Below are 72,089 nucleotides of genomic sequence, written 5' to 3'. Positions count from 1 at the left end.
ACTGTGGACTCATGCAATTGTGGCTCTGGACCAAACGTGGCACAAATCCTCAATATGCCCAAATGTGAACACTGGTGGAGTCTGGGGAAAATAGATCTTGACATTTGGGAGTTGTAGTTGCTGGGATTTATAGCTCATTGCAATCAAAGAACATTCTGAACTCCACCGATAGAATTGGGTCAAACTTCCCACATGGAACCCCCATGGCCATCAGAAAATACTGTGTTTTCTGATGGTTTTTGGCGACCCCTCTGACACCCACTTGCGACCCCCTCAGGGGTCCCGACCCCCAGGTTGAGAAACACTGATCTAGTCCTTGAAAAATCATTCTTGAGTTGGTTCATTTTGGAAAAAGTAACCTTTTTGCAAGGAAGTCAAGCTGAGCTCCCTTTGGATCTTGACCTTACTCACCTGTTGGCTTCGCAAGGTGTCCTCGAAGTGTTGTCCTCTGTGGAGAAAGATGTAGTGAGCCAAGAGGGGACACCCCTTATATACGAAATATCTGCATCAGGAACGAGGAAAAGCTCTGTTTGTGGGAAACCTGTGATATTTGCTTGGGTATAAAATAGCAATTACTGTGTACAATGCAAATATTTAGAAATTAGAAAAGGTTGGCAAATTGTTATGCAAGAATGTATGGAACACCACAACAAGGGCATTTGGCCCAGGATTGATCTGAGATGCCAGTTTCCAATGACCTTGACAACTCAGAATAATGTCACGATCTTGGGTGAGATGCTAGAAGTTGGCTTTTATTCAACCACGGATTGGAACAGAAAGAGAGTGGATTCAAACTTGGATCATAATACAGTTATATTGACCGTTCATTTCATGTTCAACCCTATGAGAACCATAATGCAACATTAACTCAGAGGGTCCCAGATCGAATTGTTATTCCCAGAGTGGACCCAATAGATAAATTGTTGAATTATAAGAAAGGTTGTCATGCAAAGCCGCTTAGGCAGAAAACAATGAGATGCCCTGATACAGGATGAATGGCACATGGCTCAACAATGTATTTATTTATCGTGTCAGGAGCAAACCAAACAGTTGTACTGAATTTTTAACAAACAAACAAAACATAAAGTTTGCAAGCTTGGTCGTTGATTAAATGTCCTTTGACCAGTATCTGGCCCCTTGGAGTGCCTCTGGTGTTGCCGCAAGGAGGTCCTCCATTGTGCATGTGGCAGGGCTCAGGTTGCATTGCAGCAGGTGGTCTGTAGTTTGCTCTTCTCCACACTCGCATGATGTGGTTTCCACTTTGTAGCCCCATTTCTTGAGGTTGGATCTGCATCTTGTGGTGCCAGAGCGCAGTCTGTTCAGCGCCTTCCAAGTCGCCCAGTTTTCTGTGTGCCCAGGGGGGAATCTCTCATTGATTTAGATTCTGGGTTTGGGCCTGCCACTTTTGGACTCTCGCTTGCTGAGGTGTTCCAGCGAGTGTCTCTGTAGATCTTAGAAAACTATTTCTTGATTTAAGTCGTTGACGTGCTGGCTGATACCCAAACAAGGGATGAGCTGGAGATGTCTCTGCCTTGGTCCTTTCACTATTGGCTGCTACTTCCTGGCGGATGTCAGGTGGTGCAATACCAGCTAGACAGTGTAATTTCTCCAGTGTTGCAGGGCACAGACACCCCATGATACTGCGGCATGCCTCATTAAGAGCCACATCCACTGTTTTAGCGTGGTGAGATGTGTTCCACACTGGGCATGCGTACTCAGCAGCAGTGTAGCAAAGCACAAGAGCCTTCACTGTGTCTGGTTGTGATCCTTAGGTTGTGCCAGTCAGCTTTTGTATGATATTGTTTCTAGCACCCACTTTTTGCTTGATGTTCAGGCAGTGCTTCTTGTAGGTCAGAGCACGGTCCAGAGTGACTTCCAGGTATTTGGGTGCGCTGCAATGCTCCAGTGGGATTCCTTCCCAGGGATCAGCTGGTTACCCCTGTAATAGGCAGTAAGAGCACCTAGAGTTTCGGAGAGCTTCTGTTCAACCATCTCAAAGCTCCCTGCTTGAGCAGTAATGGCACGATCATCAGCATAGATGAAACTCTCTGTCTCTTTGTGTAAATGTTGAACATGGATGGAGCAAGCACGCTCTTCTGAGGCAGGCCGTTCTTCTGTTTTTGCCATCTGCTTCTCTGGCCCTGGAACTCAACAAAAAAGCTCCTGTTTTGTAGCAGGTTTCCTATGAGGCAGGTGAGGTGTTTTCTCAGGAGGAGGCAACGGTGGTTCACAGTATCATAAGCCACTGACAGGTCTATGAAGGCAGCTCCTGTGATCTGCTGCCTTTCAAAGCCATCTTCTATGTGCTGAGTCAGGTTCAACACTTGCGATGTGCAGCTTTTGCCTTTTCTGAAGCCAGCTTGCTGTGGAATCAGACATTGGTCTATTTTTTCCATAATTCTATGCAAAATAAGTCTCTCCAGAACTTTGTAAAGATGGCACAACAGGGAGATTGGTCTGTAGCTTTTTGGATCATTACGGTCTTTGCCTGGTTTCAAGATGGCGATGACTCTTGCTTTCCTCCAGCAATATATATATATATATATAATGTGAAAGAGATCCTGGAAATCCTAAAGTTATTTTCAATCACGATACTGTCCTCTGGGGTATTAGTTGCCCCTCCCATATTTGGGGTCATCTGCAAATTTGATAAGCATGTCCTCTATTCTGTCACTCAAGCCATTGATAAAGAGGTTGAACAGGACAGAACCCTCTTCATGGCACCCAAATGGTCATTCTCTCCAAGAGGAAGGAGGAGCCATTGCAGAGAAGCACCGTTTAGGTTCAGCCAATCAATTCCCAGTCTACCTAACAGGATCACTGCCATGCCTAGTCCACATTATACGAGCTTCTTTGTGAGAATATCATGGTCTTGTTAAAGGCCTTGCTGAAATCAAGATATACTACATCCACAGCATTCCCTTCATCTACTAATCTTGTAACTGTGTTTAAAAAGTACTCTGGCATGGCTTGTTTTTGAGAAATTCATGTTGACTTTTAGTAATCACAGCATTCCTTACTAAGTACTTACAGACTATCTCTTTAATGAGTTGTAGGTTTTTCAGGCTGTATGGCCATGTTCTAGAAGCATTCTCTTCTGACGTTTTGCCTGCATCTATGGCAGGCATCCTCAGAGGTCACCTCACAACCTCTGAGGATGCCTGTCATAGATGCAGGCAAAATGCGAGATGCTCCACTTAGGCAGAAAAAACGAAATGCAAAGATACAGAATGGCGACAATGATGCCTGGCTCGAGAGCAGTACATGTGAAAAAGATCTTGGAGTCCTCGTGGATAACAAGTTAAACATGAGCCAATAATGTCATGTGGTGGCAAAAAAGCCAATGGGATTTTGGCCTGCATCAAGAGGAGCATAGTGTCTAGATCCAGGGAAGTCATGCTGCCTTGGTTAGACCACACCTGGAATATTGTGTCCAATTCTGAGCAGCACAATTCAAGAGAGACATTGACAAGCTGGAATGTGTCCAGAGGAGGGTGACTAAAATGATCAAGGGTCTGGAGAACAAGCCCTATGAGGAGCAGCTTAAAGAGCTGGGTATGTTTAGCCTGAAGAAGAGAAGGCTGAGAGGAGACATGATATCCATGTATAAATATGTGAGAGGAAGCCACAGGGAGGAGGAGGGAGCAAGCTTGTTTTCTGCTTCCCTGGAAACTAGGACGTGAAACAATGGCTTCAAACTACAAGAGAGGAGATTCCATCTGAACATGAGGAACTTCCTGACTGTGAGAGCCGTTCAGCAGTGGAACTCTCTGCCCCGGAGTGTGGTGGAGGCTCCTTCTTTGGAAGCTTTTAAACAGAGGCTGGATGGCCATCTGTCAGGGTGATTTGAATACAATATTCCTGCTTCTTGGCAGAATGGGGTTAGACTGGATGGCCTGTGAGGTCTCTTCCAACTCTTGGATTCTATGAAAACATCCGAAGAGAATGCTTCTAGAACATGGCCATACAGCCCGAAAAACCTACAACAACTCAGTGATTCTGGCCATGAAAGCCTTCAACAATACATCTCTTTAATGATCTACTCCAGAATCTTTCCTATTATTGATATAAGGCTGACTGGACAGCCCTGCTTTGGGTCTTCTTTTTTCCCTTCTTGAAGGTTTACCTCTTTCCAGTTTGCTGGAATTTCTCCGGTTCACCAGTAATTCTCAAAGATATTTACCAGTGACTTCTGATCTCCACAAATGGAGGTAAGATTTATTTATTTTGTGTCAAAAGCATTGCATAGATAAGTAAGATTAAAAACTGATAAAATAAAAGGATCACAAACAGCTAAATAGTTTTAGACCAAAATCAGGCAACAGCGACCGCATTGTCTGTATCTTTAAACTATTCTTCCTCTGTACATGAGGCAGGGTAATGAGGACAAGCATACAGATTCTGAGTTGTTAGTTCTGCTCCGCAGTCGTACAGTGCGGAGGATTCCTCTAGGTCATGCCATTTTGCCAGATTGTCTTTTGATTTGTCCACTCCGCTTCTGAGTCTGTTCAGGGACTTCCAAGTTGCCCATTCTTGGTTTGCCCCTGAAGGAAGACCCTCATGGGGAGGGCCATCCAGTTGGGATTTCCAGGTTTAGTTGCCCAGAGGGATACTCTTGCTGTTGCTGGAGGAACATTAAGAGGATAGGCGTGGTTCTCATGAAACCTTTCCTTGATTTGAGTCTACTGGGAGGAAGCTGATAGTCATGCAGTGGGTGGCTTTCACAGTGTTCAATCTTATTTCTTTCCCAGTTATCAGCAACTTCCCGTCAGACATCAAGGGGGGGGGGGGTGGGGGCAATGCCAGATAGCTTATAGAGTTTATCAACAGGTGTAGGTTTGGGACATCCTGTGACTATTCTGTTTCGTTCAGTGCTAAATTCACCCTGCTTTGCCCTGTTTGGCACAGAATTGTGTCAAACATGGTAGGCATACTCAGCAGCTGAGTAAGATAAGGCCAGGGCTGATGTTCTTATTAATGTTGGGTTTGCACTTCATACTCTATTAGTAAGTTTCTGCAGGATGTTATTGCATGCAGCTACTTTGTGGTGTTCGCACAGTATTTCCTTGGTTAGACCACACCTGGAATACTGTGTCCAATTTTGGGCAACACAATTCAAGAGAGATATTGACAAGCTGGAATGTGTCCAGAGGAGGGCGACTAAAATGATCAAGGGTCTGGAGAACAAGCCCTGTGAGGAGCGGCTTGGGGAGCTGGGCATGTTTAGCCTGAAGAAGAGAAGGCTGAGAGGAGATATGATAGCCATGTATAAATATGTGAGAGGAAGCCACAGGGAGGAGGGAGCAAGCTTGTTTTCTGCTTCCCTGGAGACTAGGACACAATGGAAGAATGGCTTCAAACTACAAGAGAGGAGGTTCCATCTGGACATGAGGAAGAACTTCCTGACTGTGAGAGCTGTTCAGCAGTGGAACTCTCTGCCCCGGAGTGTGATGGAGGCTCCTTCTTTGGAGGCTTTTAAACAGGCTGGATGGCCATCTGTCAGGGGTGATTTGAATGCAATATTCCTGCTTCGTGGCAGAATGGGGTTGGACTGGATGGCCCATGAGGTCTCTTCCAGCTCTTTGATTCTATGATTCTATATGATTCTATTTCTAAATATTAGTGTTCGATCTAATGTGATGCTGAGATATTTAGGGTGGGAACAGTGTTCGAGCTCTTGGCCTTCCCAAGTAACCTTCAGTTTTCTGTTGGCTTCACGATTATGTATATGGAAAATTCACACTTGTGTTTTGGTAGGGCTAGGCTTCAGGTGGTGAAGCCTCGATATGACATCATTTCAGATATTTAAACATGGCTCTTGTGTCCCTTATCAACCTTCTTTTCTCCAAGCTAAACACACCCAAGCTTCCTAAGCTGTTCCTCAAATGGATTCTGTTTACGCAGCTATCTGGCTCTTTCAGATAACCTTCCTGGCCCATTACAGGGTGTTTGGAAGCCACCAAATCAGTCATTTGCCAGCAGCTAGCAAAGCTGCGGTTATCTCACCTCCAACTTACTAATGCTCTGAAAGATCTCTCCAGCTACTAGAAAGGTTGATAAGGGACACAAGAGCCATATTTAAATATCTGAAATGATATATTGAGAATTATTTAACTTGTTTTCTGCTGTTCCAGAGACTAAGGCAAAAAAAAAAAAAAAAAAAAAGGGGGGGGGGGAGAGAGATTCCACCTAAACATTAGGAAGAACTTCCTGATGGTCAAAGCTGTTCAGCAATGGAATATGCAGCCTCAGAATGTGGTGGAGTTTCCTTCTTGGTGTGTTTTGAGCAGAAGCTGGATGGCATCTGTTGGGGCGGGGGGCTCTGACTGTGTGCTTTCCTGCCTGGCAAAAAGGGGCTGGACTGAATGGAGGACCCTTCTAGCTCCATGATTATATGACTCTATAAGTGGCTGCTACACAAGGGCAGGTTGACCACGACCTGAAGGGTTTTGGATGGCTTTCAGGAATTGAAGAGTAACTTATCCGCTTGGCAAGCAACCTAAGCCACGCGGTTCTCCTCCAGCGACAAGGATCCTATTGACACCTCTTTTGTGTCCTGATTGCCTAATGAAGCCAACAACATCACAGTCTCAGCCAAAGAGGGGCACCGAAAGAGAGGGGGAGAGACAGTGGAAAGCACACAATGGTGACTTCCCAGGGCCAGATCATGTTATCGAGGGTTTTAATCCTTATGGGCTTAGGGCCAGCCTAATGAGCCGGAGGGCAATCTCTACAAAGCCCTGATAAAGGTCATTAGATAGCTGACAAGCAATGATGGGGGAATTGCATGTTTGTTTTGTGTGTAAAGAGAGCCTCATCCCTTTCTCCTGGGGGTTTGGAGATGGTTCCTGTTCCAGGAGCCAACTTAGCAAAGGAAGGAAAGGCCAAGGAGGAAGGTTTCTCAAAGGGCAGGAGAATGGCTTTTGCTACAGACCAAGATCAAGGTGAATGAAAAGGTCAATGGAGTGAATATAGAAGAAAGAGAGCAATGTTTTGGACCATGGAAGGGGAGCAGGTCCATGCAGGAGCAGGACAACACAGAAGGAAGAAGAATCTAAAGCTGTGAGAAGCATTGCAATGAGAACAATATGTTGGGAGAAAGTGAAGAGGAGAAAGAGATCGAGTAGAAAGAGAGTGAAATGGAAGAAGCAGAGGAAATAACTCACATTTTTGTTTTCAAGATGAATGAAAGAAGATCCGCATGTTTAACACATAGGCAACAAAGATCCACATAGTCAAAGCAATGGTATTCCCTGTAGTAACCTACAGATGTGAAAGCTGGACCTTAGGGAAGACTGAGCGAAGGAAGATAGATGCTCTTGAACTGTGGTGTTGGAGGAAAGTTCTGAGAGTGCTTTGGATTGCCAGAAGATCCAACCAGTCCATACTTCAGGAAATAAAGCCCAACTGCTCATTGGAGGAAAGGATAGTAGAGGCCAAGATGAAGTCCTTTGGCCACATCATGAGGAGACAGCAAAGCCTAGAGAAGACAATTATGCTGGGGAAAGTGGAAGGAAAAAGGAAGAGGGGCCGACCAAGGGCAAGATGGATAGATGGATGGCATCCTTGAAGTGACTGAATTGATCTTGAAGGAGCTGGGGGTGGTGACGGCCGACGGGGAGCTCTGGCATGGGCTGCTACATGAGATCATGAAGAGTCAGAAACGACTGAACGAATGAACAACAATCACCCCTACTGGATTGTTGTAGGTTTTTTCGGGCTATATGGCCATGGTCTAGAGGCATTCTCTCCTGACGTTTTGCCTGCATCTATGGCAAGCATCCTCAGAGGTAGTGAGGATCCTACTACCTCTGAGGGTGCTTGCCATAGATGCAGGCGAAACATCAGGAGAGAATGCCTCTAACCATGGTCATATAGCCCAAAAAACCTACAACAACCCAGTGATTCCGGCCATGAAAGCCTTCGACAATACAAATCAGTCCTACTCATTTCCTGTGTGCTTGTTACATTTTGACATTGGCCCTGATTTATGGCAAACCCATCATGGGGTTTCCTTGGCAAGATTTATTCTGTCTGGGATTGCCATCACCTTGGAATCCTGGAGTTAAAAAGGGACCTCAAGGGCTACCTAATTCAACCTCATTCTGCCATAAAGGAATCCATAACTTCATCACTCCTGAAAGGTGGCCATCAAGCTTCAGAGTAAACCTCCAAAGAAAGAGAGCCTATCACCTTCTCAGGCAGTTATTTCCACAGTTGAACTTGCAATGGGATTCAATTCTTGTCTTGCAATTGGATTCAATTGGTTCATGCTCTACCCTCTGGAGCAGTGGTCCCCAACCTGTGCTCCATGGACCACCAGTGGTCCACAAGAACCAAAATATGGTCCACGGCCTCATCGTTATTACACCACTGTAACGAGAACAACTGGTCTCATGAAACCCTCTTATAGTGCAGAGGCTTATTAAATATGATTTTCTGTGAGTGAGCAGATGGTGACTACTGGATGGCCTGTGTTTTGTTTTGGAAACTAGAGCTTATGTGGTCTATCCAATGCAATTTTCTGAATCAGCACCCCAAATAACCAAACCGAATCTAAAGTTGACCAAAAACGGATTCATAACCCTTTTGGTACTAATGTTGGAGAGTGATCCCTGGTCAAGTGCTCCCTGGTCAAGTGGTACCTGGCCAAAAAAAGGTTGGGAACCATTGTTTTGGAGCAACCTCCTTCCATGTTCTACATGATGTTCTTCTACATATTTAATAGTGGCTTTGATAGAACCTTTAAGGCTGCATCTACTGAGTAGATTCAGTGCAGTTCGACACCATCTGAACTGCCATGATTCAATACAATGGGATCATGGGAGTTGTAGTTTGGTGGGGCACTAGCACTCTTTGGCTGAGAAGGCAAAAGACCTTGTAAAACTACAGCTCTTAGGATTCCATAGCAGTGACCCATTGCAATTCAAGTGGTACTCATTCTACAGTGTAAATCCACCCATGGATTCAGACAACAGGAAAGAAGATTCCGCCTAAACTTTAGGAAGTTTGGTGTCAAACTGCATTAAATCAACCATGTAGATGCACCCTCAATCTTCTATTCCTCCAGCTAAATATACTCATCCCTATAAGCAATTTCTATCAATAAAGCCTGAATAAAGGTATTTCTAGAAAGGGCAAATCATCCATTTGGGTAGAAAATGGTACCTTGGGTGGCTGTTGGAAACCTTTGGAGACCCTCTGTGACCATTTTTCCATCCAGCTTAAAACAGCTCTTTGATCCCCAAAATGTCAGACTCAAGGTTATTTTTCTTTCTGAATGTTCCTGCAGGTGCTTTTTTTCAAAACACAGTGACAGACAAGTTTTAAGTCTTTTTTTAATCCCTCCAGCCTTCTCGCTTATCTGACAACATTGCTGACATTTCTTAGAGCTTCTTTCGCCAGCAAAAGCTGAAGAGTTTGGTTTTTCTTTGTTTATTTTCCTTATTTTTATCATGCCTTTCTTACAATTATAGAGACTCCTATAGAGTTCTGCTTCTCAAGCTGTGAGAGTTTTCAGGAGACCATTTTGGGGCTCAAAAACCATATTGGAGATAACCTTTTAAGAGCTCCAACTAAGGGCTTGTAGCATATTGCATTGCCAGCAGGCCTCCCATCTCTAAACAAACACCCATCAGTTTGGGACACAATAGATAGAGAGCTAATGCAAACACCCAAACTGACTCATGTGTTCTTGTGGGTTTTTTCGGGCTATGGAGCCATGTTCTAGAGGCATTTCTCCTGACGTTTCGCCTGCATCTATGGCAAGCATCCTCAGAGGTTGAGAAGGTCTGTTGGAAGTAGGAAAAATGGGTTTATATATCTGTGGAATGGCTGGGGTGGGGCAAGGAGCTCTTCCCTGCTGCAGTTAGGTGTTAATGTTTAGCTGATCACCTTCATTAGCATTTGAAGGTCTGCCTGAGTCTGGGAAAATCTGTTGCTGGGAGGTGTTAATCTGTGCCTGGTTTTTTCCTCTCTGTTGTTTAGCTGTTATAATTTTAGAGTTTTTTAATACTGGTAGCCAGATTTTGTTCATTTTCATGGTCTCTTCCTTTCTGTTGAAATTGTCCACATGCTTGTGGATTTCAATGGCTTCTCTGTGTAGTCTGACATGGTGGTTGTTGGTGTGGTCCAGCATTTCTGTGTTCTCAAATAATATGCTGTGTCCAGGCTGGTTCATCAGGTGCTCTGCTATGGCTGACTTCTCTGGTTGAAGTAGTCTGCAGTGCCTTTCATGTTCCTTGATGCGTGTCTGGGCGCTGCGTTTGGTGGTCCCTATGTAGACTTGTCCACAGCTGCATGGTATACGGTAGACTCCTGCAGAGGTGAGAGGATCCCTCTTGTCCTTTGCTGAACGTAGCATTTGTTGGATTTTCTTGGTGGGTTTGTAGATTGTTTGTATGTTGTGTTTCCTCATCAGCTTCCCTATGCGATCAGTGGTTCCCTCGATGTATGGCAGGAACACTTTTCCTCTGGGTGGATCTTCATCTTTACTCTCGTGGCTTGTTCTTGGTCTTGCAGCTCTTCTGATGTCTGAGGTGGAGTATCCATTGGCCTGGAGTGCCCAGTTGAGGTGGTTCAGTTCATCTTGGAGGAGGTGGGGTTCGCAGATTCTTTTTGCGCGGTCTGCCAAGGCTTTAATGGTGCTTCTTTTTTGACTTGGGTGATGGTTGGAGTTTTTATGTAGATATCTATCTGTGTGCGTGGGTTTTCTGTAGACGGTGTGACCCAATTGTTGATCTGGTTTGCGGATGACTAGGACATCTAGAAAAGGCAGTCTTCCTTCATTTTCTTTTTCCATGGTGAACTGGATGTTTGGGTGGATGCTGTTAAGATGGTCCAGGAACCTGTTGAGTTCTTCTTCTCCATGGCTCCAAATGGTGAAGGTGTCATCCACATATCTGAACCATATCGTGGGCTTTTTGGTTGCTGTTTCCAGGGCTTGTTCTTCAAAGTGTTCCATGTAGAAGTTAGCTATGACCGGGCTGAGAGGGCTCCCCATAGCTACTCCATCTTTCTGTTCGTAGAATTCATTGTCCCACTGAAAGTAACTGGTGGTAAGGCAATGGTGAAACAGAGCCGTGATGTCTTCTGGGAACCTCTGGTTGATGAGTGCCATGGTGTCTGCTACCGGGACCATGGTAAATAGAGATACCACATCGAAGCTGATCAGTTTGTCGTTTGTATTTAGCTTGAGATTGCTGATTTTTTCTATGAAGTGGGCTGAGTCCTTGATGTAGTGTGTAGTGAGCCCAATATGGCTTTGTAACTGTGCAGCAAGAAATTTTGCAAGGTCGTATGTGGGGGATCCTATGGCACTCACGATGGGTCTGAGTGGGGTGGAGTCCTTATGGATTTTTGGGAGTCCATAAAGCCTGGGTGGATGGGCTTCCGATTTACATAGCTGTTGTCGTATGTCAAAGTTTATTGAGGAGTTCTTAATCAGGGTGTTGGTTTTCCTGGTTATTTTGGCAGTTGGGTCTTGCTTGAGTTTTTTGTATATAGTAGGGTCCAGGAGTTTTCTGATCTTCTCCTTGTATTCTTCTGTATGCAGACCGCGCAAAAAGAATCTGCGAACCCCACCTCCTCCAAGATGAACTGAACCACCTCAACTGGGCACTCCAGGCCAATGGATACTCCACCTCAGACATCAGAAGAGCTGCAAGACCAAGAACAAGCCACGAGAGTAAAGATGAAGATCCACCCAGAGGAAAAGTGTTCCTGCCATACATCGAGGGAACCACTGATCGCATAGGGAAGCTGATGAGGAAACACAACATACAAACAATCTACAAACCCACCAAGAAAATCCAACAAATGCTACGTTCAGCAAAGGACAAGAGGGATCCTCTCACCTCTGCAGGAGTCTACCGTATACCATGCAGCTGTGGACAAGTCTACATAGGGACCACCAAACGCAGCGCCCAGACACGCATCAAGGAACATAAAAGGCACTGCAGACTACTTCAACCAGAGAAGTCAGCCATAGCAGAGCACCTGATGAACCAGCCTGGACACAGCATATTATTTGAGAACACAGAAATGCTGGACCACACCAACAACCACCATGTCAGACTACACAGAGAAGCCATTGAAATCCACAAGCATGTGGACAATTTCAACAGAAAGGAAGAGACCATGAAAATGAACAAAATCTGGCTACCAGTATTAAAAAACTCTAAAATTATAACAGCTAAACAACAGAGAGGAAAAAACCAGGCACAGATTAACACCTCCCAGCAACAGATTTTCCCAGACTCAGGCAGACCTTCAAATGCTAATGAAGGTGATCAGCTAAACATTAACACCTAACTGCAGCAGGGAAGAGCTCCTTGCCCCACCCCAGCCATTCCACAGATATATAAACCCATTTTTCCTACTTCCAACAGACCTTCTCAACCTCTGAGGATGCTTGCCATAGATGCAGGCGAAACGTCAGGAGAAATGCCTCTAGAACATGGCTCCATAGCCCGAAAAAACCCACAAGAACCTAGTGATTCCAGCCATGAAAGCCTTCGACAATACATTGACTCATGTGTGTTTGCATTTTTCAAAATGAGTGTGCCCTACAATAAAACCACCCATTATATATAATGTAGGTGTATTTTCATTGCATAACATCTATTGGCACCTGTATTTCCATTTCTAGGAATGACAGTGTTGGAGCTCAGCCTGTGATTGTGTTTCAGGATCAGGGTGCTTTAGATATGGGGAGTAATGTCAGTGAGTTTCAAGATGGCCATGGTTTGGTCAATGATATTGATGCAGAGAATGACCAGGAGATTCGTTTTCAAAGGGTAGTTTCCGATGAGAATGTCCCTGAAGGGTGTAGGGATGATGGTGTGTTTGTGCTAGTACGGCTGTACCAGGAGCTCCAAATTTATTTGCTTTGTATTAAATGTTTGCTTGCAGTCCAAGGTTCCTGGGATTCTGCAGATAGGTGGCTTCCTTTGGTTGCAGTCATAGGGCAAGTCACCTGTCCATCATCATTAAGTTTTGGTCCTGCCCCTTGCTCAAGGCAATTGGGAAGGGAACTATTTTTTAGTTAGTCTCAGCAAGGAAAGCTAATGTACAGGACGTGTGCAAGCTTCCCCTGTACAAAAGCTTCAACCCTCAAGAATTTCCGGGGGAGAACAGTTTTAAGAGTCTCCAAAGACTTTCCAGGGAAACAGCCCTAAAGACCAAAGAGCTCCAGCTGGAGAACATCTAAGCCTTTACTGGTAGGTCCACTCGGCGTTCGAGAAGCAGTTCGACCTGGTAGCAGAGCCCACATCAGTAAGGGTTACATTACAGTCAGCCTGGGAGAAGTTAAAAAGGGGACTTTCCTTTAAAGTAAAAAAAAGAAGTTATTGAAGACAGTTGCCTGTCCTTCGTGGGCAAGTTTAGGAAGCTACCAGTTGCATAAAAGCCTGGAATCATTTGTTTAACTTTCTGAAGACAAGAGAAGTTTCTGTTTGATTGTTCATTAATAAAAGACTATGTTATACTTCACAAGCCATCTAAAGACTATTTGTGGTGGAAAACCTCTGAAAACTTCTCTTTGGGCCCCCTGGCTTCCCGCTGGGCAAAGGTTGCACAGGTCCTGTTCCAAAGGAAATTCTTTACAGGCCCAGCGCGCAACAGAACAGTGCTCTCTGAATTGTTACCAGAGAATTCCCATGATTTGGAGCTTGAAAACAGCTCGGCACCTGGCCCAGCTGCAGAAATTAATGAGCAACTAGATAGATGGGAGAAGAGTAGTCAAAACAGAAAAGCCGAGCAGTAGCTTCAGCGTTCTGCCAAGCTGAAAGAGAAAAAGATAAGGGAGTCTAACCTAAAGCGAAACTAATTTTTGACTACTTGAGACATAGCTTAATGAGGAGATAAAAGTTCCAAGTACAGGAAATGTAGTCAGATGAAGCATCGTTTGGAATCAGGTCAAGATCTCATCCTTGTTTCATGGAAGGCTTGCTTGGAAGTTTCATGTTTAAGTGATTTTTGTTTCATAGTTTTGATTCTTGGATTTTATGATTTTATATTCATGCCTTGGATTCATGTTTCCTGGTTTCTTGGGTTTTATTACAGAAGTTTTTCCTTTGTTTTCATGGACTTTGCTGGACTATTAGCTTGGACTATTTTGTTCCTGCTTATCTTCTTACCTAATTGTGTTTACCTATTTCTTTACAGTGCTTTTTTACTTTACTGCTTTTTAATTATCTTCAACAAAAGGATTGTTTTCCCACTCAACAGTGTGGTGTTTAAAATCAGAGGGCTTTTCCTGTTCTGGAGCGTAACAGACAGCCTGCTTTGATGCACCATAGTGCACACACATACAGCATCAATTGCATTTACATAGACAACTAGCTGTCCCCTGCCATGCGTTACTATGGCCCAGTCTGTTGATCTCCAAAATAAAGTAAGGAGAAAGTGTTGGTTTCTAATATATGTAATTTCTTTATGCTTGTGGGTAAACAGCATTTCTTGCTGTTTCTTTGTCAGTGTTGAAGGGAGTTGGATTGGATGGCCTTAAGTATTTTTTGTTGGTCATGGGGGTTCTGTGTGGGAAGTTTGCCCCAATTCTGCCGTTCATGGGGTTCGGAATGCTCTTTGATTGTAGGTGAACTATAAATCCCAGTAACTACAACTCCCAAATGTCAAGGTCTATTTTCTCCCAAACTCCATCTGTATTCATATTTGGGTGTATTGAGTGCTTGTGCCAAGTTTGCTCCAGATCCATCATTGTTTGAGTCCACAGTGCTCTCTAGATGTAGGTGAACTACAACTCCAAAACCCAAGGTCAATGCCCACCAAACCCTTCTAGTGTTTTCTGTTGGTCAAGGGAGTCCTGTGTGCTGCTTTTTTTTTTGGTCGTGTGTGCTAAGTTTGGTTCAATTCCATTGTTGGTGGAGTTCAGAATGCTCTTTGATTATAGGTGAACTATAAATCCCAGCAACTACAACTCCCAAATGACAAAAGGATAATTTTTGTGTGATGGTCACTCCTTGTGTAGTGAGACATTTTGTTGCCAAATTTGGTGTCATTTCGTTCATTGGTTCTTTTGTTTTTAGGGTACTCATTACACACAAAGCATTTATATATATATATATATATATATATATATATATATATATATATATATATATATATATATGTATATGTATATGTATATATATAGATTACCAATATAAGTGCTATGGAAAGTGGCAAGTTGTAGTTTGGTGAGGCAACAGCCCTTTTAGCAGAAAAGGCGAAAGGTCTTGTAACACTACAACTCCCATGTCATGATTCCATAACATTGAATCATAGGAGCTGCATTCAATCTCCAGTGTAGATACTAGGCTTGGGCGATCCAGTTCGTTAATTTCGTTATTCGTTATTAATTCGTATTTAAATTAGCTTACGATCTAATATTGAGCCATGCAGGAATAGTGTGAGGAGTAATTAAGAATCGAAACAATTTTTCCAATTTTCGTAATTATTTCGTAATTATTTTCGTATGCCTGGTGCAAGTTTTACAATCTTGCATTTACCCCACTTCCGGTCCCTTTGCTCTGCTGCTTCCCTCCTCTTTCCTCATGCTTCTTCTTGCCTCACTCTGGGCTGCACTGGGCTACCTTCCTTCCTTCCTTCCTTCCTTCCTTCCAGCTGGCAAATCCCACATTCCCCCCTCCCTCCTCTTTCTCCTGGCATCCTTCTTGCCCAAAATTTCTCATTACTTTATTTTTCATACCCTCACTCTATGCCACAGCAATGCGTTGCCAGGTACAGCTAGTATATAATATAATATAATATAATATAATATAATATAATATATAATAATATATAATAATATAATATAATATAATATACAATAATATAATATTATAATAATATAATATAATATAGTTGTTGTTTGTTTTATCACACCAACAGTCAACAACAGAGGGAGAGGGAAGCTTCAGAAGTTCCTCCTGTCCCATTTGGAGGTTTTTTTTAGCATATTGCGCAATTGCGTCCGCCATTAACGAATCGATTCGTAATTTTGCAAAATTTCGTATATTTCGAAATTTTTAATAGGAAAATTTCAGAATTCTTTAAAAAAACGAAACGCAAGGGCCCCCTAGAAACAAAAAGAGTTTAGAACCAATTTTTTCTGTGGTTACCCAAGCCTAGTAGATACAGTTTCATAAAAAGATGGGCTCAAAGCCAACCTTAAAAACTCTGGCATAGACTGAGAACTGGGAAGCCCTGGCCCTTGAGCGCTCCAGCTGGAGGTCAGCTGTGACCAGCAGTGCTGCAGAATTTGAGGAGGCATGAGTGGAGGGTGAAAGAGTGAAACGTGCCAGGAGGAAGGCGTGTCAAGCCAACCCCAACCGGGACCACCTTCCACCTGGAAACCAATGCCCTCACTGCGGAAGAAGATGCAGAGCAAGAATAGGGCTCCACAGCCACATACGGACCCACAGGGAAATCCATAATGGAAGACCATCTTACTCGTCCAACGAGGGATCGCCTAAGTAAGTAAGTAAGTTTCATAAACCCCGATCAGCTGTGAAATTGGGAGCCCTTTCCTACCAGAATGGTGCTGGCGGCATTCGGCTCCTCTTTTTGAACATGGACAGAACTCTGTCTTCAGCAAACAGGGAAACCAAAGAAGTGCAGAAGAGGGAAGCAGAATCACTTTATTGATTTAGGATGCTGCTACAGAACTGGAAACAGACTTTGGGGGACCAGGGTGATTTCTAGTTGCCCTCCAAGGCCCTTGTGCACGGAAGATTGGCTGATTTTGCCAGTGTGCATTTTTCAGATTGTCGTTTTGATGATGAGCACTCAGGCGAGAGGCTGGGGCATGGAGAGATCTCGGTGGACTTCCCATCTCCTGAGCATTGCCTCTCAGGGATGGCTTTTACTGGCAATTTCTCCCACTTTCTTCATCACTTCAGTGTAGTCAGCTTTTTTCGTCTCCGTTCTCAACATCATCGTATCCTACAAAGGGTGAAGAAAGCACAGGTGTTCACCACTGAGGCACAGCAGGATTTCTTGGATTCCCTAAACCAGACCTTTATTCTCAGGAATGGACAGACTCCAGAGTATAGCCAAAGAGCGATGGACTGGATTTTTAAATAGACTTACCTCAAATGGGTTGAATTCTTTTGTGCTGTCTTCATATTTAGCCCCCATCAGGTTGGGAAGAGGTACCAGGTTGTCACTTAATGCTTCTGGAGCATTCAACAAAAAACAACAACAAAAAGAGAAATTCATGGTTAGAGTGATCAGCACACATATAGAATCATAGAATCAAAGAGTTGGAAGAGACCTGACGGGCCATCCAGTCCAACCCCATTCTGCCAAGAAGCAGGAATATTGCATTCAAATCACCCCTGACAGAGCCTCCACCACACTTCAGAGCAGAGAGTTCCACTGCTGAACGGCTCTCACAGTCAGGAAGTTCTTCCTCGTGTTCAGGTGGAATCTCCTCTCTTGTAGTTTGAAGCCATTGTTCCCTTGCGTCCTAGTCTCCATGGAAGCAGAAAACAAGCTTACTCCCTCCTCCCTGTGGCTTCCTCTCACATATTTATACATGGCTATCATATCTCCTCTCAGCCTTCTCTTCTTCAGGCTAAACATGCCCAGCTCCTTAAGCCGCTCCTCATAGGGCTTGTTCTCCAGACCCTTGATCATTTTAGTCGCCCTCCTCTGGACACATTCCAGCTTGTCAATATCTCCCTTGAATTGTGGTGCCCAGAATTGGACACAATATTCCAGGTGTGGTCTAACCAAGGCGGACTAGAGCATGGGGAGCATGACTTCCCTGGACCTAGAAATTATGCTCCTATTGATGCAGGCCAAAATCCCATTGGCTTTTTTTGCTGCCACATCACATTGTTGGCTCATGTTTAACTTGTTGTCCACAAGGACTCCAAGATCTTTTTCACACGTACTGCTCTTGAGCCACGCCTCATCGTCCCCATTCTGTATCTTTGCATTTCATTTTTCCTGCCAAAGTGGAGTATCTTGCATTTGTCCCTGTTGAACTTCATTTTGTTAGTTTTGGCCCAACTCTCTAATCTGTCAAGATTGTTTTGAATATCTGCATTGAACTTGATTATCTGAGTCTACAGATAATGTGGGATTTTCACCTTGATATTCTGGGATATAGGGCTGTGTGGAAGGGCACTGGAGCCATGAAAATAAGCTGTTGTGATCTTCTGTCAGACATCTTTTCAAATAGGTAAACATGGCTCTCGTCTCCCCTGTTTTCTAAGCTACTTCTCAGAGGGATTCCAGACTATTTGTGAGAGAGAATGCCATTTCTGAAAGTACAGTGCATACGCGCTGTATCCTACAAGATTTGGAGATAAGTAGGGGCCTGGGGCAGGCATGCCATATTTGGAGATAGCGTGACCCCTGTGATAGACAGGAGGGGTGACCCAGGGCATGCTGGCTCCATAATTGCTTCGGCCTTGACTACAAAGTACCCAGTGACTGATAAGCAGGGTACATAATTACTCCACACTTACTGATAAACAGGGTGCATTGTTACGTTGCATGGTTACAATAATTAATGATACATAACGATTAACTAGAGGGTATAAACTTTGGAACATGATTGCTAAAATATGTGAATGTATGTGGAAAGATGTAAATGATTGCTATACGATTGCCAAATGTTTAATTGCTAAGTGTTTGCCTAAGGGTATAAAAGCTTGTTGGTTGCGCCGTTGGGCGTGGCAGCTTGGGATTGGCACTGCTCTGTGTGTGTGCTGTCTGTCCGCCTTTCTTATTGCAATATGAAATAAACCTGTGTTTTGCTCTAACTGTTTGGACTCTGTGGTGATCCATGGTGACTTAGCAAGATCCCGAAGGTAGGGACAGCATTCCCTAACGTTTGCATGAAGTTACCATGGAGTCATCAGAAAGGCAGCCCAAGATTTGCTAAAAAGTGAGCAACAAACATCACACCCAGTGACTTACTGTTGACAGCTGGCATACAAGCAGTTTTCACAATATTCTGCATCAATTTTTTCAGTGGTTCCATCTGTAAGAGAAGACAGCATGTCTCTGTGACAAACAGAATTCATTTATATGATAGGCATTCTTTTCAAGGACAAAAAAATGACCAATTCCTTTAGTAACTATGGAGGAATCCCTGGCTTACTCAAAGCCAGGTCAATCCATCTGAGGATGAAGCTACATTGTAGAAGGACACCACTTTAACCACTGCTAGGAAATCATGGGAGTTGTAGTTTGACAAGGTCTTCAGCCTTCATTGCCAAAGAGATCTGGTTCCTCGCCAAACTAGAAATTTCAGGATTTCATATCACTGAGCTATGACCATTGAAATGGTGGCAAACTGCATTCATTCTACAGTGTATATTAGAATTGTGCTGCCATAAATGTGTGGTGTTTGTGATGCTTGGCGGTCCTGACAACAACCAGGGTAGCATAGCTTGCCTCTGTTTTCTTAAATAAGTTTTACTACTTCAGCGTGAGATCATTTTCTAAACAGAGAGAACCTGTATCTGATAGATACCAGCATGATAGAATGGTCCAATTCTCATCCCCATAGGCTAAAGTCCTTTTAGAAAGATGGAAGTCTTCAACAAGATGTTGGCCTACAGTTCTTCCACTGGCCATGTCTTCCAGACAGTGATATTTTGGGCTGGTTTTGCCCACCTTGGTCTGATTCCTCCAAGGATAAAAATTATTCTGGGACCTCGATTGAGGAATGAAGTTTTCTAAGCTATGGATTCCTTGCTTCTGATGCTTGACATCCACCCTCAGTCCTGACCTCTCTGGAACACTGTGACCTAAGGATCCAAAGATGCCTCATGCTTACCTCCACTTTGCCTGGCGATTTAGAGGTGATCTTGATCTCCTTGGTGCTAAATACAAAGAAGAAGTTAAAAACGTGTATGAAACCCAACTATGTCAAGTTCACCACTATCAACACCCTGAATTCTACTGTCCATCTTTCTCCAATCTCCATACCAACCTTCTTACCACTACATCATCATAAGTATGCCTGATCTAGCCTGATTTCAGAAGCTAAGAAGGATTCGACCTTGTTGGTAATAACGTGACTTGGTCCCCAGGTCCAATTTATACAGGGCCCAAACTTGGTAAGATTTGGATCTTATCTTAAGATCTAGATTTTACCAGGCATTTAATTAACTAAGTTTGTTCTGAATTAATTCATTTTTACTGGAGGCGAAGTTTGGATACCTTCAGAAAAAACCCAGACAGGTCCCAGGATATGGGCCTGTCTGGATAAGCCCTTAGAGACCAGTGGAGTCTTCTTCTCTGGAGGTTTTGGAGGTTTCCCAGGCCCAATTCAAAAAGCCATCTCAGTTTTTGGGGCTTCTGAAGCCTGAAAAACAGAGAGGGCACCCACCCCTTCCCTCTGAAGAAATCTGGGATGATTGTAATCAGAATGACATGGAACCAACCCCCCCCCCCCCCCCCCCCCAGGAAAGCCCATGCTTTTTTGGGCCTAGTGAGGACACAAATCCATGCTGTCCTGAATTGACCTTCTAAAGGCAATTGCCAACATTGCCTTTAGACAATGTTGAAAGTAAAAGAAAAATGCTTTACTTCAGCAAAAGAAAGCAAGGAAGTCTTAATCCAGACACAAATTAAAATCTTTTACAAAATCCCAAAAGAAACACCAGTCTTCCATCAGACAACAGACAATGAACTAAGTCCTTAGCAGCAGACACAAAACAGATTCCGTTGGAGTGAAAACAGCAATATCAGGGTTGTTGTGACTAGAGAAATCTGACTACTCCTGCCTCTGATTTATAGCCCTGAATTCCCCGTGCAGGTGGTGCTAGGGCATCTCCCAATTAGCTCAGCGTTTTTAGCAGCTATTCTCGCGGTGCTCTATCTCTTTTCATCTCTCTAGAAATGTGGGCACTTTCAAACCCTCATCATCTAATTCTCCTTCTCCCTCCAATTCATGAGCACTTCTTTGCTCCCTTTCCTCTTCCAAAGATGAGGAATCCCCAATGTACACCAAAGTGTATTGTCAAAAGCTTTCATGGCTGGAATCACTAGGTTCTTGTGGGGTTTTTTGGGCTATATGGCCATGTTCTAGAGGCATTTCTCCTGACGTTTCGCCTGCATCTATGGTAAGCATCCTCAGAGGTAGTGAGGTCTGTTGGAAATAGGACAATGGGTTTATATATCTGCGGAATGGCTGGGGTGGGGCAAAGAGCTCTTCTCTGCTAGAGCTAGGTGTGAATGTTTCAACTGACCACCTTCATTAGCATTTGAAGGCCTGCCTGAGCCTGGGAAAATCTTTTGTTGAGAGGTGTTAAGATGTGCCTTATATAAAAACCACTTTGATGCGGATTTTCATCCTGTCTGGAAGCGCCTTAAGGTAGAAATGAATTCTACTAATGAACAGTTCTTATCGTTAGGAGCGTCTTCCTAATTTAAAGCCCCTTTCTTGGGGGTTCATGCCCTGATTTCAAGAGCAGTGGAAAACAAGCTGTGTCCCTCCACAATATGACCTTCCAAATGATGAGGATGTCTCTTCTATGTCTTCTTTTCTCCAATTTAAACATCTGCAAATCCCTCAGCCTTCTTCCTCATAGGGCTTGATTTCCAGACATTTGACCATTTCGGTGGCCCTTTTCTTTGGTGGTCCATATCCCTCTTGGCTTTCTCTGCCCAGAACTGGACACAGAATTATTCCAGGAGAGGTCTGGCCAAAGCAGAATTCAGTGGGACGATAACTTCCCTCAATCTGGCCAAATCTTGCCCTGTTTGGTTTCCTCTATCAGCAGAATCTCCCCAGGGTTTTGTACACCTGCTTTGGGCTCTGACCTCCTCATTCCAATGCATTAATGGGCAGCAGAGGTCTCCTAAGAAGTCGTCCAGCTTGGATTGCACAGCTGCGGATAAGTGCAGCTTCTACTATCCAGGGTGGAGTGTTATGCTCAGCCAATGCTACATTAGGATCCCAGCCATTTGAGCATTTGGCACACTGCACCATTGCAGACATGTTTTTTTACACAAACCATTCAAAGGCTTTGACCTTTGGAAACAATAGAGGTCCCCTGTCTCTTGTTCGGTTCCTCAGGGGGCCATTCTCTCCCCTCTGTTGTTTAACATCTATATGCATCCACTTGCTCAGCTGGTTCGAGGTTTTGGGCTGGAGTGTTACCAGTACACTGATGACACTCAGCTGGTGCTGAAGATGGAAGGCCAACTGGACTCTGTACCCAATTATTTCCATCAGTGCCTCAAGGCCATTACTGGATGGCTGCATGCCAGCAGGTTGAGGGTGAATCCAGCAAAGATGGAGATCCTATGGCTGCGTCAACCGGGCAGTGGGGATATCCAGCTGCCTACCCTGGATGGCGAGGCGCTACGCCCGTCGTCATTGGTCAAGAGTCTGGGGGTCCTTTTGGACCCTCTGCTGACAATGGAGGCCCAGGTTTCAGCTGTGAGCAGAAATGCCTTCTTTTACCTGTGGCAGGCTAGACGGCTGCCCCCCCTCCCTGTCCAGGGATGACCTAGCTATGGTGATCCAAGCTACGGTCATCTCAAGACTGGACTACTGTAACGCCCTCTACATTGGCCTTCCTCTGTCAGTGATTCGGAAGCTCAAGCTGGTACAAAATGCAGCTGCTTGGCTTCTTGCGGGAATTCCGATGAGATGCCACATCACCCCAATCTTGCTACAGCTGCATTGGTTACCAATTGAGCACTGGATCACTTTTAAAGGGATGGTACTCACCTTTAAGGCCTTGCATGGTCTGGGGCCGATGTACCTGAGGGACCGCCTCACCCCCTCCCAACCCCAGAGATCCCTCCGTTCTGAGGACCAAGAATTGTTGGAAATTCCCAGTGTCAAGACCTTGCGTCTAACAGCAACCAGGCGCAGAGCCTTTACAGCAGTGGCACCATCACTCTGGAATACTCTGCCACCTGAAGTTCGTGCCTTGCGGGACTTATCAGCTTTCCGCAGGGCATGTAAGACATACCTGTTTCGACAGGCCTTTGATGTTTGATATTGCTGTTTTAAAATTGTTTAAAATTGTTTTTAAATTGTGTTCGATTTTAGCTTGTTCTTGTAAGTCGCTCCAAGCCCCAGGGGAGTGGCCGCATAGAAGTTCGAATAATAAATAAATAAATAAATAAAAACACAGGGCTATCTGGAACAAGAGAGAGAGAATCCCAATCCAGTACCTGACTGATTTGATTTTCAGTTTCAGTTTTTCATGCTCCACAGCAAATTCAAGGTCCCATCGTTGAAACTGCATTTGGAGAGTGGAAGAGAGGGTCAGTGAACAACTGACAATGGCATTAAATAAAAGAGAATCCAATCTGACATTTTTTTTCTGGGTTTCACCAAGTGCTCACTCAAACCCAGAATTTAATTGATTTTGCATAGATTTGTCAAGGTGGAAATGTGGATAGAAAGGCAGAAAGAGTGAAAAATATTCTGTCAGGGATCCCAACCACTAGTAAAGCCACTTTGGGTCTTGTTCAAGAGAGAAAAATGGGGTATATATGTAATAACAACAACAACAACAACAACATCAACAACAGTAATAATATCTTGAGGAGGATTTGCATGTTGCAGAGTTATGCTCTGAATGTACTATGCAACCCTTCTGTCAAATGGTCCATAACTCAAAGCAAACTGAATGTGGAACTAAATACACATGTGTACATCCATGCCTGCCCCATGCACTTCCTATCATAATCTTCCTACACATCATGCTCAACGTCAGATAAATAAGCACCCCGATTTAAACCCACAACTCCAAAGGCGAGGGGATTCCTCAATGCAAAAGGGATCTGCCACAATCCAATTAGAAAGCCATTTTTAAAGATCTATAAAGCTAGAGATGGCTATCTGAGGAACACCTGCCAAGAGAAGAGAGAATGGCTGCACATAGAATTAACTACCAAGTTAATGTTATGGGAACTTGGGATTTGTAGTTTAGAGATGCACTAGCTCTCTTTGTTTTGGGTTTTTTTTTTTGTTGTGTCAGGAGTGACTTCAGAAACTGCAAGTTGCTTCTGGTGTGAGAGAATTGGCCATCTGCAAGGACATTGCCCACGGGAGGCCCGGATGTTTTCATGTTTTTACCATCCTTGTGGGAGCCTCCTCTCATGTCCCCACATGTCATATGTTCTCCAGTTGATGGTGCTTGGTGGTGGAAGGATTAATGTAACTATTAGTTCTAAAGGGTTTAGTAATCTGTAAGAGTTCATGGGTGAAAGCAATTAAAGGTGGAGGTTTTCAAGAGATGGGTTGCAGCTGGGTGTTACTGGATTTAAGGAGCTAACCTTGAGACTTATCTTTGGGGGAAAAGTATGCGTTGCATTTTGGTGGTGGATGCTGCTGGTTTTTCCCCCAGGTCTGTTGGATTTTTGGTATGTTGACCTGTCTCCTGTAATCTTGGAACCTTGAACCTTTGGACTGGCTTTTGACTATGGTATAGACTCTTGATCCCTAGACTCTGTTATTGAACTCTCAGCGTTTGACCACTGGACTGGACGCTTTTGACTACGAAGTTACTTTTGCTATCAGTTTTTGTTTATTCTGTAGCTGAGTGCTATCTTTGTGTCTTATATTTTGGTCTATTAAAACAGCCAGCAAGTAAGTGTTGTTTTAATTAAACTGTTTGATGAAACTGGGAGTTTGATTCATCTCTACCTAAATAAGGCAGAGCCCTGGCAACGTGACACCACATGAGGAGCTGGAGCTGATAGAGGGAGCTCCTTCACGCTCTCCAGACTTTGAAGAACTACAAAGCCCAGAATTTCATAGCTTTCAGCCACAGCAGTGAGACAATCACTATTTCATAAAGGGACATATGGGCAAACAGGCAGCTGGCTACATTTGATCCCACAATGTCAGTATTCAGAGGAAAGGTAGAGCAATGCAGACATCTCTTAAGTCGTCCAAAGGAACAAAAGAGACCTGTCATACTCCTGAACCCAGTCAGACTACATAGTTTTCTCCCCAAATCCACAATGCCTGCATGCAGCTGTGCGTGGTGCTACCATACATGGGGGTCAGCCAAGACACAGCAGACAGGAAGGAAGCTGAGCAAAATAAGTCAAGGAAAGCCGCACTTCTTGCCAAAGAGAAATCCATTGAGAGCCTACCATGTCGAAGGAGATGAGACTTTTGCCCTTTGGCTCTGGGATGAAGCTCACAGTAGAGTGGACTGTCATGTAGCTTCCATTAGGCCCCAAGGAATGCTTGACCGGTTCTTTAAGTCTTATTTCTGCCTTCACTGCCTTCGATGCAGGCAGAGATTTAGAGATCTGTCCAAATCAGAAAGTAGTGAACAGCAATAATTTATGGAAATCAACCAACCATGTTCAAATCAGCAGACAATGCTCCTCTCCCACCATTTCAGATTAAGGCACTTCAGGCCAAGACATGGGTGTTTGTCTGCCTCTGCAAAAAGACAGATGCTTGTTCCCATCTAGACTGTAGAATTATTGCAGGTTTGCACCACTTTAACTGTGGAGGTTTGCTATGGTTTCATTTGCCATCTGTTGGGGATACTTTGTGTGTTTTCTGCATGGCAGGGGTTTGGACTAGATGACCCATGTGGTCTCTTCCAACTCTATTATTCTATTACTAGCTGTAGCTGCCATGAATTGCTGTGGCCAGCGTTCCCTGTCTCCCTCTTTTTCTCCTTCCTTTGCTCCCTCTTTCCTTCCTTCCTTCCTTCCTTCCTTCCTTCCTTCCTTCCTTCCTTCCTTCCTTCCTTCCTTCCTGCCCTTTTCTTCTTACCTTCTCTCCTTCCTTCCTTCTCTACCTCTTTCCCTCCTTCGTTTGTTATTTGTTTTCATACTTCTTTCTCTCTTTCGTTCTTTCCCTCTTTCTCTCCTTTCTGACTTCTTTACCTCTTTCCTTCCTTCCTTCATGCTTTGCTTTCATGCTTACATCTCTCCTTCCTTCCTTCCTTCCTTCCTTCCTTCCTTCCTTCCTTCCTTCCTTCCTTCCTTCCTTCCCTCTCTCCTTCCTTTTTTCTTTCTTTCTTTCTTTCTCCCCTTCCCTCCCTCTTCCTTCCCCTTTTTTTCTGTATTGTCATTTAGCTTTTCATCATTTAGTTTTTTGGAGTTTTTAAGTCCTTTCCAAATGTGTCTTCCACAGGTGCTTCTGTCTTTCCAAGGACCCTGAGCTCTGTGAGTGCATTTTTCTGAGTGAAGCCGTGAGTGTTTGAGGATCAGAAGATCTGTAGGGAGACCAAGGTACTTGTTTATAAAGCTATTGTCCTCCCAACCGTGTGAAACGTGAACTGTCTACAGACATCACATGCAACTCCTGAAACGATTCCATCAGCGTTGCCTCTGAAAAGTCCTGCAAATCTCTTGGGAAGACAAGCGGAAAAACATCAGCGTGCTGAAGGAAGCAAAGACCACCAGCATTGAAGCGATGGTCCTCTGGCATCAACACCGCTGGACTGGCCATGTTGTCTGAATACCCAAAGATCACTGTCTTCCAAAGCAGTTACTATACTTCCAACTCAAGAATGGGAAGTGTAATGTTGGTGGACAGGAAAAGAGATTTAAAGATGGGCTTAAAGCCCACCTTAAAAACTGTGGACACCGAGAACTGGGAAGCCCTGGCCCTTGAGCGATCTAACTGGAGGTCAGCTATGACCAGCAGTGCTGTAGAATTTGAAGAGGCACAAATGGAGGGCAAAAGGGAGAAACGTGCCAAGAAGAAGGTGCATCAAGCCAACCCTGACCAGGACTGCCTTCCACCTGGAAACTGATGTCCTCACTGCAGGAGAACATGTGTATCAAAAATAGGACTCCACAGTCACCTACGGACCCACCACCAAGACACTTCACTTGGAGGACCATTATCCTTGAGCTACAAGGGATCACCTAAGTAAGTAAGTAATTCTTTTTGGAAATAAGAAATGGTGCCAGGTCTGTTTTCCAAACAAGCGTTCTTCAAGTCAACTCACCGATGGGATCATTTTTGCCAGCTTGCCAATCGTGAGTGAAGGAACCTGCCAATCAGAAGGAAAAAGATCACTTTAGCAGAGGAAATATGAAGTATCTGAAACAAATCAGGAACCGACGGGCCAAATTCCTCCATCCAGAATTAGGAGTGGATGAGTTCCTTTGAAAAGCAATTTGACTCAACCAGAAGTGATGATAAAGAATATCTTGGTGCTTAAAATTCAGTGAGATCCACTTTGATCTAGTTTGTCCCCATCGCTGAAAGACACACAGGTCAGGGATTTGGAAATGCAGCTCACCTTGGCCTTATTGACATCACAGTGGAAGTCATCCATGAACATTTTCATAAGGTCATCTAAGAAACTTGTAGAAAATAAGATATCGCTGTAGCCCTCCTTCTTCGGTGGCATTTCCTTGGGCATTTCTGTCCGATGGAGCGTTTCAATCTTGTCTCCATTTTTGTCATGCATGGAAGTCTAGAGGAAGAGGAGGAGGAATGAATGGAAGAATGAATGAGTGAATGGCTGTTGGAGCTGGGATTTCAAGAGACACTTATCATCATAGAATCCCAGAGTTAGAAGGGACCTCATGGACCATCCAGTCCAACCCCCTTCTGCTATGATTTGTGTGGTTGCCTTCCTTTCTCGGTCTTGTCGGGGCAACTGGTGGCCTCCAGGGCAATGCCATGACTAACCTATCGCAAGTTTCAGCCTAAACTTCAGTTTGATTCTAAATCCTGTAGCCTATCCTTGATTCAAAATGATGCCTACAAGTCCTCATATTTCAGTCAGTATAATTTTTTACTTTGCTACGAACAGTGGGAGTTGAACTACACCATGGCCTAGATCAGGGCCATCAAACTCATTTTCATCGAGGGCCACAGCAAACTTGGGGTTGCCTTCAAAGGGCTGTTGGATCCATGGACAGAAAATCACTGAATACAGAGGCCAGCTATATATATTTTTTTGTGTTTGAGAGTGTTTGAGGACCGGGACATCCGTAGGGATAACAAGGTGCTTGTTTATAGAGCTATTGTCCTCCCAACCCTGTGGGATGTGGACTGTCTACAGAAGTCATACGCAACTCCTGGAATGATTCCATCAGTGCTGCCTCTGGAAAATCCTGCAAATCTCTTGGGAAGACAAGCGGACAAATGTCAGCGTGCTGGAAGAATCAAAGACCACCAGCATTGAAGCGATGGTCCTCCACCATCAATTCCCCTGGATCAGCCACGTTGTCTGGATGCCCGACCACCGTCTCCCAAAGCAGTTGCTCTACTCTAAACTCAAGAACAGAAAACGGAATGTTGGTGGGCAGGAAAAGAGATTGAAAGATGGGCTCAAAGCCAACCTTTAAAACTCTGGTATAGACACTGAGAACTGGGAAGCCCTGGCCCTTGAGAACTGGGAAGCCCTAGCCCTTGAGAACATGCAGGTCAAGAATAGGGCTCCACAGTCACCTATGGACCCACTGCCAGTACACCAACTCCCATGGTCCTCCACCATCAATTCCCCTGGACCAGCCGCGTTGTCTGGATGCCCGACCACCGTCTCCCAAAGCAGTTGCTCTACTCTAAACTCAAGAATGGAAAACGGAATGTTGGTGGGCAGGAAAAGAGATTTAAAGATGGCCTCAAAGCCAACCTTAAAAACTCTGGCATAGACACTGAGAACTGGGAAGCCCTGGCCCTTGAGAACTGGGAAGCCCTGGCCCTTGAGAACATGCAGGTCAAGAATAGGGCTCCACAGTCACCTACGGACCCACCGCCAGTACACCAATCTTGGAAGACAACCCTACTCGGTCAATGAGGGATCGCCTAAGTAAGTAAGTAATATATATATTTTACATAGTGGTTGGTGCTTTCTAGTTTTCATCCAGTTTGGGTCCCCAGATGTTATTGAAGGCCATCTCCCATCCCTTTGTGCTGACTGGTGATAATGGGAATGGCAACCCAACAGTACTTGTGGCTCTGAGGGTGGGGAAAGGCCAAAGAATGTTTAAACTCAGACATCATATCTAGAAGCCTTGTATCTAAACCCAAACCCCAGGATCCTGACCAAATAGAACAAACTAAGGCTCTCCCAGATGTTATTGCATCACAACTCTAATCAGCTGAAGTCATGATGCCTAATAATGAGAAATATGGGAGTTAGAGTCCAGCATCTGGAGGGTTACATAAAATGATATGATGGGCTGGATTTGGCCCGCAAAGCTTGCATTTGTCACAATGTGGCCTAGATCCTTCTATAGTGGAAGTTGTAATGCACCATGGATGCATTACAATGCAGAATGCTGCCAGAGCTACATTGTTGACATGACACACAATGAATTGTAACAATGCATAATAAAGCTTATTGTCAGAACATAACTCCCCTTACATCCCACCTCGAAATTTACGATCTTCCGGGGAGGCTCTGCTCTCGATCCCACCTTTGTCGCAAATGCGCTTGGTGGGGATGAGGGACAAAATAAGCATGGTGCAACATTGCAATTGTGCAATTCAGATGTACAATGATGCAAATACTTAATGGGATTTCCAGTTGACATGGCAGCATGTCTGGAGGGGAAGATGACTCTGCTCCCAAAAGCAATGATTTAGTGTCTTCCAGGATGCTCTGCAAGGGTCAGGAAAATGACCTGGGCTTAAATACCGGTAAATGGCCAAGGGTGATGTGCAAGCTCTTTAATTGGGCGTAGCAGCCCAGGAGAAGAGGCAAGACCCACAGAATTCCCTTATGTGCAAGGTTACAGCCTCTCCAGAAGGCAGAGTCATTGGGCAGGAGATGAATAGCATACATGATTGGGTTGTTGTAGGTTTTTTCGGGCTATATGGCCATGGTCTAGAGGCATTCTCTCCTGACGTTTTGCCTGCATCTATGGCAAGCATGTGGATATATCAACCCTTTTTCCTGGTTCCAACAGACCTCACTACCTCTGAGGATGCTTGCCATAGATGCAGGCGAAACGTCAGGAGAGAATGCCTCTAGACCATGGCCATATAGCCCAAAAAAACCTACAACAACCCAGTGATTCCGGCCATGAAAGCCTTCGACAATACATGATTGAATTGCAGCTGTTTTTTTCTCAGGAACTCATTGTGATTAATGCAGTTTGAGGCCACTTGAAGTGCCAGGGTCCAATGCCACATGTCTCATGGTTCCATATCATTGAACTATGGCACTTAGTGGCCTCAAACTGCACCCACAGCGTTTTGTAACTGCACCAATGGTCAAATATTTCCTTATTTCATTCCCACATACAATATCCAAAGATTTCAACATTTTTCTACTCACTGAAGAAGAGTTTGGGAGTTTAAAAATGTGGCGGAGAAAGTCTTGGTTGATGGACATTTTCTCAGTTTGATGTCCCAAAGTGACTAAAGGTGGACAAATTCACCACAATTTTTGCAACACTAAGCTATGAAAATAGCAGAAAAGCCAGGCGTGCTATTGCTTACTTCAAAGCATAGAATTACACCGTCCTGTGATATTTCAGGATTCTTAATAAGCTTATATTCAATGTCTCCATGATCACCAATCTTGTGTTTTCCTGAGAAAAGACACAGACAATTATTTGCAACATAGAATTTTGGAACCATAGGCTCACAGAAACCTGGGATTGGAAGAGAAAACCCCAGGTGGCAAAAAAAAAAAAAAAAAAAAAGCCAATGGGATCTTGGCCTGAATCAATAGGAGCCTAGTGTCTAGGTCCAGGGAAGTCATGCTCCCCATGTTCTATTCTGCCTTGGTTAGACCACACCTGGAATATTGTGTCCAATTCTGGGCACCACAATTCAAGAAGAGAGATATTGACAAGCTGGAAAGTGTCCAGAGGAAAGCGACTAAAATGATCAAGGGTCTGGAGAACAGGCCCTATGAGGAGTGGCTTAAAGAGCTGGGTATGTTTAGCCTTCAGAAGAGAAGGCTGAGAGGAGACATGATAAGGGCCAACCAGTCTCTGTTTAAAAACCTCCACCACACTTCGGAGTAGAGAGTTCCACTGCTGAACAGCTTTGTCTCACAGTCAGGAAGTTCTGTCAAGATCAAAATCTGTTAAGATCAAAATGAAGTTCAACAGGGACAAATGCAAGAGACTCCACTTAGGCAGAAAAAACAAAATGCAAAGATACAGAATGGGGGACAATGCCTGGCTCGAGAGCAGTACGTGTGAAAAAGATCTTAGAGTCCTCGTGGACAACAAGTTAAACATAAGCCAACAATGTGATGTGGCGGCAAAAAAAGCCAATGGGATTTTGGCCTGCATCAAAAGGAGCATAGCCTCTAGATCTAGGGAAGTCATGCTCCCCATGCTCTATTCCGCCTTGGTTAGACCACACCTGGAATATTGTGTCCAATTCTGGGCACCACAATTCAAGAGAGATATTGACAAGCTGGAATGTGTCCAGAGGAGGGCGATTCAAATGATCAAGGGTCTGGAGAACAAGCCCCATGAGGAGAGGCTTAAAGAGCTGGGCATGTTTAGTCTGAAAAAGAGACGGCTGAGAGGAGATATGATCGCCATGTATAAATATGTGAGAGGAAGTCATGGGGAGGAGGGGGCAAGCTTGTTTTCTGCTGCCCTGGAGACTAGGATGCAATGAAGCAATGGCTTCAAACTACAGGGAAAGGGATTCCACCTGAACATGAGGAAGAACTTCCTGACTGTGAGAGCTGTTCAGCAGTGGCACTCTCTGCCCTGAAGTGTAGTGGAGGCTCCTTCTTTGGAGGCTTTTAAACAGAGGCTGGATGGCCATCTGCTGGGGGTGCTTTGAACACGATTGTCCTGCTTCTTGGCAGAATGGGGTTGGACTGGATGGCCCACGAGGTCTCTTCCAACTCTAGGATTCTATGAGATCTTATTACTGAAAAGGGGCACAAAAGCCATTTAGTCCATCCCTTTGCCAGGCAGGAAGATAGTATACTCATAAAGAACTCCAAAAAGACGGGAATCCAACCTCTGTATGAAAACCTTCAAACATGGGGAGACCACTAACCTCCAAGGTTGTCTACTCCACTATTCAACAGCTCTTACTGTCGAGAAGTTTTTCAGATGTTTCAGAAAATTCTCTTTTCTTATCATTTGAATCAGTTGCTTCATACCCTAGTTCAATGGGTTCAAATGACAGGAAAGGAGATCCCACCTGAACATTAGGAAGAACTTTCTGGTTGTAAGAAGAATTCTTCAATAGTGGAACTCTCTGCTTCAGAGTGTGGTGGAAACTCCTTCCTTGTGTCCAATTCTGGGCACCACGGTTCAAAAGAGGCATTGACAAGCTGGAAGGTGTCCAGAGAAGGGTGACTGAAATGATCAAAAGTCTGGAGACCCAAAGGCTTGATGGCCATTTGTCAGGGGTGCTCTGATTGTGCTTCACCAGCATGGCATAGGGTTGGACTAGATCAGTGGTTCTCAACCTGGGGTCCCCAGATGTTTTTGGCCTCCAACTCCCAGAAATCCTAACAGCTGGTAAACTGGCTGGGATTTCTGGGAGTTGTAGGCCAAAAACATCTGGGTACCCCAGGTTGTGAACCACTGATCTAGATGATCCAAGAGGTCTCTTCCAACTCTATGATTCTATGGTTCTATGAAGAGTAGAGACATCACACTGGCAACAAAGATCCACATAGTCAAAGCCATGGTATTCCCTGTAGTCACCTATGGATGTGAGAGCTGGACCTTAGGGAAGGCCGAGCGAAGGAAGAGAGATGCTTTTGAGCTGTGGTGTTGGAGGAAAGTTCTGAGAGTGCCTTGGACTGCGAGAAGATCCAACCAGTCCATCCTCCAGGAGGTGAAGTCCGACTGCTCACTGGAGGGAAGGATACTAGAGACAAAGTTGAAATCCTTTGGCCACATCATGAGGAGACAGCAAAGCCTAGAGAAAACAATTATGCTGGGGAAAGTGGAAGGAAAAAGGAAGAGGGGTCGACCAAGGGCAAGATGGATGGATGGCATCCTTGAAGTCACTGGATTGACCTTGAAGGAGCTGGGGGTGGTGACGGCCGACAGGGAGCTCTGGCGTGGGCTGGTCCATGAGGTCATGAAGAGTCGGAGACGACTGAACGAATGAACAACAACAACAACAACATGATGAGCAAAGGAATCCTGAAAAAACATTGGGAAGGACCTCTGCTAGGAAGAGCTCTTTGACCATGAAAGGAACTGTCCCAGAAAGCAATGGGCTCTTTTTGGGGGGATGTTTCTAAGAAATAATTTGGTGGTCACCAATGTGGTGTCCATTTCTATCACCATCAGGCCTAGATGACCCTTCCTAGGATTCAAGCATGTGGCTTTTTCCCTCCTTTGCAATATGGCCAGTTGTCACTAGGATCTGAGGGCTTTCTAAAAATCCCACTTTTATAAGGTGGGAAAGAGCATGGTTGCGTGTGTGTGTGCCAAATTAAACTCACGCAAGGAAGACGTTAGGTGTTCTCTCATGATTTCGAGTACTTTCTCTGCTGCTGGACACATCTGGAACCGAAAGAGAGAGAGAGAATGTGTACGGAGAGGACAACAACAACAACTCCCCCTGAAGACGCAGGTTCGCAGCTTGGGATTGATCCTGGACTCATCGTTGAGCCTGGAACCCCAGGTCTTGACGGTGGCCGGGAGAGCTTTTGCACAGTTAAAACTCGTGCGCCAGCTGCGCCCTTGGGAACTCTGATCTAGCCACGCTCTTGTTACATCCCAAATAGATTACTGCAACACGCTCTACGAAGGGTTGCCTTTGAAGACTGCTCAGAAACTTCAATTAGTCCAACGGGCGGCAGCCAGAGTACTCACCGGAGCGTCATACAGGGAGCATGCCACCCCTCTGTTATGTCAGCTCCACTGGCTGCCGATCCAGTTCCGAGCACAATTCAAAGTGCTGGTCTTGACCTATAAAACCCTATACGACTCCAGCCCAGAGTACCTGTCCGAACGTATCTCCTCCTATGTCCTGCCTAGGGATTTAAGACCTTCTGGAGGGGCCCTGCTCTCAGCCCCACCTCTATCACAAGTGAGGCTGGTGGGGACAAGGGACAGGGCCTTCTCGGTGGTGGCCCCCCACCTGTGGAATTCACTCCCCAGAGAAATTAAATCATCGTCATCCCTCCTCTCTTTCAGAAGGAAGTTAAAAACCTGGATATGGGACCAGGCCTTTGGGTAATCCGGCAGACTGACAAGGACAATGACGACTAGAGCTTTGGAAAGGATTATGATAATGCTGAATGGATTTATGGATTACAGAACCTGGTAAACGTTGGCCATCAGATTGGCTTTTCTTTTATTAGTTGTTATTGTATTAATTGAATGTTTTTAACTATTTATAATTGTTGCTGCTATATATTTTACTATGTTGAATTGTTGGCATCGAATTGTGCCGGTTGTAAGCCGCCCTGAGTCCCCGTCCCCCCAGGGGGTTGAGAAGGGAGGGGTTGTTCTGTCGCGCACTGGGCCTGAACAAATTGTCTTTATTCTATAGGACGTATACTTTAAACCCAGTGGGAAGCCGGGGTGCCTCAAAGAGAGATTCTTAGGGATTTCCTGAAGTGATGGTCTTTAGAGTCTTTAATTGTACAACAAAGTCTTTATTAAGGAACAAATAACACATCTTCAAACAACACTTCAAGGCTTTCTTATTCTAGTCTTTAAGAGACTGGCACTGACTTGGATTAACTGTGCTTTCTCAGCATGAGGAAGAACCCTTTATAATCTCTCCCAGGCCTCGCTGGTCTGGGTCTTACTACCGATCCCAAATGCGTCTGGACATCGAGTAAACCTACCAACCAAGGCTTGAAGACATTTCATCTGGAATTCCATGGTTCTGTAATGCTGTCCTATGGGAACTTCAGGGCTGTTTTCCCCTCTGGTGCTGTAAGGCTGAGAGGCTGTGAGCTCTCAGCCGGAGCCTTTGGGATCTTTTCCTTCTGTTTCTATTTCCCTGAATGATCCCCAGACAATCACCCGGATGGTCCCCGGATGATCTTGAGGGATGAAGCCTTTCCTACGGGACAAGCTGGTCTGCGTCCTATAGACAAGCTTCTTTGTGTGTGACTGACTGAAAATGGCTCCCTTCCCTTCTCAAAACCCAAAAAGGGGGCGGAACTAAGGAACCTAATGATGATGGACAGGTGGCCTGCCCTATAACTGCAAACTTTAACAGGAAGCCACCCTGTTGCAGACTGCCAAGCCTTGGGCTGCAAACAAACACTTAATACAAGGCAAATAAAGTGGGAGCTTCTGGTACAGCTGTACCAGCACAGAGTAGAAGTGCTCGAAATAAATAAATAAATAAACAATATGACCGTGAGGCACCACAACGTAAAACTTACCATGCCTGGCAAGACTCTTGTAAGCGTAGAATTCAGAAACTTATTCACGATCTTTGGAAGCATGCTGGAGAAGGAATGAAACGGGTGTGAGTACAAGAAGGATCCAATGGGAAGACAACCACCTAATCCATTGCTCAGGATACCAGCAACCTACAAGCAATAGTCCTTTGAGTTTAAATTGGGACATGGTTGTATGTACTCCCCCGGGGACCAACCCCCTTCAAAAAGCACCCCTTTGACCTGTTAGCATTTCACCATTCTGACGGAGCAGCAGTCTGGCCATTTTCTTCTTCATTCTCTTGCTTTGGACATGTTTCATAGAGTCAAAGAGACTCCAAGCGCCAACCAGTCCAACCTATCAGTGTAATGTATATAAATAAACATGTAATGTTCGTTTGTGGGATTAACAGAACTCAAAAACCACTGGACGAATTGCTGCCAAATTCAGCCACAAGACACCTACTAACCCAAGGAGTGACTATCACTCAAAAAAATTTATTTTGTCATTTGGGAGTTGTAGTTGCTGGGATTTATAGCTTATTTACAATCAAAGAGCATTCTGAACTCCACCAACGATGGAATTGAACCAAACTTGGCACACAGAACTCCCATGACCAAAAGAAAACACTAGAAGGGTTTGGTGGGCATTGATCTTGAGTTTTGGGGGTTGTGGTTCTCCTAAATCCAGAGAGCATTGTGGACTCAAACAATGATGGATCTGGACCAAACTTGGCACGAATATTCCATATGCCCAAATATGAACACAGGTGAAGTTTGGGGGAAATAGACCTCGACATTTTGGAGTTGTAGTTGCTGGGATGTATAGTTCACCTACAACCAAAGAGCATTCTGAACCCCACCAACAATCAAATTGGGCCAAACTTCCCACATAGAACCCCCATGACCAACAGAAACTACTATATTTTCTGATGGTCTTTGGTGACCCCTCTGACACTCCCTGATGACCCCAGCAAGGGTCCCAACCCACAGGTTGAGAACCACTGACCTAATCCATTGCTCAGGACACCAGCAACCTACAAGCAATGGTCCTTGGAGTTTAAATTGGGACATGGTTGTATGTGCTCCCCCGGGGACCACCCCCTTCAAAAAGCACCCCTTTGACCTGTTAGCATTTCATCATTCTGGTGGAGCAGCAGTCTGGCCATTTTCTTCCTCATTCTCTTGCTTTGGACATGTTTCATAGAGTCAAAGAGACTCCAAGCACCAACCAGTCCAACCTATCAGTGTAATCTATATAAGTAAACAACATGTAATGTTCGTTTGTGGGATTAACATAACTCAAAAACCACTGGGGGAATTGACACCAAATTTGGACACAAGACACCTAACAACCCAATGTATGTCCTTCACTCATAAAAACACTGAAAAACACAGCAGAAGGGACTTAAAAAGTCCCAAAAAGCTAAATGACAATACAGAAAAAAGGGAAGAAAGAGAGAGGAAAGGGGAGAAAAGAAAGAAAGAAAAGAAAGAGCGAGGGAAAGAAAGAAGGAAAGGGAGAAGGAAGCATGGAAGCAAAGAGAGAAGGAAGGAAAGAAAGAGGCAGTGAAGGAAGAAAAGGAGAGAAAGAGGGAGGGAAAGAAAAAGGGGGAAGGAAAGTTAGAGAAAGAAAGAGAAAAGGAAAGAAAAAAAGGAAAGAAGGAAGGAAAGAGGGAGGGAGGGAAGGAAGAGGGGAAGAGAAAGAGGGAGGGAAGGAAAGAAAGAAGGAAGAAAAAAGAGACAGAAAAGAAAGAAAAAGGGGGAAGGAAGGAAAAAGATAGAGAAGGAAGGAAGAAGAGAAGGAAGGAAGGAAGGAAGGAAGGAAGGAAGGAAGGAAGGAAGGAAGGAAAGAGGGAGTGAAAGAAGGAAGGAGGGAAAGAAGGAGAGAAAGAGGGAAGGTTGGCCACAGCAAAGCGTGGCGGGTACAGCTAGTCTATATAAATAAACATGTAGTGTTCATTTGTGGGATTAACAGAACTCAAAAACCACTGGACGAATTGCTGCCAAATTTAGCCACAAGACACCTACTAACCCAAGGAGTGACCATCACTCAAAAAAATTGATTTTGTCATTTGGGAGTTGTAGTTGCTGGGATTTATAGCTTATTTACAATCAAAGAGCATTCTGAACTCCACCAACGATGGAATTGAACCAAACTTGGCACACAAGCCTCCCATGACTAAAAGAAAATACTAAAAGGGTTTGGTGGGCATTGATCTTGAGTTTTGGGGGTTGTAGTTCTCCTAAATCCAGAGAACATTGTGGACTCAAACAATGATGGATCTGGACCAAACTTGGCATGAATATGCCATATGCCCAAATATGAACAGAGATGGAGTTGGGGGGAAATAGACCTTGACATTTGGGAGTCGTAGTTACTGGGATTTATAGTTCACCTACAAAGAGCATGCAGAACCCCACCAATGACAAAATTGAGGCAAATGTTCCATACAGAATCCTCATACTTAAGGCCATCCAGTCCAACTCCCTTCACCAGGGCAAGAAAACGTAATCAAAGCCCTCCTGACAAAGAGCCATCCAGCCATAGATATAGAAAGATAGATATATAGATATGATTCACACAGAGAGAGATATAGTATCATAGATTTGAAAGGGACAATGATATGTTGCATGTTCCAGAGTAGGCAAATCCACATCAACACTGACAAAGAAACAGCAAGAAACACTGTTTACCCACAAGCATAAAGAAATTACATATATTAGAAATCAACACTTTCTAATTACTTTATTTTCCAGATCACCATAGCAATGCGTGGCAGGAGACGGCTAGTACAAGTTCAAAATCTCCATGCTGCTAGCTGTGAAAGAGTTCAATTGTGGAACATTATGAAGCATGGAGCAGACAAGGAAGATGCTGCAATAGACTAGGAGGCTGGACACCGAATTAATGCGCTGATAACAACATGGTACAAATAGATCAGACACCATTTTGTTCTTTTTCTTGGCTCTTCTCCCTTGCATCTGACTGTGCTCACGAGTAAGTGTTATTGCAACGATAAGAGCCGCTACTGAAGCAGAAACAACTGTCTTTGAAGTCAGTTAATTGGGTGATAAGAAGCAAGTTGGCCAGCAAATTGCACTGATACAATCCCCTTCTGCTATGGAGCAAGGCACAATCCAAACCTTCTCAACAGATGGCCATCCAAAATCTACTTAAAAACCTCCAGGAAAAGAGACTCCACCAGACTTGCAGGCAGCGGCATATTTGACTGCTTAACAGGTCTTACCATCAGGAAGTTCTTCCTAACGTTTTGGTGGAATCTCTTTTCCTGAATCCCCTGATCCATTGTGCTCTAGTCTCTGGAGTAGCAGAAAAGAAGCTTTCCCACTCCTCAATTGGAGATTCTTTCAAAAACTCTTTGTCTTCTCTTCTCCTTGGTAAACATCCCCAACACCTTCAGCCACTCCTCAAAGGGATTCATAATTTCCAGTCCTTTGATCATTCTGATGGCCTTCTCCAGACTCCTTCTACGTTGTCAGTCTCTTCCTTGACTGGTGGTGCCCAGAATCATAGAATCAAAGAGTTGGAAGAGACCTCATGGGCCATCCAGTCCAACCCCATTCTGCCAAGAAGCAGGAATACTGCATTCAAAGCACCCCTGACAGATAGTCATCCAGCCTCTGTTTAAAAGCTTCCAAAGAAGGAACCTCCACCACACTCTAAGGCAGAGAGTTCCACTGCTGAATGGCTCTCACAGTCAGGAAGTTCTTCCTCGTGTTCAGATGGAATCTCCTCTCTTTTAGTTTGAAGCCATTGTTCCATTGCGTCCTAGTCTCCAGGGAAGCAGAAAACAAGCTTGCTTCCTCCTCCCTGTGACTTCCGCTCATGTATTTATACATGGCTATCATATCTCCTCTCAGCCTTCTCTTCTTCAGGATAAACATGCCCAGCTCCTTAAGCCGCTCCTCATAGGGCTTGTTCTCCAGACCCTTGATCATTTTAGTCGCCCTCCTCTGGACACATTCCAGCTTGTCAATATCTCTCTTGAATTGTGGTACCCAGAATTGGACACAATATTCCAGGTGTGGTCTAACCAAAGCAGAATAGAGGGGTAGCATTACTTCCTTAGATCTAGACACTATGCTCCTATTGATGCAGGCCAAAATCCCATTGGCTTTTTTTGCTGCCACATCACATTCCTGGCTCATGTTTAACTTGTTGTCCACGAGGACTCCAAGATCTTTTTAACACGTCCTGCTCTCGAGCCAGGCAATCGTCACCCATTCTGTATCTTTGCATTTCGTTTTTTCTGCCAAAGTGGGGCTGCCCTTGAAAACGGCCCGGAAGCTTCAGCTAGGCCAGAGCGCGGCAGCCATGTTACTAACAGGAGCGGGACGCAGGGAGCACACAACGCCCTTGTTGTTCCAGCTCCACTGGCTGCCGATCTGCTACCGGGCCCAATTCAAGGTGCTGGTGCTGGCCTACAAAGCCCTAAACGGTTCCGGCCCAAAATACCTTTCTGACCGCATCTCGGCCTATGAGCCCACGAGGACCTTGAGATCGTCTGGGGAGGCCCTTCTCTCGATCCCGCCTGCCTCACAGGCACGTCTGGCGGGGACGAGAGATAGGGCCTTCTCGGTGGTGGCCCCCCGGCTGTGGAACGCCCTCCCTGTAGATATCAGACAGGCGCCCTCCCTTATGGCATTCCGCAAGAGCCTAAAGACATGGTTATTTGAGAAGGCGTTTGACTAAGTGCTACAACAATTGGCAATGATGATCGGAACGGAATATGGATAACGAGTTTGGTTTATGATTCTACGATGAGACGGCGCGGATGATTTAGTGTAATTGTATTATTGATAGCTATGTTGATTTTGTTGTGATATTGCTTATTGTAAACTGTTTTTATATGTTGTACACCGCCGTGAGTCGCCCTAGGGCTGAGAACGGCGGTCAACAAATGCAGTAAATAAAATAAATAAATAATAAATAATAAATAAGTGGAGTATCTTGCATTTGTCACTGTTGAACTTCATTTTGTTAGTTTTGGCCCAACATCTCTCTAATCTGTCAAGATTGTTTTGAATTCTGCTCCTGTCCTCTGGACTATTGGCTCTCCCTCCCAATTTGGTGTCGTCTGCAAAACTTGATGATCCTGCCTTCTAACCCTTCATCTAATTCATTCATAAAAATGTTGAACAGGACCGGGCCCAGGATAAAACCTTTCTGATGGCACTCCGCTCGTCACTTCTTTCCAGGATGAAGAGGAAGCCTTGGGGAGAATCACCCTCTGGGTTCGTCCACTTAACCAATTCCAGATCCACCTCACCGTAGTTTTGCCTAACCCACATTGGACTAGTTTCCTTGCCAGAAGGTCATGGGAGACCTTGTCAAAGGCCTTCCTGAAATCCAGGTACGCTGCATCCACCGCATTCCCTGCATCTACCCAGCGTGTAACTCTATCGAAAAAAAGAGATCAGATTACTCTGGCATGACTTGTTAAGGAGAAGTCAAGGAGACTTCCAGTTTGGTTGCAAAGGAGTGAGGCCCTGTCCTCACAGCTCTCCAAATAGAGAAAGAAAACACAGTGGGTGTTGTAAAAGCAACAACTGCTAAACAGCAGTAAATCTTCCCTTGGTATAGGGAGTAGCAATGCACCAGCGTGAACTCCAGAACAGCTATAAGGTACTTATTTGAAAGGTCCAGAGAGTGACCAGAGCATCAACAGGGTCACCTATTGAGGTGGTGGGAAAATCCCCCAAAACCATCAGGAATCCATCCAGATCCATAATCCTCCTGGGACGGACCATTTTAATAGACAATGTTTAACTTTTGGACTGTTTCATCTCTCTTTTGATAATCAAAATTATGATGATATAAAGAGGCTATGAATGCTGGAGAAATATTTAAATATCCCCAGATTCTTCCTGGGGAGGTCTAACCAATGCAAAACAGTGTGGGGTTACGACTTCCCTTGATCTGCACTCGCACTACACTCCTTTAGCTTCTCTAAAGTTTGGAGGGAAAAAACATCAATTGCCCCACGGATCCAGGACCCACCAGCCAGCCATGGGGACCAGAAGGTTGGTAAGCCTGATTGTGCTGCCACGCGCTGGGCCTGTAATAATTGATTTTTTAAACAGGATGTGCTCTTTGTGCCCAGCGGGGAGCCGGGGTGCCTCGGGTGAGAGGCCTTCAAGGATTTTCCCATACACCGTCTTTAAAAGGCTTGAAATGTTTAACAAAGTTCTTTATTATTGCTTAGGTCTTCAATAAAACAACAAAGACTTCTTGGATCTTCGACAGATTAAACAAATGCTTCTTAACTTGCCCCACAATGGACAGGCACCTTGCTTGGAGAACTATTTCTTTCTTTAACAAGGAAAGTCCCTTTTTAACCCCTCCCAAGCAATCTACTGTCTAAGCTTTGCTGATGTGGGTTCTACTACCGGTTCCAATCTGCTTCTTGGGTCCCCAGTAGACCTACCAGTCAAGGATATGTAGATTCTCCAGCTGGAGTTCTTTGGGTCTGCAAAACTGTTTTCCTCTAAAACTTTAGGACCGTTTCCCTCAGATGCTGTAAAGCGGAGAGGCTGTAAGCTCCCAGCCAGAACTTTGGGACTGTTTTTCCCCGGAATTTCTGCCCCGGATGCTGTAGGAAATGAAGCTTTTCTACGGATGGAGCTAATCCACGTCCTGTAGCTTAGCTTTCCACTATAAGACTGAACTAAAAATGGCTCCCTCTCTTCCCATGGCCCTGGGGAAAGGGGCGGAACCAAAACTTAACAATGATAGACAGGTGGCTAGCCCTATGATTGCAAACCAAGGGAAGCCACCTTGTTGCAAATGCATGGAACCTTGGAATATATGCAAACACTCAATAGAAAGAACATGAAGCTGAAGCTCCTGGTACAGCCATACCAGCATACTGATCCTTGCTACTAAGGTGCAATTGATTTACACCAGGAGGATGCTGTTACTCACTTGGCAGGAAGGCTCGTGTTGCAGCTTATCAGGTCCACCTTGCAGTTCCCCATCTCAAGCACAACCTCCTTGTCATTCCGTTTGATGTTACAAAATACTGTCATGTTGGACTTCACTGTGATTTCCATGGGACCACCTATAAAGCTGTGCAAAAGGAAGTCCGGTCACTTTTGAGAGCACCAGGAAAGGTTGGCCATACCGATGTACTGGAGGATCTAAAGATTCCTAGAGAGGTGTTTTCTCAGTTAGAAAAAAAGGGACCTCTTATTTGCATTTTCTTATTTGCACTTTCGAAAGGGGTCCTGAGCACCTTACCTGCAATCAAGTGAGAGGTTGACTGGACTCCTGAAACGCAGCCTTCCTCACTCTGCTCTGGAAACCACGAACTCACCTTTTCCCACCAACTGTCATCTGCGATACTATTGACATCTCTGTCCCTTCATCTGGCACGTAGCCCACAGACACAATCGGAGGCCGGATGTCTTTCACTTTCAGCCTAGGAGACACAGACAGACCTGACAGTGAAGGACCAGCAGAAAAGGGAGCCCGTTCCATTTACAGGGAGAAGTACAAAAAGGCAAGGACCTGTCTGAAAATACACATATATATAGAACTGCACCCCCACCCTCCATAGCAATACTATTACCAATCTCGCAGATGATCATTCCCAATCTCACAGATGGAGTTTCTATATTTCTGAAGGTGATGGCTCTGCCGATTGGATGAGATGAATCGGCTGCTCTGATGGTGCAGAGACAATGATCTGGTTCTCAACATCAAAACCAAGGAGCCCATAGTGGACTAAAGGAAGAACAGGCCAGAAATCCAGCCCTTGATCACAAATGGAGACCAAATGGAGTGGGTGGCCAGTTTTGGGTTCTTGGGTGGAGGCTCCTTCTTTGGAAGCTTTTAAACAGAGGCTGGATGGCCATCTGTCAGGGGTGCTTTGAATGCAATATTCCTGCTTCTTGACAGAATGGGGTTGGACTGGATGGCCCATAAGGTCTCTTCCAACTCTTTGATTCTATGATTCTATGATTCACATTGACCATTTTCAAGCCAGATATCACCCAACCTATATCTGTGCATAAGACTAGGATGCTTAAAGTAACAGAGGGAAGAACCTCACCCTTTGATGCCTTTGATCACTTTGGCACCCCCTTGGTCCTTTGCTGCAGATTCAGCCACTTCCTCCAAAATATTGCTGTTCATAATGGCTCTGTTGACGCCTGAAAGACACCCAGAAGATCATGAGGAAGCCGACAGGGCCAGGGAGGCAATTGAGCAACAAAACACTTGCAGGGAATGTTGTGGGATTTCTGTGGAACTCTGGCCGCATCCGCACTGTAGATGTGTAGGCACTTTGTTGTTACTTGAACTGCCATGGCTCTATGCTGTCAAATCCTCGAAGTCGTAGACTGGCAAAGCATGAGTGCTTTTTAGCAGAGAAGGCTAAGTAATTTGTAAAACTGCAACTCCTGGGATTGCATCGCTTTGAGCAACGGCAGTTAAAGTGAAACGGCAGGAAGAAGGTTTGAAGAAAAGAGACAAAGAGAGTTCCTGAGGTCTGTAAAAGCACGGTTTATTCTCGGTTGGTGCCAACCGTATATGGACCCTGCTGGTAGTCCAGAAGACAGGGTACCGAACAAAAGAAACATCTTGGTTTATATGCCCTTTAAAATAATATGCATGCATCATACAGGCATCACAATGTACGTCACAAAATTCTACTTTTACATTGACTTCAATGGCATATTTTAACTTTAACACCCGTCAATTTTCATTTAAGCATCTTTATCTAAGGAGCTGCTATTAGAATCATAGAATAATAGAATCAAAGAGATGGAAGAGACCTGATGGGCCATCCAGTCCAACCCCATTCTGCCAAGAAGCAGGAATATTGCATTCAAATCACCCCTGACAGATGGCCATCCAGCCTCTGTTAATGAGGACCATTGCACCAGAGTGTCTACTAAGCTACTGATAGCAAGAGCTTCTATCCACCATGAGGTCTCTTCCAACTCTTTGATTCTATGATTCTATCTTGAGATAAGTTCTTCTGAAACCTCTTGATGGCCAGCTCTCTAATCTTACGATAAGCTTCGCCTGGTACCAAAATGGAAAGAGTCTCTTGAAATTTGCCAGAGGCCTCTTGACATTCCTTTCCTAGACCCCGGCCTCTCTTGAAGCATCTAATTTTGCAGCTTTTTAAGAAGAGAATATCTTCCAAGTGAAGTCCATGCATACATACATTTCTCTTTGTGATTTCATAGATTTTCTAACTCCTATTTCTAATATGGTTACATCCAATATATATTTTCCAATATGTGTAGTATGTATTTTCACCTTGCCTTCATCAAAAGTAGTGTCAAACTGCATTAATTCTACAGTGCAGATGTACCCCGAGTTCTATAGTGCAAAAGCACCCTTTGCTAATATGACATTAATTAATGAATACAGTCATTTCAGGGAGTGGTTGACCGTGAACAAGGACAAAAGCGCTAAACATACACCAGGAATCGACGTTTCCCTTACCAGTTTGTACAGTGTTTACATTGACCCTCACACGAACAGTCTCATGGGTTTTTTCACAGAGGATGACCCAGCTGCAGGCCAGCAGCAGAAGGAAGCCTATCCATGCCTGCTCCAAGTCCAACCTCATTGTGGTGCCTCTCCAGCCCGGGCAAGCAATGGGGCCCAACAGAGAATGATCTGAAAGGATGGATTTAGCCTGAGGGAGAGAAAAGACATGGGTTTGTTTACATTGTTTACATTGGGGATGGAGTTGTAATGGGACATTGGAAGAAACCTCCCAATATAGATGCAATTAATTGATTCACATGGTTGTCTCCTTCATAGAACCTTCATAGAAACCTAGAGTTGGAAGAGACCCCAAGGGCCATCCAGTCCAAGCCCCTTCTGCCAGGTGGAAGACACAATCCAAGCTCTACCAACAGATGGCCATCAAACCTCTGTTTCAAAACCTACAGAGAAGGAAGGAGACATTGCTGGCAAAATACCTCCAGCTCTCTAAACTAGAACTAGGGATGAACATCTTTAATATGAAGGGAGTCTGTTCCTCAAGTCATCTGACGGTATAGGCCTAGTACAGGGGTGGGAATGGAGTACTTACTTACTTACTTACTTACTTACTTACTTAGGCGATTCCTTGTAGTCCGAGGATGATGGTCCTCCAAGTTGTCCTGGGGTGGGTTTGTAGGTGGCTGTGGAGCCCTATTCTTGACCTGCATCTTCTTCCGCAGTGAGGGCATTGGTTTCCAGGTGGGAGGCAGTCTCGGGGTTGGCTTGACGCGCCTTCCTCTTGACACGTTTCTCTCTTTCACCCTCCATTTGTGCCTCTTCAAATTCTGCAGCACTGCTGGTCAAAGTCGACCTCCAACTGGAGTGCTCAAGGGCCAGTGCTTCCCAGTTCTCAGTGTCTATGCCAGAGATTTTAAGGTTGGCTTTGAGCCCATCTTTAAATTTTTTTTTCCTGTATTCCAACATTCCGTTTTCCATTTTTAAGTTCAGAGTAGAGCGACTGCTTTGGGAGACGGTGGTCAGGCATCCAGACAATGTGGCCGGCCCAGTGGAGTTGATGGCGGAGGACCATTGGTTCGATGCTGGTGGTCTTTGCCTGTAGACAGTCCACGTTTCGCAGGCATAGAGCAGGGTTGGGAGGACAATACCTTTATAAACAAGCACCTTGGTATCCCTACGGATGTCCCAGTCCTCAAACACTCTCTGCTTCATTCGGAAAAATGCTGCACTCGCAGAGCTCAGGTGGTGTTGTATTTCGGTGTCGATGTTGACTTTGGTGGAGAGGTGTCTGCCAAGGTAGCGGAAATGGTCAACATTTTCTAATGTTACACCATTAAGCTGTATCTCTGGCATTGGGGAGGGGATGGCTGGTGTCTGCTGGAACAGCACTTTGGTTTTCTTGATGTTCAGTGACAGGCTAAGCTTCTTGTATGCTTCTGCGAAGGTGTTTAGAGTGGCCTGTAGATCTTCTTCTGAATGCGCACAGACAACGTTGTCATCAGCATACTGGAGTTCTATAACAGATGTTGTAACCGTGGTTTTGGCTTTCAGTCTGCTGAGGTTAAACAGCTTGCCATCTGTCCAATAGATTATTTCCACTCCGGTGTGAAGCTTCCCGTCAACAAGGTGAAGTATCATGTGGATGAAGATGGAGAATAAAGTTGGGGCAATAACACATCCCTGTTTGACACCAGATTCCACTTTAAATGGGTCACTTTGGGAGCCATTGCTGTCCAAACCTGTTGCCATCATGTCATCATGGAGGAGCCTCAGAATGTTCACAAATTTGTTTGAGCACCCAACCTTTTGGAGGGAATGGAGTATGTGTGCCTTCACTCTACCTGTGGGCTTACAGGTATCTAAACTAGGCATTCCAGAGATTCATGGCTTCCAGACTTTTGACCATTTTGGTTGCCCTTCTCTGGAGCAGCTGATCAATATCCTTATTGAATTGTTTTGCTCAGTATTGGACACAATCTTATTCCAGGTAAGATATGACCAAAGAAGAATAGAGTGGGACTTCTACTTCCCTCAGTCCTGACACAATATTCCTATGGATTGAGCCTAGGATCACATTGGGCTTTTTAGCTGCCACATCACACTATTGGCTCATGCTCAGCCTGTGGTCCACTAAGACTCCTTAATCCCTTTCACATGTATAACTATCAAGCCAGGTGTCACCAGTCTTTTATCTGTGCATTTCATGTTTTTCTAACTAAGTGTTTATGTTTATCTTTTGTTATTTTTGGCCCAGCTCTCTAATCTCTGAAGGTCATGTTGGATTCTGATCTGGCCCTCTGGAATATTATCAACCATCTTAATTTGGTGTTATCCGCAATGCCCTTTATGTCATGGCTATGCCACTGATTAAGATATCCATAAAACCATATAGTCGAAAGGGACTCCAAGAGGTCATCCAGGCCAACCTCCTTCTTCCATGCAGGAATTCACAATCCAAGCCCTCCTGGCAGATGGATATCCAGCCTCTGTTTAAAAGGCTCCAGAGAAAGAGACTACACCATTCCCAAGCAGCATATGTCCCAGTCTCTCAAGAAGCAGAAAACAATCTTTCTCCCTCCTCAATGGGAGAGCCTTACTAATATTGAGATGTGGCTTCAGGTCCTCTTCTCTCAGCCTTCTCTTCTCCAAGCTCAACAAATACAGCTCCTGAAGCTGCTCCTCAGAGGGATTCATGGATTCCAGACCATTGACCTTTTTGGTTACCCTTTCTGGATATGTCCCTGCATGTTTTGAATTGTGGAACCTAGAACCAGGCACAGGTGATTGCAGGTGAGCTCTGACTAAAGATGTATAGAGTGGACTATGACTTTTTCCTATCTAGACTCCTACTGGGTTCAAGATTGGGAAAGGCGTACGGCAAGGCTGCATACTCTCACCCAACCTTTTAAACTTGTATGCAGAACACATCATGCGATGTGCGGGGCTGGATGAATGCAAAGCTGGGGTGGAAATTGCTGGAAGAAACATTAACAACCTCAGATATGCAGATGACACCACCCTGATGGCCGAAAGCGAGGAGGAGCTGAGGAGCCTTCTAATCAAGGTGAAAGAAGAAAGCGCAAAAGCCGGGTTGCAGCTAAACGGCAAAAAAACCAAGATTATGGCAACAAGAATGATTGACAACTGGAAAATAGAGGGAGAAACCCTGGAGGCCGTGACAGACTTTGTATTTCTAGGTGCAAAGATGACTGCAGATGCAGACTGTGGCCAGGAAATCAGAAGACGCTTCCTTCTTGGGAGGAGAGCAATGTCCAGTCTCGATAAAAGAGTGAAGAATAGAGACATCAGACTGGCAACCAAGATCCGCCTAGTCAAAGCCATGGTATTCCCTGTAGTAACCTACGGATGTGAGAGCTGGACCTTAGGGAAGGCTGAGTGAAGGAAGAGAGATGCTTTTGAGCTGTGGTGTTGGAGGAAAGTGCTGAGAGTGCCTTGGACTGCGAGAAGATCCAACCAGTCCATCCTCCAGGAAATAAAGCCCGACTACTCACTGGAGGGAAAGATACTAGAGACAAAGTGGAAGTCCTTTGGCCACATCATGAGGAGACAGCAAAGCCTAGAGAAGGGAATGATGCTGGGGAAAGTGGAAGGCAAAAGGAAGAGGGGCCGACCAAGGGCAAGATGGATGGGTGGCATCCTTGAAGTGACTGGACTGACCTAGAAGGAGCTGGGGGTGGTGACGGCCGACAGGGAGCTCTGGTGTGGGCTGGTCCATGAGGTCACGAGGAGTCGGAGACGACTGAACGAATGAACAACAACAACAGACTCCTACTGAGATAGGCTAGGATCGCATTGGCTTTTTTAGCCACCGCATCACTTTGTTGACTCATGTTCAACTTGTGGTCTACTAAGACTTCTAAATACTTTTCACAGACCTGTTTCCATGTTGACATAAATGGGCATCCATAAGTACACCTGTGGACAGAATATTGGCCCAGTTTTTTTTCCCCAAAGTTACCCAACTTTGGAAAAGTTGATAGACTCACACGTACACTATTATTGTTGAATGCCTTCAAGTCATTTCTAACCGATGACAACCCGAAGGCAAACTTATCACAGGGTTTTCCTTGCAAGATTTGTTTAGAAGAGACTTACCATTGCCCTTCTCAGGGACAGTGTGATTTTCTACTTATATTCAACCTATCATAGGGTTTTCTGGGGCTGAGAGAGTATAGCTCCTGAAGCTGCTTCTCAGAGGGATTCATGGCTTCCAGACCTTTGACCAATTTTGGTCGCCCTTTCTGGATATGTCCCTGCTTGCTTTGAATTGTGGAATCTAGAACCAGGCCAAGGTTATTGCAGGTAAGCTCCAAACAAACATGTACAGAGAGGAACCATGACTTTTTCCCATCTAGATTCCTACTGATGCAGCCTAGGAACGCATTGACATTTTTAGCCACCACGTTTTTAGCCATTCCTTTCACAGGGACTGTTTTCAAGTTGACACAATTAGGCATCCATAATTACATCTGTGAGGCAGAATATTGGCCCAGTCTTTATTCTGATATTACCCTCCAGCTAGACTTTCACACACACTATTATTGTTCAATGTATTGTCGAAGGCTTTCATGGCTGGAATCACTAGGTTCTTGTGGGTTTTTTCGGGCTATAGGGCCATGTTCTAGAGGCATTTCTCCTGACGTTTCACCTGCATCTGTGGCAAGCATCCTCAAAGGTAGCATCCTCACTACCTCTGAGGATGCTTGCCATAGATGCAGGCGAAATGTCAGGCGAAATGCCTCTAGAACATGGCCCTATAGCCTGAAAAAAACCCACAAGAACCTACTATTATTGTTGAATGCCTTCAAGTCATTTCTAACCAATGGTTAGAAATGAGGCATATTTCTCACAGGGGTTTCCAGGCAAGATTTGTTTAGAAGAGACTTACCATTGCCCTTCTCAGAGACAATGTGATTGTCTACATAAATTGAACTTATCATAGGTGGAATCTCTTTTCCTGTAGTTTGAGGAAAGGAAATTCCACCTGAACACTAGGAAGAACTTTCTGACTGTGAGACCTGTTCAGCAGTGGAACTCTCTGCCCCGGAGTGTGGTTGAGGCTCCTTCTTTGGAGGCTTTTAAGCAGAGGCTGGATGGCCATCTGTTGGGGGTGCTTTGAATGCGATTGTCCTGCTTCTTGGCAGAATGGGGTCGGACTGGATGGCCCACCAGGTCTCTTCCAAATCTAGGATTCTATGATTCTATAGGATTTTCTGGGGCTGAGAGAGTGTGGCTCACCCAAGGTCCCCCAGTGGCTTTCATGGCTGAGTGAAGTCTCCAGATTCATAGTCCAATGCTCCAATTGCTAGAACATATTGGCTCTTCCCTTGCTGTCTCTCTCTCTTCTATACACACAAAAGGAGGAAAGCCCAGCACAACTCTCTGCATGTTGCTGCCTTCACAACTTGCAACGTGAGCTTGGGTACTTTGCAAAATTCTAGAAATAATAATAATAATAATAATAATAATAATAATAATACTTTATTTATAGACCACCCTCTCCCCCAAATATTATGCTTAAGAAATGCATCTGTCGGTTGTTGTAGGGTTTTTTGGCTATATGGCCATGTTCTAAAGGCATTCTCTCCTGAAGTTTCGCCTGCATCTATGGCAAGCATCCTCAGAGGTAGTGAGGATGCTTGCCATAGATGCAGGCGAAACATCAGGAGAGAATACCTCTAGAACATGGCCATATAGCCCGAAAAAACCTACAACAATGCATCTGTGTAACTTTCAGAGATTCCCAAAACTAGATTCATTCCAGAGCTATCGGAGCTAAGCTTCTCCTCAATGTAGAAAGGCTAATGCATTGCTGAAACACGGTTGCCCAACTTCTGCTAGAAATGCAATTGCAAGTCATTCATTCCTTAAGATGGTTTTCACACCAATAATGTTTATTTCCAGCTGGTCAGCCTGCATCTATACAACTTGTGTCCAATTCTGGGCACCACAATTCAAGAGAGATATTGACAAGCTGGAATGTGTCCAGAGGAGGGCGACTAAAAGGATCAAGGGTCTGGAGAACAAGCCCTATGAGGAGCAGCTTAAGGAACTGGGCTTGTTTAGCCTGAAGAAGAGAAGGCTGAGAGGAGATTTGATAGCCATGTATAAGTATGGGAGAGGAAGCCACAGGGAGGAGGGAGCAAGCTTGTTTACTTCTTCCATGGAGATTAGGACAAGGAACAATGGCTTCAAACTACAAGAGAGGAGATTCCATCTGAACATGAGGAAGAACTTCCTGACTGTGAGAGCCGTTCAGCAGTGGAACTCTCTGCCCTGGAGTGTGGTGGAGGCTCCTTCTTTGGAAGCTTTTAAACAGAGGCTGGATGGCCATCTGTCAGGGGTGATTTGAATGCAATATTCCTGCTTCTTGGCAGAATGGGGGTGGACTGGATGGCCCATGAAGTCTCTTCCAACTCTTTGATTCTATGATTCTATGAGTCTATGATTCCATGCTGAAGTTCCAAAGCAAATAGAAAACAGTATTATTATTATTATTATTATTATTATTATTATTTGAAACATGTTGTTATTATTATTATTATTATTATTATTATTATTATTTCCCACATTTTAACCCACCCTTCTCAACCCCTGAGGGGGGGACTCAGGGCAGCTTACACTGGCAACAATTCGACGCCACAAGATAATGCAACTATAAACAAATATAACAATAGTTTAAAACAGTAAATAGAACATTAGGTTAAAAACACATTAAAAACATTGTCATCAATCCAAATGGCCAATTCTAGTCCCATTCAACATCTAAAGTGCTGTCATGTTTGCTGTCTAAAGGCTTGGTCCCAGGACCACCATTTAACTTTCTTTCTGAAAGAAAAGAGGGAAGATGCCGACCTGATCTCACTGGGGAGCGAATTCCACAGGTGTGGGGCAGGCATGTATCCGGTGGGGGGGGGGGCTTGAGGGGCTTCAGCCCCCCCCCCCCCGAAATTCTCATGGTGGTTCGCAAAAAGGCCTTACTGGTGCATTATTTAAACTGTTATGTTTATCCATATCATGATCTGATCACCATACTCAATATATCCCATATGCATGGGGGTATTGGGGTAATGATACAAAAGGTTTGCTAGGCTAGACCCTCTTTCACTCAGACTCAGCCCCCCCAAAACTCAGCCCCCCCTGAAACCCCCCCCCCTGAAAAAAATTCAGCCCCCCCCCCCCCCGAAAGGAAATCCTGGCTAGGGGCCTGGTGTGGGACCACCGCTGAGAAGACCTTGTCCCTTGTCCCTGCCAAAGTGCACTTGCGAGGCTGGCAGGACCAAGAGCAGGGCCTCTCTGGACGATCTCCTCCTGCGAGGTGGAATATAGAGGGCGATACGTTCGGACAGGTAAGCTGGGCTGGAATCATATAGGGCTTCATGGGTCAAGACTAGCACTTTGAATTGTGCTCGGAAGTGGACCGGCAGCCAGTGGAGCTGACACAACAGGGTATGCTCCCTGTATGTCACTCCCGTTAGCAACCTGGCTGCCGCCCTTTGAACTAATTGAAGTTTCCAAACAGTCTTCAAAGGCAACCCCACGTAGAGCATGTTGGAGTATTCTATTCTAGATAAAACCAGAACGTGGACCACCATGGCCAGATCAGACTTCCCAAGATAAGGGCACAGCTGACGCACAAGCTTTAACTGTGCAAAAGCTCCACTGACCACCACTGAGACCTGGGGTTCCAGGCTCAGCGATGAATCCAGGATCACTCCCAAGCTCCAAATCTGCATCTTCAGGGGGAGTGTAACCCCATCCAGCACAGGCTGTCACCCTATGCCCTGTTCAGCCTTTCAACTGACCAGGAGGACCTCTGTCTTGTCGGGTTCAATTTCAATTTGTTAGCTCTCATCCAGTCCGACATTGCTGCCAAGCACTGGTTCAAGGTTTGGACAGCCTCCTTAGTAACAGGTGGAAAGGAGTGGCAGATTTGGATGTCATCTGCATACAAATAGCTTCATACTCCAAAACTCTGGATGATCTACCCCAACGGCTTCATGTAGATGTTAAACAACATCAGGGACAAAACTGAACCCTGAAGGACTCCACACGACAAAGGTTCCCATTCCTACATATTTTGATAAACTTGAAAAAGCAAGTAAGATATTAATATCCGAATTTCCCCATCTTTATCGCCATCTTTACATAGCATGTAAAGATGGCCATTAAAGTAGGGTCAAATTCCACAGCGTAGAAGCACCCTGAGAGGGGTCTTGCTATGCTTGGAACATCTCTGAGCCATCCTGTTTCGTACTTACTGTCTTCCAGGTGACTGGCGATTCCTTGTGAGATTGTCAGGGCTTCTCCTGTTCTCTTTCCTCCAGAGACGAAGGAGAGCCAGAGATTATATACTGTCGCTGCTAATGAAAGACCCAATTCAGACCTCTGATAAGAGAAGCAGGTGGATTGAGCTTACTGCCATATCTTCCAAGGCAAATATTTTTGCTCATGCATTGGCAACATCAGAGAGGTCACTGAGTTGCAAAGATGGAACCACATGACTATTCTGGAAGCCCCTGGATCTAAGTTCAACCTTGGATGGAGAGAGGGATGGTACATCTTCTGGGATGAGAAAAAATGGTCTAAAACTAGAAGGAAAGAAATGACCTTCATGAAATGATGGGTGCTGCACATGGATCATGTTAATGTTCCTCACATTATAAGGCATGGCCCGTCTTACCGGGCCAGGGAAGTTGCGGTGAAGGGCATCCCCTAGCGCCATTCTTGCCTCAGGGGAGCTTCTTTCTCCCAGAAGCCCCCTCGGATGGCGCGAAGGTTTCCCGCCGGCTGGCCGAGTGGCCAATGGCCAGCCGACCACGCCTCACTGCGGGAGAGGCCAGAGCTGGCCTCTCCCTCTTCGCGGGCAGCCTACATAAGGCTGCCCCAAACCCCACAGCAGGCACTGTGCCTGCTCCAGCTGACCCATCCCACCCACCCTGCATGCAGTTTATGTTTTCATCGGTGGTCAGCTTTTGTGGTTGTTTTTACCTTGTCCTGGTTACCTGTTAACAGTTACTTGTTTTGTTTTGTTCTTTCAAGGCATGGCCAGAATTACCGGGCCAAAGAATTTGCGGTGCAGGGTGTTCCCCACTGCCATTCTTGCCTAAGGGGGGCTTCTTCCTCCCAGAAGCCCCCTCTGATGGCGGGAAGGTTTCCCGCTAGCAGGTCAAGGGGTCAATGGCCGAGTGACCACGCCCACCGCAGGTGAGGCCTGAGCTGGCCTCTCCCTCTTCGTGGGCAGCCTTCATAAGGCTGCCCTGGCTTCTCAGCAGGCACTCAGCCTGCAACAGCTGATCCATCCCACCCACCCTGCATGTAGTTCAAGTTTGTTATTGGAAGTTAACCTGGGTTGTGTTTACCTTGTCATGGTTGCCTGTTACAGTTTCTTGTTTGTGTTATACTCCTTGTCACAACTCCTTGTTGGCGTGGGGCATGGGCCCTGGATCTGGTTTGGTATCCCCCCCTAGCGGTTAGGGGGGGGGACGCCCGGTAGTCCCAAGGGTGCCGGGTTGCGTTTGCCTGGTATTGTGCCGGCGGCACCCTGGTGAGTGTGCGGGATCGGGCAGTATTGGGCTGCCCGATCATGATCCAGGACCCATGCTTGGCTGCCAACCCTTGTTCCTGTTATCAATAAATGAGTTGTGGCCATTGTTTATCCAACACCTCGTGTGAGTGTACTTCTTGGGTTGGCTGTGGGAGGTGTATCGCACTTGCACACGCAACTATGCTTCTTGTCACAACTCCTTGTTGGCGTGGGGCATGGGCCCTGGATCTGGTTTGGTATCCCCCCTAGAGGAATGGGGGAACGTATGGTGGTCCCAGGGGTGCCGAGTTTACGTTTGCCCAGTATTGTGCCAGCGGCACCCTGGCTTTTGTGGTATTGGACAGCAGTGGGCTGCCCGATCGTGATCCAGGACCCATGCTTGGCTGCCAACCCTTGTTCCTGTTATCAATGAATGAGTTGTGGCCATTGTTCATCCCAACATCATGTGTGAGCATACTTATTGGGTTGGCTGTGGGAGGTGTATCGCGCTTGCACACGCAAATTCCTCCAGAAGTGTTGGACTTTGTAGATCGAAGTGTTGAAGCACCAAACATCTTGAGAGCTTAAGTCAAAAACGTGCTGCGCTAAATTACACGTGGTCTGTGTTTATTGATCCACAGGTCATTGGCCAACCCATGGGGCTAAATCCAATGCGGTTTTCATTCTTCAGCCCTATTCTCCAGAGCATGGACAGCAAAACGTGGGTCTGCAGGTGTGGATTGACTGGTGCACCCATCACCTTTGGCCTTTGTAGCCTGCAGTGAAGGATGATTGAAATTGGAACTAAATTGCAACTGAACCATTTGCTATTTGGAAGCAGATAAAGTGGGACCAAACTGCCTTGGCTCAACTGAGGCAAGACACATGGCATTGAGCCAATCTGCATCCATCCCACAGTGAAGTTCGAACAGGAGCCCTTCCAGCCCTTGGACGTTGTCCTATCCATGTTTTATTCCAACTGTTCCACTCAGAGTCATTGGGTGAGGGATGTTAATAAAGTCTGGAGTAGATTGTCCCCTAAATGGGAGGGACACAGCCACTCCTGAGTCCATCTCCTTCACCTTGTGCCCCGTCTGGGGTTTATCCAGACAAATGTGCAGTGAAGACATAACCATCGCCACAACCCAAATCTTGTCCAAATTCCTCCACTCTGGTTTCATTCCAGCATCCCACATTTCTTGCTGCCTGGCTTGAATTCTGCTTTGGAAGATTTGTGGTTGTGTGTAACTGGCATGTAATAATACTCCTAGGCGCATAATAAGTGGTAATACAATCCCGCATATACCTTGGGAGACACAGGATGTCAGAAGAATGGCCAGTGTGATAAGGTGCCTTCTAAGGTTCCCCTTTCATCGTCTTTGCAGATTTCAGATAGACAGTAACACAAATGTGTGAAGCTTCATTCCTTTGTCCACAAATGGACATTGCAAAACAGGGATCTAGGAAGGTAAACAGGTTGAGACTTTGAGTCATCTACTCTGTAGAATGAATGCAGTTTGGCACCACACCTAGAATCACACTGTGTCCAATTCTGGGCAATGCAATTGAAGGGGGACATTGACTCTTAGCTGGGATGTGTTCAGAGTGGAGTAACTCAAAGGATCAAGAGTTTGGTGAACAAGTCCTATGAGGAGCAGCTTAAAGAGCTGGGCACGTTTAGCCTGCAGAAAAGAAGGTGGCAATGTCACCAGAATGCCAGCCAATTGGAGCATGGATTCAAGCCGGACGCTCTTTTGGCCAATCAGGAAAGTTAGAAGGTGGAGTGGGAAGGTTTGAATAACAGTCAAATGTATAAAATCTCATGTCTCTGTATTCATGGTTATGTGTCTATTTTTGGTACCAGCATCCCTTCTGGCCTGATTGGAAATAAACCCCTGTGACTGCTTTCTGGTTCAATTTCTGGCTCAAAAACCATATCAGAGATCACCTTTTAAGAGCTCCAGCTAAGGGCGTGTAGCATGAGGCATTGCCAGTAGGCTTCCCATCTCTAAACACCAGTTGGTTTTGGACAATATTGATACAGAGCAATGAAAAGACCCAAATTGACTGGTGTGCGTCTGCATTTTTTGATTATTATTCTTTTGTCGTGTCAGGAGCAAGTCGCTTCTGGTGTGAGAGAATTGGCTGTCTGCAAGGACGTTGCCCAGGGGATGCCTGGAAGCCAACGGGATTTTGGCCTGCATCAAGAGGAGCATAGTGTCTAGATCTAGGGAAGTCATGCTCCCCATGCTCTATTCTGCCTTGATCAGACCACTTAACCTGGAATATTGTGTCCAATTCTGGGCACCACAATTCAAGAGAGATATTGACAAGCTGGAATGTGTCCAGAGGAGAGCGACTAAAATGATCAAGGGTCTGGAGAACAAGCCCTATGAGGAGCGGCTTAAGGAGCTGGGCATGTTTAGCCTGAAGAAGAGAAGGCTGAGAGGGGATATAATCGCCATGTATAAATATGTGAGAGGAAGCCACAGGAAGGAGGGAGCAAGCTTGTTTACTGCTTCCCTGGAGACTAGGACGCAATGGAACAATGGCTTCAAACTACAAGAGAGGAGATTCCATCTGAGCATGAGGAAGAACTTCCTGGCTGTGAGAGCCGTTCAGCAGTGGAACTCTCTGCCCCGGAGTGTGGTGGAGGCTCCTTCTTTGGAAGCTTTTAAACAGAGGCTGGATGGCCATCTGTCAGGGGTGATTTGAATGCAATATTCCTGCTTCTTGGCAGAATGGGGTTGGACTAGATGGCCCATGAGGTCTCTTCCAACTCTTTGATTCTATGATTCTATGATTATGATGTTTTTATCATCCTTGTGGGAGGCTTCTCTCATGTCCCCGCATGAGGAGCTGGAGCTGATAGAGGGAGCTCATCCGCCTCTCCCCAGATTCGAACCTGCGACCTGTCGGTCTTCAGTCCTGCCAACACAGGGGTTTAGCGCACTGCGTCACCGAATGAGTGTGCCCTACAATAAAACCACCCAAAACACTGCCGTTATATGTAATGCACATGACTATTTCCTTTGCATAGCAATGTCTAAGATCTGCCGGGGAGGCCCTGCTCTCAGTTCCACAGCTGGTGGGGACGAGGGACAGGGTCTTCTCGGTGGTGACCCCCCCCCACTTGTGGAATTCGCTCCCCAGTGAAATTAGATCGGCGTCCTCCTCCTTTTCTTTCAGAAGAAAACTGAAGACATGGTTGTGGAACCAGGCTTTTGGCTAATGGATATAACGGCACCTGGACAGTGAATTGGACCAGACGGTTGTTACAATGGAAATGCCTTTATGATTGGATAACTAATGTTGTTTTAATGTATTGTATTGTATGATTTTATAATTGTCAATATTGTGGCATCGAATCATTGCCATTGTTAGCTGCTATGAGTCCCCCTGAAGGGGTCATAAGAACAGGGTGGAAATGCTGTAAATCTATATATATAAATCTGTTAGGTTGGTTCAACCGGACAGCAAAACTCCACAACCCCCCAACGAAACTTAACCAAAATTCCCATGCCCATAACACAACTCACAAGGTACAAACATATCTACTCAAAATGAAAAACAACACAACAACACACTCACAAAATGGCAAAACAACAAAACTCACAAACCCCCCAACGAAACTTAACCAAAATTCCCATGCCCATAACACAACCCACAAGGTACAAACATATCTACTCAAAATGAAAAACAACGCAACAACACACTCACAAAATGGCAAAACAACAAAACTCACAAACCCCCCAATGAAACTTAACCAAAATTCCCATGCCCATAACACAACCCACAAGGTACAAACATATCTACTCAAAATGAAAAACAACACAACAACACACTCACAAAACGGCAAAACAACTGAGCATGCGCATTGGTGCCCAGCCGCAAGTTCCCTGGCGCGCGCACAGCCTTCCGGCCAACGTTCCCTCTGCAGAAGCCATGCCCACTCCAAGCCCCGCCGCGCTGCTTCCCGCACACACACACACCCTGCCGCACGCACACACACAACCCCATGCTCCATCACTCCCCCTACCACTGCACACACACACGCAACCCCACGCTCCATCACTCCCCCCGCCGCCCCACACACACACGCAACCCCACGCTCCATCACTCCCCCCGCCGCCACACACACACAACCCCACGCTCCATCACCACCCCCCCGCCGCCGCACACACACACGCAACCCCACTCCCCCCACCGCTGCACACACACACGCAACCCCAGGCTCCATCATTCCCCCCGCCACCGCACACACATAATAGTCCAGATATCTACCTCAACTTTGATAAGTTTTACTATAGGCCACAGCAACGCGTGGCAGGGCACAGCTAGTAATAAATAAATTAATAAATAATAACACCTGTATTTCCACTACTAGGAATGACAACCTACTTCAATGCACTATTGTGCACATACAGCATCAATTACATTTACATAGACAATTGCCAGTATAAAGTATGGGGTGCTACAAGTCACGTTGTAGTTTGGTGAGGCACCAGTCCTCTCAGCAGAGAAGGAAAACGTTCTTGTGAAGCTACAACTCCCATGTTAGGATTCCATAACATTGAGTCATAGCAGCTGAAGGGTCAAACTGTATTCAATCTCCAGCATAGATGCAGTTTCATAAACCCTGAAACAACTGCAGGAGGATCAGCTGTGAAACTGGGAGTCCCTTCCTACTAGCTGGCAGCATTCGGCTCCTCTTTTTGAACATGGAGAGAACTTTATCTTCAGCAAAAAGAAAAACCAAAGAAGTGCAGAAGAGGGAAGCAGAATCACTTTATTGATTTTGGATGCTGCTACAGAACTGGAAAGGGGCTTTGGAGGACCAGGGAGAGTTCTAGTCACCTTCCAAGACCCTTGTGCACTGAAGATTGGCTGCTTTTCTCAGTGTGCATTTTTCAGATTGTCGTTTGAGTGCTCAAGAAGGAGGCTGGAGCATGGAGAGGTCTCCAGTGGACTTCCCATTTCCTGTGCATGCCTCTCAGTGATTGCTTTAAGGAGCAATTTCTCCCACTTCCTTCATCGTTCCACTGGGTTCGACTGGCTGCTCAACATCAGCAGATTCTGCAAAAGGTGAAAAAAGTACAGGTGGTCAGCACTAAGGCACAGTGGGATTTCTTGGATTGCCTAAACCTCACCTTTATCCTCGGGAATGAAGGTACAGAATCATAGAATCAAAGAGTTGGAAGAGACCTCCTGGGCCATCCAGTCCAACCCCATTCTGCCAAGAAGCAGGAATATTGCATTCAAAGCACCCCTGACAGATGGCCATCCAGCCTCTGTTTAGAAGCTTCCAAAGAAGGAGCCTCCACCACACTTCGGGGCAGAGAGTTCCACTGCTGAACGGCTCTCACAGTCAAGAAGTTCTTCCTCATGTTCAGATGGAATCTCCTCTCTTGCACTTTGAAGCCATTGTTCCATTGCGTCCTAGTCTCCAGGGAAGCAGAAAACAAGCTTGCTCCCTCCTCCTCCCTGTGGCTTCCTCTCACATATTTATACATGGCTATCATATCTCCTCTCAGCCTTCTCTTCTTCAGGCTAAACATGCCCAGCTCCTTAAGCCGCTCCTCATAGGGCTTGTTCTCCAGACCCTTGATCATTTTAGTCGCCCTCCTCTGGACAGACTCCAAAGCATGGCAGAAGGGGGTTGGACTGGATGTCCCCTGGGGGTCTCTTCTAACTCTATGGTTCTATTATTATTATTATTATTATTATTATTATTATTATTATTCAGATACAAAAACACAGTATGTCACAGCAAGCGAGATATGTATGCTGGATTTCGTATCACAAAATCACAAGTCAAACACTTCCCAAGCGTCTAGGACTGTATGATGTGTTTTTGAATGATGCGCGCAGATCCAAGTCGGGTGGCCTTTTGCAGTTGACAAATCATGATCTTGTCAATGTTTATTGTTTCCAAATGCTGGCTGAGATCTTCTGACTTGGTACCCAGTGTGCCGATGACCACTGGGACCACCTGGACTGGTTTATGCAATCAGAGCCTTTGCAGTTCGGTTTTGAGGTCCTGATAATGGCTGAGTTTTTCCTGTTGTTTTTCCTCAATGCGACTGTCACCGGGTATGGTGACATCAATAGTCCAAACTTTTTTTCTTTTCCACAATCGTGATATCTGGTTTATTGTGTTCCAAAACTTTGTCAGTCTTGATTTGGAAGTACCATTATTATTAGTAGTAGTGTTGTTGTTGTTGTTGTTGTTGTTGTTGTTGTTGTTGTTATATAATAGCCATCTATCATGAGTGAGTAGATGGTGCTTTTCCTGCCTGGCTGAAGAGGATTGGACTGGATAGCCCTTGGGGTCCATTCCAAGTCTATAATTCTACATATGATTCAATTCTCCAGACTGGGAGTCTTCTCCAACTCAAGGATTCTATTATTATTATTATTATTATTATTATTATTATTATTATTATTCAGGAGCTGGGTGGTCATATGTGGGGAGTGCTTTGCTCGTGCTTTTCCTGCCTGTCCTGACTGAAGAGGGTTGGATTAAATACTCCTTGGAGGTCTCTTAAAAATCTAGAATTCTATTATTGTTATTATTATTGAGCAGGGGCTCGATGGCCATCTGTCAGGATGGCTTTGATGTTGCTTTTCCTGCCTTGCTGAAGTGGATTGGACTGGATAGCCCTCGGGATCCATTCCAAGTCTATAATTCTACGTATGATTCAATGATGATGATTATTGTTATTGTTGTTGTTGTTGTTGTTGTTAAGTAGAGGCTGAATGGCCATCTTTTGGGAGGGATTTGCTTGGTTTCCCCTGCCTGGCAGAAGGGGGTTGGACTGGAGGGTCGTTGGGGGTCTCTTCCAACTCTAGGATTCTATGGTTCTATCATCATCATCATCATCATCATCATCATCCAGGGGTTTGATGGCCCTCAGTCAGGGGTACTTTGATGGTGCTTTTCCTGCCTGGCTGAAGAGGGTTGAACTGGATAGCCCTTGGGGTCCATTCCAAGTCTATAATTCTACGTATGATTTGATGATGATGACGATGATGACGATGATGACGATGATGACGATGATGATTGTTAAGTATGGGCTGGGTGGCCATCTTTTGGGAGGGATTTGCTTGGTTTCTTCTGCCTGGCAGAAGGGGGTTGGACTGGAGGGTCCTTGGGGGTCTCTTCCAACTCTAGGATTCTATGGTTCTATCATCATCATCATCATCATCATCCAGGGGTTTGATGGCCCTCAGTCAGGGGTACTTTGATGGTGCTTTTCCTGCCTGGCTGAAGAGGGTTGAAATGGGTAGCCCTTGAGGTCCATTCCAATTCTATAATTCTAAGTATGATTTGATGATGATGATGATGATGATGATGATGATGATGATGATAATTATTGTTAAGTAGAGGCTGGATGGACATATTTTGCAAGGGATTTGCTTGGTTCCCCCTGCCTGGCAGAAGGAGGTTGGACTGGAGGGCCCTTGGGGGTCTCTTCCAATTCTAGGGTTCTATGGTTCTATCATCATCATCATCGGCGGCGTCGGCGGTGTCCAGGGGCTTGATGGCTATCTGTCAGGGGTATTTTGATAATGCTTTTCCTGCCTTGCTGAAGAGGGTTGAACTGGATAGCCCTTGGAGTCCATTCAGTGATCACCAATGCTTTGTTTTGCTGAGAAAGGACATAGACATAGACAATTATTTGCAACATTACAGGAAAGTAGATTCCATATGATAGGGAAGGAGATTCCACCTGAACATTAGGAAGAACCAGACTGTAAGAAAAGCTGTTCAAAAGGAGAGTGTGGTAGAATCCCCTTCTTTGGAGGCTTTTAAGCAGAGGCTGGATGGCCATCTATCAGGATCATAGAATCATAGAATCAAAGAGTTGGAAGAGACCTCATGGGCCATCCAGTCCAACCCCATTCTGCCAAGAAGCAGGAATATTGCATTCAAACCACCCCTGACAAATGGCCATCCAGCCTCTGCTTAAAAGCTTCCAAAGAAGGAGCCTCCACCACACTCCGGGGCAGAGAGTTCCACTGCTGAACGGCTCTCACAGTCAGGAAGTTCTTCCTCATGTTCAGATGGAATCTCCTCTCTTGTAGTTTGAAGCCATTGTTCCGCATCCTAGTCTCCAAGGAAGCAGAAAACAAGCTTGCTCCCTCCTCCTCCCTGTGGCTTCCTCTCACATATTTATACATGGCTATCATATCTCCTCTCAGCCTTCTCTTCTTCAGGCTAAACATGCCCAGTTCCCTAAGCCGCTCCTCATAGGGCTTGTTCTCCAGACCCTTGATCATTTTAGTCGCCCTCCTCTGGACACATTCCAGCTTGTCAATATATCTCTTGAATTGTGGTGCCCAGAATTGGACACAATATTCCAGATGTGGTCTAACCAAAGCAGAATAGAGGGGTAGCATTACTTCCTTAGATCTAGACACTATGCTCCTTTTGATGCAGGCCAAAATCCCATTGGCTTTTTTTGCCGCCACATCACATTGTTGGCTCATGTTTAACTTGTTGTCCACAAGGACTCCAAGATCTTTTTCACACGTACTGCTCTCGAGCCAGGTGTCACCCATTCTGTATCCTTGCATTTCATTTTTTCTGCCAAAGTGGAGTATCTTGCTTTGATTGTGCTTTTCCTGCATGGCAGGAGGGTTGGACTAGATGGTCCTTGTGGTCTCTATGATTCTATGGTGAGAAAAGGAATCCTGAATAGATGTTGGAAGGACCTCTGCTAGGAAGACTTCTTTGACCATGAAAGGAACTGTTCCTGGAGGCAGTGGGCTCCCTTTTGGGGGATGCTTCTAAGAAATAATTCGGTGGCCAACAATGTGGTGTCCATTTCCATCTCTGACTGGGCTAAATGGCCCTTCCCGTTCCTAGGATTCTTTCATGGGTCTTTCCTAAAGCATGTTGCCTTTTCCGTCCTCTGTAATATGGTCAGTTGTCACTAGGATCTGAGGGGGTTTTAAAGTGCCACCCTTATAAGGTGGGTAAAGACATCATAGAATCATAGAATCAAAGAGTTGGAAGAGACCTCCTGGGCCATCCAGTCCAACCCCATTCTGCCAAGAAGCAGGAATATTGCATTCAAACCACCCCTGACAAATGGCCATCCAGCCTCTGCTTAAAAGCTTCCAAAGAAGGAGCCTCCACCACACTCCGGGGCAGAGAGTTCCACTGCTGAACGGCTCTCACTGCTGAACGGCTCTCACATGGGTGTATGTGTGTGTGTGTGCCCAGTTAAACTCACGCAAGGAAGACGATATGGTTTCTTCCATCATTTTGGTGCCTTCCTCTGCTGCTGGAGACATCTAGAACCAAGAGAGAGAATGTGTATGGAGAAGATAACAACAACAATATGAGCACGAGGCACCACAACATGAAACTTACCTTGCTTGGCAAGACTTTCGCAAGCGGAGAATTCAGAAAAATTTTCATTCTCTTTGGAAAAAAGCTGGAGAAGGAAAGAAATGGGTGTGAGCACAAGAAGGATCCAAGAGGAAGACATGTTACTCTGGAGACAACCATCTTATCCATTGGTCAAGATACCAGCAACCCACAAGCAATGGTCCTCTGGTTTTTAATTGGGACATGGTTGTATGTGGTCCCCCAGGGCTAAACCCCCCTCAAAGAAGACACAGTCCAAGCCCTCCCAACAGATGGCCATCCAGCCTCCTCTTAAAAGCATCCAGAAAAGGAGACTCTACCGGGCTCGAAGGCAGCAGAATATTTCACTGCGGAACAGCCTTGCCATCCTAACATTTGGTGGAATCTCTTTTCCTGAAGCTTGAATCCCAATGGTGTCCTAGTCTCTGAAGCAGCAGAAAACAAGCTGTCTCACGCCTCAATGGGACATGTTTCAAATATTCAAAAATGGCTTCCATGTGGTTGTTATGTCACAAAGGATTACAGAGTGGAAGAAGAAGGAAGGTCCCGAGACAGATTTAGATCCAATATTACAATGGAAAACTGAGAAAGAGAAAGGAATTCTGGGATTCATATATAACAAACTAATAAACAACTAATATATTTTGAAGCCCACCTTGTTAGAAGTATGGAAAGGGGAAATAAACTGTAAGCAGAAGTACTTAGAACTGTGGATAAATTCATGTTGGCTAAGGAACAGTTTTTTTCCCCTGGAACTGGAAGGGAAAAGCAGCAATAATGGGATGGAAGGAACATAAAAAATGAGATATAAAAAAAAGGTATCAATATTCCAGAGGAGGGCGACTAAAATGTTCAAGGGTCTGGAGAACAACCCCTATGAGGAGCAGCTTAAAGAGCTGGGCATGTTTAGCCTGAAGAAGAGAAGGCTGAGAGGAGACATGATGGCAGCCATGTATAAGTGTTCATTCGTTCAGTTGTTTCCGACTCTTCATGACTTCATGGACCAGCCCACGCCAGAGCTCCCTGTCGGCCATCACCACCCCCAGCTCCTTCAAGGTCAATCCAGTCACTTCAAGGATACCATCCATCCATCTTGCCCTTGGTTGGCCCCTCTTCCTTTTTCATTCCATTTTCCCCAGCATCATTGTCTTCTCTAAGCTTTCTTTTCTTCTCATGATGTGGCCAAAGGACTTCATCTTGGCTTCTAGTCTCCTTCCCTCCAGTGAGCAGTCAGGATTTATTTCTTTAAGTATGGACTGGTTGGATCTTCTCACAGTCTAAGGCACTCTAGAACTTTCCTCCAACACCACAGCTCAAAAGCATCTCTCTTCCTTCACTCAGCCTTCCCTAAGGTCCAGCTCTCACATCCGTAGGTGACTACAGGGAATACCATTGCTTTGACTATGTGGATCTTCGTTGCCAATGTGATGTCTCCACTCTTCACTATTTTATCGAGATTGGTCATTGCTCTCCTCCCAAGAAGGAAGTGTCTCCTGATTTCCTGGCTGCAGTCTGCGTCTGCACTCATCTTTGCACCTAGAAATGCAAACCCTGTATGTGACTCCATGTTTTCTCCCTCTATTTCCCAGTTGTCAATCATTCTTGTTGCCATAATCTTGGTTTTTTTTATGTTTAGCTGCAACCCAGCTTTTGCCCTTTCTTCTTTCACTTTGTTTAAAAGGCTCCTCGGTTCCTCCTTGCTTTCAGCCTTCAAAGTGGTATCATCTGCATATTTAAGGTTGTGAATGTTTCTTCCAGCAATGTTGACCCCAGGCATGCATTCATCAAGCCCTGCACATTGCATGATGTGTTCTGCATACAAGTTGAATAGGTTGGGTGAGAGTAGACAACCCTACTATATGCCTTTCCCAATCTTGAACCAGTCTGTTGTTCCATGGTCAGTTCTGACTGTTGCTACTTGGTCGTTATATAGATTCCTCAGGAGACAGACAAGATGACTTGGGATCCCCAGACCACCAAGATCCTCTCCAGCAAATATTGAAATACACAACTGAACAGAAGCTAACCTTAAAATCTTTAGAAGAACTTAATACAGTGAATGAAAAGATAACATGGTTTCAGTACCTTCAAATACAACAGGGGTTCAAAGAAGATGGAAAAGTAGGCTTCAACCAAGAAAAAGGAATATGGGAATTAATTTTAGAAAAGGATAAGAAATTGATTAAAACATTGTACCAACAGCTAGTAAAATGGTCAACAGAAGATGAGCAGGTCAAAAATTGTCAAATCCAATGGGCCAAAGATTTAGGCCACAATATACTAATGCATTGCCAATTAGACCAGATTGCCAATATCTGCTGGAGAATGGAGAAAGGCAGGGAGTTTCAGAAAAACATCTACTTCTGCTTCATTGACTCTTCTAAAGCCTTTGACTGTGTGGATCATAATAAATTGTGGCAAGTTCTTGGTGGGATGGGCATCCCAAGCCCCCTTCCCTCTCTCCTGAGGAATCTGTACAAGGACCAAGGAGCAACAGTCAGAACTGACCACGGAACAGGAGACGGGTTCAAGATTGGGAAAGGCGTCCGGCAAGGCTGCATCCTCTCACCCAACCTTTTTAACTTGTATGCAGAACACATCATGCGAGGGTGTGCGGGGCTTGGTGAATGCAAAGCTGGGGTGGAAATGGCTGGAAGAAACATTAACAACCTCAGATATGCAGATGACACCACTCTGATGGCCGAAAGCGAGAAGGAGCCGAGGAGCCTTCTCATCAAGGTGAAAGAAGAAAGCGCAAAAGCCGGGTTGCAGATAAACATAAAAAAAACCTGTATTATGGCAACAAGAATGATTGACAACTGGAAAATAGAGGGAGAAAACGTGGAGGCCGTGACAGACTTTGTATTTCTAGGTGCAAAGATGACTGCAGATGCAGACTGTGGCCAGGAAATCAGGAGACGCTTCCTTCTTGGGAGGAGAGCAATGTCCAGTCTCGATAACATAGTAAAGAGTAGAGACATCAGACTGGCAACAAAGATCCATTGCCTAGTCAAAGCCATGGTATTCCCTGTAGTCACCTACGGATGTGAGAGCTGGACCTTAGGGAAGGCTGAGCGGAGGAAGAGAGATGCTTTTGAGCTGTGGTGCTGGAGGAAAGTGCTGAGAGTGCCTTGGACTGCGAGAAGATCCAACCAGTCCATCCTCCAGGAAATAAAGCCCGACTGCTCACTGGAGGGAAGGAGACTAGAGACAAAGTTGAAGTCCTTTGGCCACATCATGAGGAGACAGGAAAGCCTAGAGAAGATAATTATGCTGGAGAAAGTGGAAGGAAAAAGGAAGAGGGGCCGATCAAGGGCAAGATGGATGGATGGCATCCTTGAAGTGACTGGACTTACCTTGAAGGAGCTGGGGGTGGTGACGGCTGACAGGGAGCTCTGGCGTGGGCTGGTCCATGAGGTCATGAAGAGTCGGAGACGACTGAACGAATGAACAACAACAACAACATGATGAGCAAAGGAATCCTGAAAAAACATTGGGAAGGACCTCTGCTAGGAAGAGCTCTTTGACCATGAAAGATGACTGAACGAATGAACAACAACATTACTAATGCATCAATGGGAAGACATATGGAACAATAAAATAAAATAAAATATATGTTAGCCAGTGATTTGAAAGAAAACTGGTATAAGATGTACTATCGATGGTATTATACTCCAGAGAAATTAGCTAAATTTAATAAAGGAATATCAAATACCTGCTGGAAATGTGGTAAAGAAAGAGGTACATTTATCCACGTATGGTGGGAATGCAAAAAAGTAAAAAAAAAATATTGGAAAGAAATTCACATCATTACCCAAAAAATATTAATAATAAAATTTACCAGATCCCCAGAGATTTACCTATTGGGCATACTAAATTCAAAGCTCAACAAAAGCCAAGAGAGACTACTATTCCTGTTAAGCTCGGCTGCTAGAATTCTTCTTGCAAAATTCTGGAAGTTAAAAGAAATTCCAGAAGCAGATGCCTGGATTATTAAAGTACTAGTTCAAATGGACTCTCTGTCCCAAAGACTAAATAACAATTTAAAAAAACAATTGGTCAGGACTCAAGGACTACTGCAGGGAAAGGAGGATTCCACTGATGATCATAGAATCCTAGAATCAAAGAGATGGAAGAGACCTCATGGGCCATCCAGTCCAACCCCATTCTGCCAAGAAGCAGGAATATTGCATTCAAATCACCCCTGACAGATGGCCATCCAGCCTCTGCTTAAAAGCTTCCAAAGAAGGAGGCTCCACCACACTCTGGGGCAGAGAGTTCCACTGCTGAACGGCTCTCACAGTCAGGAAGTTCTTCCTCATGTTCAGATGGAATCTCCTCTCTTGTAGTTTGAAGCCATTGTTCCATTGCATCCTAGTCTCCAAGGAAGCGAAAACAAGCTTGCTCCCTCCTCCTCCCTGTGGCTTCCTCTCACATATTTATACATGGCTATCATATCCCCTCTCAGCCTTCTCTTCTTCAGGCTAAACATGCCCAGCTCCTTAAGCCGCTCCTCATAGGGCTTGTTCTCCAGACCCTTGATAATTTTAGTCACTCTCCTCTGGACACATTCCAGCTTGTCAATATCTCTCTTGAATTGTGGTGCCCAGAATTGGACACAATATTCCAGGTGTGGTCTAACCAAAGCAGAATAGAGGGGTAGCATTACTTCCCTGGATCTAGACACTATGCTCCTATTGATGCAGGCCAAAATCCCATTGGCTTTTTTTGCTGCCACATCACATTGTTGGCTCATATTTAACTTAGACCTGTCCAGCGTATAAGGAACCAGTATTAAAGAAGAGACATCAGAGAAGCTGAAGAAAAAGAAGAAACGTAACTATCAAAGACTCTAAGATGCTTGGGAAGTCTTTTTTAACGCCTCCTGTCCCTCTCGTTTCTCTCTACCCGTCTAACTTTGACCATCACACCCTCACCTCCTTTTCGCGCCTCCTCTCTCCCTTTCTTTCTTATCACCCTCCCTCCCCCGTTTTCCCTAGATGCATTTGTATTTATAGAATCATAGAATCAAAGAGTTGGAAGAGATCACATGGGCCATCCAGTCCAACCCCATTCTGCCAAGAAGCAGGAATATTGCATTCAAATCACCCCTGACAAATGGCCATCTAGCCTCTGCTTAAAAGCTTCCAAAGAAGGAGCCTCCACCACACTCCGGGGCAGAGAGTTCCACTGCTGAACGGCTCTCACAGTCAGGAAGTTCTTCCTAATGTTCAGATGGAATCTCCTCTCTTGTAGTTTGAAGCCATTGTTTCACATCCTAGTCTCCAGAGAAGCAGAAAACAAGCTTGCTCCCTCCTCCTCCCTGTGGCTTCCTCTCACATATTTATACATGGCTATCATATCTCCTCTCAGCCTTCTCTTCTTCAGGCTAAACATGCCCAGTTCCCTAAGCCGCTCCTCATAGGGCTTGTTCTCCAGACCCTTGATCATTTTAGTCGCCCTCCTCTGGACACATGTCGTATGCAATGTAAAATCTTGATTAAAAATTAAATAAATAAATAAAAAGATCCTCTCCAGCAAACCATCATTACCTTGTTGTGGTGCTGGAGCTTGACCACCTCAAATGATGATGCCATGAGCGAAACAGTGAAGGGACACCCAAGACACAAATGTCATGACAGAGAGGTCAGACCAAACACGATCCCTGGGGAAGGCAATGGAAACCCATCCTAGTACTCTTGCCATGAAAACTAAATGGATCAGGATAACAATAGCCCTACTGGCAAGATTTACACAATGGGAATATATTGGTGATTGGAGGGGGGAAACTGCAGATATTTGTTTCTTTATTGTACAGTTTTGACTTGGATTTGAAAACAATTCTCTCTGAGAGATATCAGCAATATTTAACCTTTGGACTTTTATTCTCCCTCTTGATCAATATTTTAACATTATTGATGGATGAATTTAGGAACAATTCCTGTCTAAACCCTAAAGACTCATTAATGACAACAATGGGTTAGGCAAGCGATAGATATGACTCAGGCTCCTTTTATACTACCAAATAATCTGGTTCAAATCAGATAATCTGGATTTTATATGGTAGTGTAGAAGGGGCCACAGAATAAAGAAGTGCATGTCTACAGAGGCACACTGTTCCGCAATAATTCATCTCCTATGAATGATGGAGAAATATTTAAATATTCCTAGGTTCTTCCAGGGGAGGTCTGACTAATGCAAAACAATGTGGAGCAACAATTTCCCTTGGTTTGCACCCTCACAACATTCCTTTAGCTTCCCTAAAGTTTGGAGAAGAAAACATAAACCGTCCCACGGACTCAGGAGCCATCAGCCAGGCGTGGGTATCAGAGGATGCAATTGATGCGGAGGATGCAATTGATTTGCACCAGAAGGATGCTGCTACTCACCTGCTGGGCAAGTTACTTTTGTAGCTTTTCACAGCCACCTTGCATTTCTCTAGTTTAAGCTCCTTCTTGGCATTCTGTTTGATGTCGCATATCGATGAAGCGACAGTGATTTCCTGGTTGCCATCTAAAAAGCTGCATAAAAGGAAGTCTGGTCATTTTTGAGAGCACCAGGAGGGGTTGGCCATAGTACTGGAGAACCTAAAGATTCCTAGAGAGGTAGATAAAAACCCCCATAGCCTCTTATTTGCATTTTCCAACTTTCAAAAGGGGTCCTGAGCACCTAACCTGCACGAAAGGAAGAGGCTGACTGCACTTCTGAAAGGCGGTCTTCCTCACTCTGCTCTGGAAACCACGAACTCACCTTTTCCCAGCAATTGTTATGTGCGATTTTATCAACATCTTTTTCCCTTCATTTGGCACGTAGCCCACAGACACAATCGCAGGCCGGATGTCTTTCTCTTTCAGCCTAGGAGACAGAGACAGACCGGATAGTGAAGGACCAGCAGAAAAGGGAACCCATTCCATTTAGAGAGAGAAGTACAAAAAGGCAAGGGCCTGTCTGAAAATACACACATAATCTGATCTCTTTCTTCGATAGAGCTACAAGCTGGGTAGATGCAGGGAATGCCGTGGATGTAGCGTACCTGGATTTCAGTAAAGCCTTCGACAAGGTGCCCCATGACCTTCTGGCAAGGAAACTAGTCCAATGTGGGCTAGGCAAAACTACGGTGAGGTGGATCTGTAATTGGTTAAGTGGACGAACACAGAGAGTGCTCACTAATGCTTCCTCTTCATCTTGGAAAGAAGTGATGAGCGGAGGGCCATCCACAGGGTTCCGTCCTGGGCCCGATCCTGTTCAACATCTTTATTAACGACTTAGATGAAGGGCTAGAAGGCAGGATCATCAAGTTTGCAGACGACACCAAATTGGGAGGGATAGCCAATAGTCCAGAGGACAGGAGCAGAATTCAAAACGATCTTGACAGATTAGAGAGATGGGCCAAAACTAACAAAATGAAGTTCAACAGTGACAAATGCAAGATACTCCACTTTGGCAGAAAAAATGAAATGCAAAGATACAGAATGGGGGACAATGCCTGGCTCGAGAGCAGTACGTGTGAAAAAGATCTTGGAGTCCTCGTGGGGAGGAAGGTGAACATGAGCCAACAATGTGATGTGGCGGCAAAAAAAGCCAATGGGATTTTGGCCTGCATCAATAGGAGCCTAGTGTCTAGATCTAAGGAAGTAATGCTACCCCTCTATTCTGCTTTGGTTAGACCACATCTGGAATATTGTGTCCAATTCTGGGCACCACAATTGAAGAGAGATATTGACAAGCTGGAATGTGTCCAGAGGAGGGCGACTAAAATGATCAAGGGTCTGGAGAACAAGCCCTATGAGGAGCGGCTTAGGGAACTGGGCATGTTTAGCCTGAAGAAGAGAAGGCTGAGAGGAGATATGATAGCCATGTATAAATATGTGAGAGGAAGCCACAGGGAGGAGGAGGGAGCAAGCTTGTTTTCTGCTTCCTTGGAGACTAGGACGCGGAACAATGGCTTCAAACTACAAGAGAGGAGATTCCATCTGAACATTAGGAAGAACTTCCTGACTGTGAGAGCCGTTCAGCAGTGGAACTCTCTGCCCCGGAGTGTGGTGGAGGCTCCTTCTTTGGAAGCTTTTAAGCAGAGGCTGGATGGCCATCTGTCAGGGGTGATTTGAATGCAATATTCCTGCTTCTTGGCAGGGGGTTGGACTGGATGGCCCTTGAGGTCTCTTCCAGCTCTTTGATTCTATGATTCTATGATTCTATGTACCTGCACCTCCACCCTCCATAGCAATATTATTACCAGTCTCGCAGATGATCATTCCCAATCTCACAGACAGAGGTTCTTATTTCTGAAGGTGATGGCTCTGCCGATTGGATGAGATGAATCGGCTGCTCTGGTGGTGCAGAGACAATGATCTGGTTCTGAACATCAAAACCAAGGAACCCATAGTGGACTAAAGGAAGAACAGACAGAAATCCAGCCCTTGATCACAAATGGAGACCAAATGGAGTGGG

General features: G+C 45.2%; 1 protein-coding gene across 1 annotated transcript; it reads right to left on the bottom strand.

Annotated features, from left to right (window-relative positions):
• Window positions 1-16,851: 16,851 nt before the first annotated feature.
• On the bottom strand, window positions 16,852-44,897 carry LOC132772741 (BPI fold-containing family B member 6-like). Its single transcript, XM_067467124.1, has 15 exons — window positions 44,707-44,897; window positions 43,301-43,400; window positions 42,563-42,667; window positions 42,172-42,315; window positions 35,226-35,289; window positions 33,321-33,381; window positions 30,374-30,465; window positions 27,216-27,392; window positions 26,919-26,963; window positions 25,093-25,254; window positions 23,158-23,225; window positions 19,799-19,844; window positions 18,934-18,997; window positions 17,092-17,177; window positions 16,852-16,944 (listed from the first exon to the last, which is right to left on the bottom strand). The coding sequence occupies exons 1-15, from the start codon at window positions 44,831-44,833 to the stop codon at window positions 16,852-16,854; spliced, it is 1,434 nt and encodes a 477-aa protein (XP_067323225.1). The 5' UTR covers window positions 44,834-44,897.
• Between the last annotated feature and the right edge of the window lie 27,192 nt (window positions 44,898-72,089).

The sequence above is a fragment of the Anolis sagrei genome, chromosome 4 (genome assembly GCF_037176765.1).
Source record: "Anolis sagrei isolate rAnoSag1 chromosome 4, rAnoSag1.mat, whole genome shotgun sequence".
Lineage (NCBI taxonomy): Eukaryota > Metazoa > Chordata > Lepidosauria > Squamata > Dactyloidae > Anolis > Anolis sagrei.
Note: the sequence above shows the minus strand (reverse complement) of the source record. Positions and strands in the feature narration are given on the sequence as shown.

Bases quoted from the DNA above. Each gene is read 5' to 3' on its own strand.
- LOC132772741 (XM_067467124.1), bottom strand. From the start codon at position 44,833: ATGAGGTTGGACTTGGAGCAGGCATGGATAGGCTTCCTTCTGCTGCTG. The intron at 30,466-33,320 runs GTGAGTTTAATT...GTCTTTTCTCAG, and splicing joins ACACCTAACGTCTTCCTTGC to GAAAACACAAGATTGGTGAT. The intron at 27,393-30,373 runs GTAAGCAATAGC...CTCTTCCTCTAG, and splicing joins GTGTAATTCTATGCTTTGAA to ACTTCCATGCATGACAAAAA.